General features: G+C 34.9%; 8 non-coding genes and 2 pseudogenes across 8 annotated transcripts; 7 read left to right on the top strand and 3 right to left on the bottom strand.

Moving 5' to 3' along the window:
* Window positions 1-20,623: 20,623 nt before the first annotated feature.
* On the bottom strand, window positions 20,624-20,726 carry LOC131069859 (U6 spliceosomal RNA). The gene has a single exon (XR_009112237.1). It is a non-coding gene; the product is annotated as a U6 spliceosomal RNA (small nuclear RNA).
* A 283-nt stretch (window positions 20,727-21,009) lies between these two features.
* Window positions 21,010-24,148, top strand: LOC131069810 ((S)-8-oxocitronellyl enol synthase CYC2-like; annotated as a pseudogene).
* On the top strand, window positions 21,100-21,172 carry TRNAA-UGC (transfer RNA alanine (anticodon UGC)). Its single transcript has one exon. It is a non-coding gene; the product is annotated as a tRNA-Ala (tRNA).
* TRNAG-GCC (transfer RNA glycine (anticodon GCC)) lies at window positions 21,267-21,337 on the top strand. The gene has a single exon. It is a non-coding gene; the product is annotated as a tRNA-Gly (tRNA).
* A 187-nt stretch (window positions 24,149-24,335) lies between the features above and the next one.
* On the top strand, window positions 24,336-39,789 carry LOC131069811 ((S)-8-oxocitronellyl enol synthase CYC2-like; annotated as a pseudogene).
* On the bottom strand, window positions 36,245-36,347 carry LOC131069860 (U6 spliceosomal RNA). The gene has a single exon (XR_009112238.1). It is a non-coding gene; the product is annotated as a U6 spliceosomal RNA (small nuclear RNA).
* TRNAG-GCC (transfer RNA glycine (anticodon GCC)) lies at window positions 36,887-36,957 on the top strand. The gene has a single exon. It is a non-coding gene; the product is annotated as a tRNA-Gly (tRNA).
* Window positions 39,790-50,031: 10,242 nt separating the features above from the next.
* LOC131069864 (U6 spliceosomal RNA) lies at window positions 50,032-50,136 on the bottom strand. The gene has a single exon (XR_009112242.1). It is a non-coding gene; the product is annotated as a U6 spliceosomal RNA (small nuclear RNA).
* Window positions 50,137-50,604: 468 nt separating this feature from the next.
* Window positions 50,605-50,677, top strand: TRNAA-AGC (transfer RNA alanine (anticodon AGC)). The gene has a single exon. It is a non-coding gene; the product is annotated as a tRNA-Ala (tRNA).
* Window positions 50,678-50,758: 81 nt separating this feature from the next.
* TRNAG-GCC (transfer RNA glycine (anticodon GCC)) lies at window positions 50,759-50,829 on the top strand. Its single transcript has one exon. It is a non-coding gene; the product is annotated as a tRNA-Gly (tRNA).
* The last annotated feature ends 21,260 nt before the right edge of the window (window positions 50,830-72,089 follow it).

Raw genomic sequence — 72,089 nt, 5'->3', positions numbered from 1 at the left:
CGATCCAATCATAAAATAAAGCTTAACCCCAAGAAATTGGTGGGAGATTCAATCTCTAGGTTGGCCAAAAGTTGAAATTAAGACCTAGGGTTTCATATATAAGAGCTCTCTTTCTTCATTTGAAAGGGATGGAATTTTGGTTTCAGGGACCTTCTATGCAGAGAAAGAGCAGATCTTTGAAGACTTCAATAACATTCAACATCCATCCATCAAGTATTCATCAATTTCATTCATTCATTTAGGGCTTTGAAAGCATTGAAGAGCAATAAGGGATCACCGACTGAAGATTGGCTTGTACCCCTCCCTTGGGGTTGGGTATGATTTCATGTTGTTTTCATGTCTTTGCATAAGCCTCATTATATCATTTGTATTCATGCTTTAGATCACTTTGCATCTTGGTTTGGAGCATTTACATTATCATTTACAAGCAATTAGGGTTTACTTTCTAGGTTGCTCTAGTTTGCTTGCTTGCATTTTAGGATCTTGCACACACACAAGGTCTGCACACACACTACTTTTACAATACAACTTGGCTATTTGTGGAGGTGGAAGTCACCAAAGCGGGGGTTTGACTAAGGCAAAACCCTATATAGCCACCCACCGTACCTTTTCAGATATAAGTGCAGATTTCGGGATTCGGACGACGCCGCAAGTTGCAGATCTAGCAGAAGTAGACATAAACTAAGCTACACACCAAATTTCAGGGCAAAAGACCAGGATAGGGGCGTGGGGTGCCCTGGTCCTACCAGGACAGGGGCGCTGGGCACCCTGGTCCCTGGGACAGTGGCGCTGGGCGCCCTGGTCCCTCAGTCAAACAGCAAGTCTCAGCATTTTCCGACAGCTTTTCAGGTTGCAAAACAGCAGTTTCAGGAGCAATATCAGGACAGTGGTGCCTACGCCCCCGTCCCAAACATTTTCACTCAGATTTTAACTCCCGGTACACATCTGCATTCTTGTCTTGTCCTTGTGTTTACAGCTTTCCATTGTTTAATCTCAATTCTGCAATCTTGTTATTAGTTCATACTTGCACTTTGGGGTTAGGAATTGAACTTGCATCATTTTATCTTTTACAACAAAGGAATAGAAACCCTAATAGGTAGCCCGTGGCTCTCTCTTCCACAAAAAGAAGTAGCCAAATGTGTGATACCTCTAGGCTCTTTCGTATTCCACAATGTGTGTCAAAAGGTAGGATTAAGGCATGTTAGCCTAGTCTTGCCTTTTCCCCTACACATTTTGGTGAACCCGTCGTGAAACTATTATTTCTTTCTCTTGCATTGCATTTTTTAGATCTAGATCTAGATTTAGTGTGTTTCATTAACTTTCATTTTTCATTAAAAAAAAAGAAAAAGGAAAAAAAAAGAGGGAAAAGAAAGAGTGTGTTTCTTTGCATTGCGTGTTTAAGTTTTATGCAATTTTTATTTCAAAATGTCAGATTTTTATTTGCAAGATGTTCATATTTATGATGATGTATGCAATTATGTTGATTATGAGTATAGCCAAGATGAATTAGATGAAGCTTTAGATGAGTTTTTGAACCCTAAAGATACCAAACCTTCATTTTACCAAAAACTCATAAACATTGCTACTATGCCATTTCGGTGTGATGAGAAAGATAAGTTGAATGATTCCTCTCAAGGGTACATTCCTATCAACTCTTCCACTAAATCTAGTAACATGGTTGTTTTCAATGATCCCCTCTATGAATAGATGTCTCCTTTTGAATCAAAAGATAAACCTTTTAATCGATATGATCATGCTTTGTTGGATGATGCTCTGGATGACTTTGTGGCTTTATCGAAATCTTTAAACAAGAACAAAACTTCTAAATTAGTTAACATGATAAACCTAAATGAGCATAATAAGCCTCTCTTTGAAGTCAAAGGTGCTTATCCTTCTCCCACCTTTCAAGTTCCTAAATCACTTCTCCTTACTGTCCAAGGAGGGTATGGTCATGATTCCTTTCTTACTCCGAATAACCCTATCATCACTGTGCAAGGAAGAAAACCTATAAGTCCTTATAGTTATGCCAAGCAATTAACTAGAGAGAGTTATAATGCGGTTGCCCATACTTATAATACTAGAAATAATAGGCAGCCTAATCCTCCTCCTGTTACTCCAGTTTCTCTTCCTAATCCTCAACCAATTCTTCCGCAAGCTCCACGTATTTCACAAATGCTTAGTAAGGACTATGATCTTATTGAACAACTTAAAACTACTCTGGCAAAGATTTCTATTTGGGATTTAGTTCAAACTTCACCTTCCTATCATGGGATGTTACAAGATGCTTTAAAAAATTTAGATGTCCCACCTGCAGTGACACCTAATAATAATAATAATAATAACATGGCTTCCCTGATTGATTCTACAAGCAAACCCAAAGCTCAAATTGTGTTCACACAAGATGAGTTACCTTCTCATGAAATTCAAAATCAATATGATCCTCTTATGATTGTAGTTATTATCAATGAAAGTGCTATAAGATGAACCCTTGTGGACAATGGATCTGACCTTAATGTTTGTAGTATTGATTTATTGGACAAGCTTAATGTGGATCATTCTCTCATTAAACGTTCTTCTATTTCTATTCGAGGCTTTGATAATGTTGGTAAAGAATGTTTGGGTATCATAATCTTACCTATTACAGTAGGTCCTGTTACTTTACCTACACCTATTCATGTCATCTCTGGTAATTTGACTTACAATCTTCTATTAGGGAGACCTTGGCTTCATAGTATGCAAGCTGTCCCCTCAACTTTGCATGGACGAGTCAAATTCATTTATGACAATATAACATACACCTTGCTAGCTGATACTAATCTTCAAGAACCATTACGAACTGGATCTTCTTGTTCAACTACTTCCAATCCTTCTACCACTTCAAATGCATCTACTTCCTTTAAGGATTTTGTCCCCTCTAGTACTCTTGATCCTTCTACTCAATCAGAATCTTCTCCCAAAGATATCTTTTCTCCCGAAAAGGCTCTCTTGGATGATGATTGGGGATCTTTAGACTTTAACCCTACTTTTGTAGGAGAATATAGAGTGCCTAAGATTGAGAAGGGAAAATCTAAGGAAGAAACTAAAGAGAAGCCCACTTTGACTAAGCAATTCAGTAACAACTTTGTGGCTACCTCTAATTCAAATAACTCTTCAACATCTTCCTCTAATACAAATAGCACTGATACCTATGGGGCATCACCATCCCTCTTTGATTTAGCATCCCTTCATGGTCGTGGTTTTCACATTTTGGCTAAGAGTGGCTATAGTGGAAATGGTTGTGGCACAAATGAACAAGGAATTAAAGTTCCTTTAGAACATAACATGCATGAATATTCATTTGGACTTGGATATAATCTTTCTAAGCCCACCAAAGCATCTAAAAGACCATCTCTCAATGTGAATGCTATATTTAGTAGTGATGATGATCTCACTTCAACTAAATCATCTTCTACTTCTATCAACTCTCATTCCCCTCATAAGGAAATCTTGGCGATGAACAAATCTCTTTATGAATCCCCTCAAATTTCTAAATCCACTTATGAATCTTTATCTCCTATTCATCATAAAGTCCCTTCCTCCAAGGATAAGGCTCTAATAAATTACACTCATCCCTCTTCTAAGATTTCTTGTGACTTTTCTTCTTCAATTTTTATCATTTTATACATGTTTTTGATCTCACTTATAGTTGAGCATTTAGCATGTCATATTCAAATATCTCATTCAATCTATCATGTCTTTAAATAACATTAATGGCTATTATGTTTCTCATCATTATGTGACATTGGTAGCTCATTTACTGGGGGCTCATTGTCATTCATGATGGTACAACTTCAAGTGCAATCATATTTTTGAAGCAACATAATAGCCTAATTTTCTATGTTATCTCTTGTTCCTATGGGGACAAGAGTGATTTCATACATCTCTTCTTTTTATGGTTAAAATTTCCCTTTGGGGTAATAGTGTGGAAATATTGGTCATCTTTTCTTTAAAATCCTCTTTTCCTAGATATGGGAGAAGATGTGTATTCTCTTTCTTATCCTACCCACTTCTTGTAAGGACCATTTTACATACACTAATGTCTTGCTTGCATGAACTCATGTGAGTATGTAGTACATTTTTCTTATGTCTAAATCTCTCCCTAGAAGATTGTGTAAGTCCTTCTCAGTGTCCTTATCCTTGGGAGGCAATGATCTTTCCTTATTTTTATCTAAGGATCCACTTTTTCCTATTTCGTGGATGGTGTGAACTTTATCACTTGATGTTATTCCTTGTATGCATTTGTTGTTGTTTGTTCAAGGATTCTCTCTTAGAAGAGGTGTAAGTCCTTGACTACAACCTCTTTTGCACTTGGTAAAATACATCCATAATGAATTCACTCTCCCAATTGGGTTAAAAAGAGCGTCATCCTTCATTAAGAATCACTTTCACCTCGCAAAAGAAGGAAGTATTGCATTCTTATTCTCTTCTTTGTCTTATTCTAGAAGATGTTATATTTGTCTAAGACAATTCCTCTCCGAGATAGGTGTCTTTTGTACAAAGATCTCTTCTCCTCTAAGGATCTCCTTTACACATACTACAAGATATCCCTTTTCAACTATCTTATCCTTGCTTAAAGAGTGCAAAACTTTCTTGCTTGGATCTATGACATTGTTGCTTTTTTGGGGTATCTTCTTTTGTGATGAAGGTAGGTATCCTTGTTCTACTTTTCTTATGACATAAACATTACACTTTTTGAGCAATGGGTCATTCTCGGAACCAGAGCACAGACTCTTAGAGCGAGATGTCTCCATTTTTCTTTTATGCAAGGTGATTATTCTTGGAACCAGAGCACAAACTCTTAGAGAGAGATGTCACGCTTTTGTACTATACATATACAGGTTGTAGCATACTCGGGCATAGACTCCTATGAGGTGCTTCTAACCTCACTTACACACACATGCACGAGGTTGAGTGGAACTAGTGGCATAAGGCTAGACTTTCTCACTCTCCTCCCTTACATGGATCACCTAGACAGACTCTAGGGGCTAGTTTTCCATGTCCTTTTTCCCATGGATCACCTAGACAAGATCTAGGGGTGAGAAGTCCATGTTTTCTCTCTCACTATTCTTCTCATGGATCACCAATGTGTGTATTCATGCTTTTTTCCTTTCTTTTCTTCTCTTTGCATTTTGTTTCCATTTACATCCTTCATCTTGTGTTAGAGAACTCCCAAATCCTCACACTCTTTGTTGTGTTGGAATTGAGATTTAGTCCTCTTTCTTACCAAATGATTCTCCATTAGTTTTTGATCTCATATCAAATCTTCTTGTGAGCATTTGTCATCAATATTCTTTAACAATTCGAAGTGGTAAACATGATACCCTATTTCAACTCACTAAAATTAGCAAGCCGAAACAGGGGGGGCATATAGCTACCCTCGAATTTTCATCACCTTCCTTAGTAAGCATTAGGTGATTTTGTGATCTAATGTGTGTTTTGTAGGGTGTGGTTCCTAACTGTGTACTGCAGATACCGCTGGGGGCTTCGTTCAACAAACTTATGGATATATCTGTTTTCAAATAATGTTTACTTTTCTATACTTTAGCTTGCATATGCACGTAGTGTTCATATGACCGCTAAAGTGGGGGCTAAATGTAGCGTCGTAAATTGTACGCACTTGTTAGGGTGGTACAATTTCACACCTAGTTTAGCACCCGCCTTGGCGCATTTTGCATTTTGCATTGCATTTCCCCTTTAGCACTTAATTAATTAAATTAATTAGGTCTAAGGTTCTATTTCATCATAAAGTTAGGCCCTTTCATTAAAGTGTGCCCTTTTCATTTTATTCCTCCAATACATCATTTAATCAAAAACCCTAATTAGGTCCTATTTTGAACTTGGGGGGCTTGATTTCGGGGGTCAAAACATCTTGAAATCGGCTGTAACTTCGGAATTCTCTCTAAAATCATCATATCTGTCAAACAGCAAGTCTCAGCATTTTCCGACAGCTTTTCAGGTTGCAAAACAGAAGTTTCAGGAGCAATATCAGGACAGTGGTGCCTACGCCCCCGTCCCAAACATTTTCACTCAGATTTTAACTCCCGGTACACATCTGCATTCTTGTCTTGTCCTTGTGTTTACAGCTTTCCATTGTTTAATCTCAATTCTGCAATCTTGTTATTAGTTCATACTTGCACTTTGGGGTTAGGAATTGAACTTGCATCATTTTATCTTTTACAACAAAGGAATATAAACCCTAATAGGTAGCCCGTGGCTCTCTCTTCCACAAAAAGAAGTAGCCAAATGTGTGATACCTCTAGGCTCTTTCGTATTCCACAATGTGTGTCAAAAGGTAGGATTAAGGCATGTTAGCCTAGTCTCGCTTTTTCCCCTACACACTAGCCAAAGGTGTACTAACTGCTTTTGCATCCTGCATGTTAAATCTTTTCAACACCTTCTTTATATACTCACTTTGGGACAAATTCAAGGTTCTATTTTTCCTATCCCGTGTAATCCTCATACCGAGAATTTGCTTAGCTGCACCCTGATGCCCTCCTAAATGACACAAGGTTAGTCTAAGATCAAACAACACAAAACACACAAGATGTTAGAGTTAATCAATCAAAGACTAAATCTATGAAGGCATTCCAAAGGAGACACTAAAAACATGCTAATGAATCTAACTAAAGAAGTAAGACAATGAGATATCTCCAACTATCTCTTAACATGATATTAGCTCCTTTCTCCCTTGTTCCTCTCCTCTCCAAGTTCCAAAATAGTGTAGCTCTCAGCAGCTTTTTGCACTATGGATGCTTATGGAGGATTGAGATTGTAGTATAGCTCCAAACATGAAATGAAAAGCTAATACTAAAATGATATATTTTAACCAAAAGACAAAAGATTAGATTGTTTATGCTAAATGCTCTCTAAAATGGCTATAGTCTAAATGCTTACAAGTTTTCAGGATCTGGATTATGAAGGAATGGGCTCTATTTATAGGAAAAATGGAGCAATGGGTGGCCAGGATTGAAAGGTTTAATCAAGGGTCAAGCTTGAAAGTTGGGGATCCATGTGCTCAATTGACACCAATGAAATGGTGACAAATGTCAACATAGGGTTAGGTTGAAAGAAGAGGTTGGAGGCATTAAAGGCCTGAGAAGACCTCATGGTTATCTAAAGGCTAAGGGTCAAGCCTAAATTAGGATTACCCACTGGATTAGGAGTTAATGCAAGGATAAACCTTTGTGCAAATGATTTAAGAGATAATCATGGTCAAAGCATTAAAGGCTTGATGAGACCCTTGGGTTGGGTAGAGGTTGAGTCAAAACAAATGTTTTAACCATGTAGGAGGGTTTGGGTTAACCACTAATGGTTATTGGAGACTTTGTGGATTAAGTGGTTGAAAGTTGAAAGCCTTCAATGGTTATCATTGACTTTGAGCCATTTAGTTGTTGAAGGTTGGAAGCTTTCAAAGGTTATCCAAGACTTTGAGACATTTAGTGGTTGAAGGTTGAAAGTCTTTAATGGTTATCAAAGACTTTTAGGCTTTGAGAAGTGACTCCATTTTGCTTATGAATGTGACAATAATTAGGGGATGGATTAGGCTAATTAGGAAGGGGTTAGAAGAATCTAGAAGGGGATTAGATTTTTGCAAGTGGATTTGGTGGGTGAGGGAAAATAGGATTTTATTAAAATAAAAATTCATTTATTCCAATAAATGTGTGCAAGTTGCATTTGTAGGAAAATGCAAGTGGGGGGGGGGGGGTTTAAAATGATTTAAATAAATGTTAATTTATTTAAAAGAGGAAAAGGGGGATTTTAATTAAATAAATTGATTTTATTTATTTAATTGATTGAAATTTGATTTAATGAATTAATTAAAATAAATTGAGTAATTTATTTAATTAATAGAAGAATGTTTGGAGATAAATTAATTAAATATTAATTTAATTAACTGATGGCTAGTGGATTTTTAATCAAATAAATACGAAATATTCATTTAATTAAAATGGACAGATTTGTGTGACTACACACCCAAATCCTTCATAGCAAATGACCTGGCTAATTTTTGTTTAAGATCATTTATATGTTGCATGTTAGACCCAACAACAAGCATGTCATCAACATAAAGCAATAGGATAATATAACTGCCATTATCAAATCTCTTAAAATATACACAATGATCAGAATGACATCTATGATAACCATGTTCAGCCATGAAACTATCAAATTTTAAATACCATTGTTGGGGTGCTTGCTTTAGGCCATACAAACTTTTCTTCAACCTGCACACCAAGTTCTCCTTACCTTTGACCTCATATCCCTATGGTTGCAACATGTAAATTTCCTCCTCCAAATCTCCATGGAGAAAAGCTGTTTTGACATCTAATTGTTCAAGATGTAAATCATCTGCAGCCACAAGACTAAGTACAGTTCTAATTGAAGTCATTTTTACAACTGGAGAAAATATTTCATCATAATCTGTACCCTTTTTCTGTGCAAAAATTTTTACCACAAGTCTGGCCTTATATCTTTTCTGACCTCCTTCCTCCTCCTTCAGCCGATAAACCCATTTGTTAGGCAAGGCTCTTTTTTCTGCAAGTAAAGGGACTAAGTCCCAAGTCTTATTTTTCATCAAGGAGTCCATCTCCTCTTTCATGCCTAGCTCCCACTGTTGTTTGACATCTACCTGCATTGCTTCTTCATATTCTTCTGGTTCACTAGAATCCGTTAATAAAATAGAATACAAAGAAGGAGAAAATCTTTTAGGGGGTCTACTTGTCCTCGTAGAATGTCTAACACTTGCAAGAGTTTGTGGGACAATCTGTTGTTGCTAAGCATCAGGTACCTGTGGCATTTCATTTTCAGGAATCTTATCCAACACCACATATTCTTGTTTGTCCTGTTCATGCTTCTTTTCCTGCATCTGTTCTTTATACATGACCTTCTCATTGAATATAACATCTCTACTTCTAATTATTTTCTTATTTTCAAAATCCAATAACCGATAGCCATAGTCATCTATCCCATATCCAATGAAGGTACATTTCCGAGATTTAGCATCAAGCTTGGTTCTATTTTCTTTATCAACATGGACAAAAGCTTCGCAACCAAAAGTTTTTAGAAAAGAATAATTTACCTTTTTACCAGTCCATGCCTCCTCTGGAATACCACCATCCAAAGGGGTTGAAGGTCCTCTATTTATCAAATAGACAGCAGTATGTACAACATTTGCCTAAAAATGTAAGGGCAATCCAGCATGCAATCTCATGCTCCTCGCGCGTTCCATGATAGTCCTATGCATTCTCTCTGACACACCATTTTCCTGTGGAGTTCCTGGAACTATCTTCTGCTTTCGAATCCCATTTAAGGAGTAGTAATCTTCAAATGCTTTGCTGCAATACTCACCTCCATTATCCGATTTGAGACACTTCAACTTTTTTCCTGTCTCATTCTCAACCAAAGCTTTCCATTTCTTAAAAGTTTCAAAAACATCTCATTTTTGTTTTAGGAAATATACCCATTTTTTTTGGTTGAGTCATCAATAAAAATAACATAATAACAAGAGCCACCAAGAGATGATACATGAGCCAGTCCCCATACATCTGAATGTACAAGCTCTAACTTCTCACTCTTCTTCTCTTTCCCAACCTTGAGAAATCTGACTCTATTCTATTTACCATAAACATAGTTTTCACAGAACTCTAAATCAATCTTCTTTAGTCCTGGAAATAGATTTTTGGAGTGAAGGATTTTCATCCCTTTCTCACTCATGTGCCCAAGCCTATGGTGCCACATTATCAAATATGTTCTTGCAACATTTATTGTTGTTGTCCCTACAGTAACTTTATCTGTAGCAGCTAAGGTAGAGTAAGTGTTACCAGTACACAGATATAATGTGCCTACCTTCGCACCTTTAGCTACTACTAATGATCCTTTAGTGACCTTCCACATACTGTCTGAGAAGGTAACTATGCAACCTTCACTACCTAGTTGCCCTGCAGAAATTAAATTTATTCTTAAATTAGGAACATGTCTTACCTCCTGTAGAAACCAGTCATTACCATTCTGCAACTTGATCTTTATCTTTCCTTTTCCAACAATTTGACAGGGCTCATCATCACCCAAATATACCTATCCAAAATCACCTTGAACATAATCTAGAAAATATTTTATATGGGGTGTAGCATGAAATGAAGCCCCAGAATCTATTACCCAGGAATCATTAACATTATCCAAACATAAGATTAAAGCATCTTGTAAAGTATTACTTGCAATATTAGCTTCCTTACTGTCATTTTCATTTTTGTCTCCTTCTTTGTTTTTTCGAGACCAACAGTCTTTCTTTAGATGAATAGGCTTTCCGCAGTACCAGCAATCTTTCTTTCCTCTAGATTGAGAGCGTCCTTTCTTTGACTTCCCTCGTGACTTCTCATTTCCATGGCCTTTTCCTCTTTCCTTTGATCTTCCTCTATTCTCCACATTCAAAACACTACCCGAACATGTTGGAGTCTCACCTGTGCTTTTCCTTCGCATTTCTTTGCTTAGGATAACACCAACAATATCATCAAATACCAAAGTATTTTTACCAGAGACAGAGTTACTTACAGCCATAATCAAGCTATTCTAGCTTTCTGGCAAAGAACATAAAATCAAGAGAGCCCTAACCTCTTCTGCAAAGGTAATTTTTACCGAAGACAATTGACTAGTAATTGTATTAAATTCATTTAAGTGCTCTGCTACAGATCCTCCCTCACTCATTTTCAAATTAAACAAACGCTTCATAAGAAATACCTTATTCGAAGCCGAGGGTTTCTCATACAACTTAGCCAATGTTGCCATCAAATCTACAGCTGTTTTTTCTTCTGTTATATTGAATGCTACAGACGATGCAAGGCACAATCGAATGGATCCTAGTGCCTTTCTATCTAAAATGTCCCACTCTTCATTTGACATTGTGGTCGCTTTCTTTGCCTTTCCTTCCAATGGCCGCCACAAATCCTTTTGATACAGGTAATCCTCCATCTGCATTTTCCATAACTGATAATTCTGTTTGTTAAACTTTTTGACCTTGAATTTGGAATCCTCCATTGCTCCCACTCAAATTTGAAAGTCCTACCAATTTACAGAAAACCTCACTCTGATACCAATTGTTAGGGTTTCAAGTAGATCCGAAGGAAATATGAACTAACAATTATATGCAGATGTAAATACAAAAGATAAAGAAATAAAACAGGACATAGATAACACAGAGATTTAACGTGGTTCACCCAGAATGGGTTACATCCACCATACACAGTCGTCCAATCTTTCTTATTATCCAGCAAAAATAGTACATCAACCTTACAATGCCTTAAGCATCCCAACCGCTTATAACATGCGTTTTTAGGGCAACAAACAAAGTCGGCCTTTTTAGGGTTTTATTACAATGTCAGTTTTCATCAATGAAAAACAACAAAAAAAAATTTCTCGAGGGCTGCCGCCCCCGAACCCCTGCCCTGGACCCCGGTGAGGATACATGCTGAGTGTACAGTACTTTGCTGATCAGTCACCACATTTCAACACCCACCACCACTCACACCATCAAAGAAGCTAGTTTGCAGAGATAATGGTTTGAGATGCAGGCTTTAGCAACTCATATCACTTCTTCCTTTATCCCAAGCATCAATCCCCAAGCGACCACCATGAAAATTATATCTGCATTTGTCTTGTATCTGAACTCCAACTAAAGATAATCTTACCCCAATAGCACTTCCAATATCTGCAAAAATGAGACGTTTTCAAACAAGAATATACCCCCCAATCTCTTCTTAGATGCCTTCCCAAAGAAAGTAAGTTGTTGTTCAATGGAATGGAGCGAAAAAATCACTTCCATAGTAGCTTATTATTCACACCTCAATCTTCCTCTTGTCACCATATAATCCTTGATACACTCAACTTCACCTTGGAAATAAAAAAGCCATCCTTCTGCTATTTTAAACTCCTCCACCTGACCTCATGTCAAATTGGATAAAATAATAAATGCACTTCCTTGTCCTTGATTTACAAATCGGCCAAATCATATTTTAAAACAAGCCACACATGCCACCTTCCACTCAATGATTAACGCTTCGCCACACAATTAGACTAGAGAGAAATACATTGGCTAGCATTATTATACACATTAATAGCGTGGAGATTATCAAAGCATAACACTCCCAAAAAATGCCAACACTTGGGTGGTACATACTTGCCAACTCGACAAACTACTCCATCAGAACATTGGAGACCTTCCATATTCGAACCATGCTACCACCTCAATTCATGACAATTTAAATCAAACCATTTATTTGACATAATATTTGCATTAGAATTGCCTTCTTTGCGATTATGTGAGATTTTATAATCTTGAAAAAAATTTAATCTCAACCCAATAATATTAATAATTTTGTTGATTTTCCAACAAAGCAAGTTTCATTTAGCGATAACCTTCGTAACAATCTTTGAATCACCCAACAAATGTAACTTTGAAACTGAAAGTCTTTCTGCAAGAGAAACTGCAAGCAAGGCAGCTTGCGCCTCCACTTCTTTGTTGGTTCCATCCCGCAAACACATCACACTCCTTGCGAAAACAACTCCTTCCTCATCTCTCGTAATGCATCTCACACCTGAAATTCTGGGGTTGCCCTTAGAGGCCCCACCAAAATTGATTATGACCCAACCTGAGTCTGGTTTTTCCCATGTCACATCACATTTTACATCATGAGCAGGATTAACCCTATAAGGCCCATTAACGGGCCTAATTTTATTTAATATTATATAACAAATAATAAAATAATTTAATATTATTTTATAGTTATTTATTTAGTAATTTAATACTATTTTGTAATTATAGCAATAATATTTTTTTAGTTAATAATCAAGTTTGTAAATAATGTATATATATAATAGAACAATTTGGATTAAATTAAACTTAATATGGTAGTTGGATCTTGAAAAGTAAAGCTTTTTTTTATTGGTAAAAGTTACATACATTGTATTGATTGCTAAAAAAGTTACATATCTACTTAAAATATCCCTTACATACTTGATCATTCATTCCCCTATTCCTACTCTCCTAATCCACTTCAAAATCCACAAACACTTTCTAACCTTCAACTATTTTCCTTCCCCTTTAAACATAGTTACAAAATGCCTTTCTTCATAGGCTAGATACATATATTCAAACATAATACAAATTCAAAAAATTGATTATTTGGAAGATTCTCCTTTGCTAAAACCTATGCTAAGCCAATAGTCCTCCTTTATAAAGTATGGCTTCACCTTGTTCTTCTTCTTTCCATCCTCTTCATCTTGATCTTGTAAAGCCACCTCTCTATCTCGGAGGTATTCCTTAATATGCCTCCATCCATCCTAAGCCTCAACTCTTCTTGCTTCGCGATTATCATCTGCTCCCCAAATTAGAAAAGGTCTCAAAGGTGGCTCAAACTCAGCCAAATGCATCCTTTCTTTGCCCGTAGTAACAAATCCTTCACTTGGTCTTGCCATTGCTAAAAAGCTCTTGAGACAATCTCTCCATTCCTCTTTGGTGCATTTTCTCTAACCCATTTTACATCCTTTTTCATGCCAAACTCCAAACACCAGGCCAAGAAAATAAAGGCCACGTTCACATTGGTTTGAAATCTAAAAGAATATTTTGTACATTTCTCACCCAATATCATGTCTACCATGCAGAAGAAATGAGGGTCATCGATCTTGAAAATGTGCCTCATTCGCTCCTCTGTTACAATCCCTTTGAATACTCCCTGTTGTTTGGAAACCCCTATAGAAAAATTAGCCTTCATCTATGTTCTATCTGTGCCCTGTATTGTTTTCCTTCCCTCTAAATCTCTTCTTTTCCTTCTATCTCCTACCTTAATTGTTTGATTGTGAGTTTGGAAACTATTTGGACCACTTTAATCCTTTAATCTTACATTAATTTATGTGCTCCCTAGGTTGAGCCGTTTGAGACTGACAGTGTTGAGTCATCCTATAAATTTACATAGGCGGTGTCTTCCTTGGCCATTTCACACCGATTAAAGGCTCTGTCTTACATACCCTCGTCCATCACTTCATTATTATTGCCAGTGTCCTCATCGATTGGGAAATGGATATTATCTTTCTCATTCAACCATCAAATTTCATCCACCTTATTAAGTCTACAACCCCATCTCGAAGCTCTATCCACAAGTACATTTCCCTCCCTTAAACTATGGGACAATTTAAAATCTTGGAATTGTTCTAAGAGGTTTAGCATCAGTCAGATGTATCTATTAATCTTCCAATTTTGAGCTTCCCATGATGCCATAGCATTTATAATTAATTGTGAGTCGTCTTCTAGATGTAATCTAGATATGCCAAGGTATCTTGCTAGTCTAATAGCAAGCATGACTACATGAGCTTTGACCTCATTATTGGCTTCATCCTTGATTCTTTGGGCTCTAATCACGATAATTAGTCCACATTCATTACGAGCCACACATCCATCCCTTGACACTCCAGGATTTCCTTTAGAGGCACCATTGAAGTTTTTCTTTACCCATCCTTGATTCGGCTTTTCCCATCTCACCTTCTTCTTTTGCACACTAGAAGGATCAACCCTTAACTGCCCCTAAATCAGCTGATAGAAAATTAAAGCTTGTTAATCCATTTTAGAATGTAACTATTAGCATAGAAAAGTTATTAGAAGGGTGTGAGGTTGAATGGGCCTTAGGAGGACTTGACCTCATATTGTATCAAAATTCAAGAACATATAATCAAAATATTATATTCATAGTAAATTTGTATGTGAAACTAAAGAAAACTAATTATCAGTATAAGGAAAATAATGGTATAGTGTAATTTAACTCCCAAAGGTGAAAAACAAGTACAAACAAGAAAAGTGAGAAATAATATATAATAAATCACTTGCAACAAAGTCAAACCAACAAATATTTTATAACTTCATACACATTCAATGAAAAATGATACATCCTATGCAATTTCCAAGTATCTCCTTCTCTTGGCACTCCCCACTTCAAAATCACAATTACTGATTATTAAAGTTATAAATGACACGCTGAATATCATAGTTACAAATTATTTATGTTTTGATTCCTTAGATGTCTTTTATCTTGACAAGTATAAGGAGATAAGGGCACTAAAGGATAGTGCATATGTGACAAAAATAAAATAAAATGAAATCATACATGTCAAATAGAAAATAATTTAATATTCTATTAATTTTTTTGCCATTGGTACAAAGATTAATCGATGGTGCAACCACCATATTAGGTGTCAACCTATGTAATCAACTTTGTTGATGGTCCAGTTACAAATTGCTTGATGAATCTCCATATGGACAAACTCATATACTCTAGCAAGATTTGAATGTCATACGATCTTTGTCTCCCTATCTCTCTCCTCATCCCTTCATCTATCCTCTAGTCTCTTTATCTCTCTCCCTATCCCTCTCTATATCTCTATTACCCTCTGAATATATCTATCTCTCCCTCCCCCTCTCTCCCTCGTCTTATTTTCTCTCTCCCTATCTACATATAGCTCTCTCTCTCTCTCTCTCTCTCTCTCTCTATATATATATATATATATATATATATATATATATATATATATATATACATCCCTCTTCCTCTCTTACTCTATGTTAATCTCTACCTCTATCCACAACTGTCCCTTATGTGAAGCTTTAACTCTCTATCTTTCCATATTTCTTATTTCATATCTTACTCTATCTTTATCTCATTATCTCACCATCTCTTTCTACTTTTCTCTACATATCACTTCTTGTCTCTAATTTTATCTTTCTATCGCTCTGTCTCTCTCCCTCTCTATAGATTTATCTCATCCATGTCTATTTGTCCATCTCCTCTCTCACTCTTTATATATCCCTCTCCTTCTACATCTCCATCTCCAGCTCTATTTTTATTATCCTCTATATCTCCATTTCCTCACCCATCTCTCTCTCTCACACACTCTCACTCTTCCCCCATCCATGTCTACCTCTCCCCCTATTGCAAAAATAACATGAGTCTATTGACCTAAAGGAGCTTTATTATCTTCCTAATTTAGAGGTTTTATCATCTCTCTCTCTCTCTCTCTCTCTCTCTCTCTCTCTCTCTCTCTCTCTCTCTCTCTCTCTCTCTCTAATTTTCTATATATCTTGATGCATTTGTACATGTGGTAACAACGGTGAGCCCCCGTGGACCCACCAATTTAATTGATAAGTTTTTTTATATATTTTTTATTTAGTCTTTTTTTTTTATTATTAGATTTTTTTAATTTTTTTTTTAATTATTAAAAACTAAAACTAAAAATAAAATAATATTAGTGTATTATTAATTATTATATATATATATATATATATTTATTTATTAATATATTAATAGTTTTAAGAAATTGTTTTATTTATAAATTAAATGATCTGTTTGGGATAAATGTATTACTTAATGTGGAGTGTTTTATTCATTAAAATGATTATGATTGTTGCGTGTTCAAATTGAAAAAAGGTGCATTGATTTTTTTATGATTAGTTAGATTTCTAGTCTTATTAGTTCAATATTGACTTGAATTTCTCTTAATCATTATGGTGATGTTTTATTAAATTTTAATCGATGAATTTGCAAGTGTATATGATGTTGTTATTCTCAAAGATTGTCTGAGTTCGGTCTTAGTGAATTTAGCATTTCTTGCAAGGGGCTTATTTTGTTGCAAATTCTTGTCTATGTTTAGTCATCCTGTTGTGGTGTATATTGCACCTCTTGATCAAGTGTTGTATTTATGACCTCATTATTTAAACCATATTGTGCTTATTCCTTATGGTTAACCAAGGGTTAGTAAGACTGTTTTTAGTCACCTGTATAGTTGTAGTGGTGTTATGGCTGTCTGTTTCGCCATAGGGTCATCATAGAGTGACCATGTTTGTTTAGTGTCCTATGAGAGAGTGGCTTTCGAGTGGGGGCCGCACCCAAAGTGGTTGGCAAAATAACCCCTCGAAAGTCAGATAATAAGTGATATTCTAATAATTGATTAGGGGGTGGGTAGTTTTTAACATTAATTAAGATGTTGTACCCTGCGCATGGTTGAGTGCTTGTATAGGATCAAGATGTAGTGGGAAGGCCTGGAATGGAAAACCGACCACTTTGTGTTCAAGAAGGGTTGGTAGGGTCCGCATGAGACTTAGATGGAAGCGGGGGTTTGGGAAAGGTTACCAGGATAACCCAGGATGGGGGCCAAGACCTATGGAGGCCTACCTAGGGTAACTATCATAAGCTATGCGATGACACTCTCTCTTTAGGTTCACTGGTGTGTTGTGGTGTTGAGTTCACCTGGAGTATTGTGGAGTCGTATTGTAATGTCGTCCATGTCTTGCTTATGCTTGCTTGAGGGTCTTCTGCTATCTCCTAGCACGGTGGGGTGATTCCGTTTTGGGATCACATGGTCGGGTGATAGTGTCACTTCCCATCGAATGTTCTTGTTCGTGCCTTCATGCGAGGATTGGCTTCACAGGCGTTCTTGTGGTTCGTGATTCGTGCATCATCTTGTGTTGGAGATTATTTCCCTTTTGAGACCTATGTGGTCATTTGTATTAATGGATTTATGTAACCTTGTATTTGGTAAAGATGTAAATTTTATATGTATTATTGAAAGCCATGTATTTTATGATCAATGTAATCTTAGTTTTTGATGTTATTTTATCAGTTATCCTTATGCTTTGTGCAAATGCTTTATTAAAGAGAAAAATATATTGTAATACTTCAATCTTTAAATGATGATATCTGTTATACGTATATTGTTTATTATGTTCAATGAGTAAATGATGGTTGATTGGATTAATCTTAATTATGGAATTTAACCTTTCGTTTAATTCTTCGTTGGTAACCCTTTAGGAATTCTTGTGTTAGTCTTTCGCTTGTGTTATTATTGTGCAATGTAGTAATTAAATCACTTAATGCGAATTAAACTTATATAAAAAAATATATTTCACCCTTAGGTGCTTATTTGTGTGATTATTCCTTTGGGGTTCCTCGTGGGGCATTACACTCTATACCTCTTTATCTTTATCTCTCCCTCTAATTCTCTCTATACCTTGATGCATTTGTCTCCCTCTTCATCTCTACATCTATCTTCCTCTCTCCCCTATATCTCTTTACCTCTCAATTTCTATCTCTTCATACTTATTATTCCATCTATATCTCATAATCTCTCCATCTCTCTCTACCCTTATATATTTCTCTCTCTACCTCTCTCTTTATGTATCACTTCTTATCTCTATATTTATCTTTCTCTCTCTCTCCCTCTCTCCCTCTCTCCTCCTCTCTATATATTTAATCCTTCCCTCTTTATCCATCCCTTTGTCCTCTATCTTTTTATTTCCTCCCTCCTTCTCTCCATATCCCTCTCCCTCTCCTTCTCCTTCCCATTCAACTCTATCTTCCTCTCTATCTCTCTCTCCTTACTCCTATCTCTCTCTCTCTCTCACTTTTCTCCCCTCTATCTCTCCCTCTTTGTATCCTTATCTCTTCCTCTCTATTCCTCTCTCCATATTGCAAACATAATATGAGCCTCTAGAGAATGGAGTTTGATTATCTTCTTTATTTAGTGGTTTTGTTTCATTGATGTTGGAATCCATGTAAATAGATGCATAGTTGATTTAAAGATATCACTTATTCATTGAAACCTAAATGGCCTACATAATTTACTTTGGCCTACTAATTGACCATACTACACAATGTATAAAAAAAATAGAATAAGTGCAGTAATAGTGGGTTTTTTGCACTTATGTTAGAATCCATGTAATAACATGAGCCTTTTGAGAATGAAGCTTGATTGTCTTCTTGATTCATTGGTTTTGTTTCATTGATGTTGGAATCCATGTAAATAGATGCATAGTTGATTTAAAGATATCACTTATTCATTGAGATCTAAATGGCCTACTAATTGACTGTACTGCACAAATGTATAAAAAAGTAATAGAATAAGTGCATCAACAGTCGTTTTGTTTCACTCATGTTGGAATCCATGTAATAACATGAGCCTTTTGAGAATGGAGTTTGATTATTGTAAAATCCTTTATAGTGGTCGACATCCCAACCTTTTTCTTTTCGATATCAACTCCATTCCTTATTGAATGATGGGCCCCACGACACACGTTTTGGCTTTACGTGCCTCCACAAGCAAAGGCTTTATTTCTCCAACTTCTTTCCACTAACTTGTCATTTGTTGGCTCGATGGGGAAAAGAGATCACAGAATAGAGGGGGCTCCCCAACTCTCCAATAGCTTGTCACGTATGATGGGAAGTCAAGTTCCGACTTCGACATTTCCCAGTGGGTGTCTTCGTAGTTCGTGAAGAAGGTTATGCAGAGTTCAAGTTGATAGAGTCTGATAGATGGATGCAAAGATGTTGTACAACCTACATGCCCAATATGTCGAAGATCAAGGAAGATCTGTAACTCACAACTTTCCAGCATAAAAGTGATCAGATATCACCATTTCCAATATGATATTTCAGATTGGCGGTGGGGGGAAAATCCTATCTTCCCTACATCAAGGAAGGCGTTATAAACCAGAGAAAGGGAAAGATAAAAGAAGGATCTTCTTTGGAGGGGGATATGATCTGATTGAATCTTATTTTCTTTTGAGTTTCAAATTGGATAATAAAAAATTGAATGTATTAGCTTTCGAAAGGGATTGGACCTCTATATAAGTGGTAAGTATCTTCCAAAACATTTTGTAAAAAGTGGCAGTGGGATCGAATAATCCAATTTGGTTTTGTAAATCATAGAATCGGTAGTTGAGCCTTAGTATTATTTTGAATAGCAAACTGTGCCATGTTGCCTTTTTTCCATTGTTCTTAATGATGTTATGTGCTAGTTTTATTTGCTGGAATCTATTTGCAGCGCTTTTTTTTTTTTGGTTTCCCTTTATGAGATTGTGGATCATGTGCATAGACCACTCTTTCATGCTCATAAATGGATTCTAGACTATACCATTCTTGCGAAACTTTAAAGGGTTGTATTCATAATAGTAAGGTTATCTATTTCGCTTTGCCTTTATGGATGCTCCCCATAAAATCGGATTTGAATATTGCATCTTACGTCTGAGTTCCTTCGTATGCTTTGTTCTCCTCTCGATAATGAAGGGGTCGTGACGTATTATGCCTTATCCAATTAATAAGTTAATCCTAACATTCATTGTCAACATATGTTTTTGGAAATCTCCATGCTTTTTAAAGTTTTTTTCTTGTTATTCGATGGGGTTAGGTTTAGGTCATCTCCTTCTCTTTTCCAACCTCTTTTAAATAGGGAAGAGATGACTTCTAAAATCGCAGAGGTTGTTCCATAAGGTGCATTGGACCCCACCCCTATGAAACTTCGTGATTGCCTCGCTTTAGATCTTTAGCCCTGATTGAGCATCAACAATTATCTTGTTGATTAAATTGTGTGTTAGAATCCATATAAATAAATGTATAATAAATGAAAAGATATCATTTACCAAACGGCCTCCTAATTGACCGTACTACACAAATGTTAAAAAAAACATAGAATAAATACCCAAAAGGAAATGATAGAATAAGTAGAAAAAAATTTGGACCATAATACCCAAAAGGAAATGATAGAATAAGTAGAAAAAAATTTGGACCATTTCTCGATTTATGCGTGTCATCCTTGCGCAGGGGCCATGCTAATCTTCTCTGTATCGTTCCAATTTTATCGGATGTCTCCGAAGAGACACCATAGTAATCGTACAAAACAATATATGTAGTGCTCACATCATTTATGGGTAGTAAATGTGGGATCAAAACCACGCGTCCTTCCTTACATCGCCTCGGGAGTAGAGACAAGGCAGGCTGCGCTGGTATTAAAGTGCCTACATCAACAATATTAAAAACCTCAACCCACCACACCTGCTAACCAAGCAAACAACCCACGCCTACCCTCACCCTCCTTTGCTTTACCAGTGAGCTATAGAGGCCATTGTGAAAAACATGCCCCATTTTCCCCAATTTCTTGCTAATGACGATAAACCCTGCATACCGATGCCCACAACGTTGCGCATCCTTTCTTGTCCAATTATCCCAGAAAAAGAAAAGCCTTGTGCAGTTCGGGGATGTAGCTCACATGGTAGAGCGCTCGCTTTGCATGCGAGAGGTACGGGGTTCAATACCCCGCATCTCCATTTACATTTCATTTTTCTGTTTATCTGTTCTTTGTAAGATTCGTTTTCTGCTTACAGAAATCTCCCAATTCATCTCTCAATTTGCTTCATCTCTGCACCAGTGGTCTAGTGGTAGAATAGTACCCTGCCACGGTACAGACCCGCGTTCGATTCCCGGCTGGTGCATTAGAATTTTGTGTTTTACAAATATACTTTACTGTTTTAATCTAATTAGTACCACATAAAACAACATGTAACCAAGCTTCACGCCGCTCAAATCTGCAGATGGTCATTTGATAAAAACCCTAATTTCTTCTGGAAATCGATTTTAAATTCTTGCCACCATATTTGATACAAACCTTCCTCCTCTCAAGACTCTCTCATCCTTTCTTTACCAACACTCAACATCAACTCAATATGATATAATATATTATTACAATTCCTAAGACATTTCTAAACCATTTTCTCCCACTTAAAGGACTGATTCCTATTGAGCAGGAATTAACCATGATGTCAATTTCACTAAATTTAAAGATATGGGAGTGCAACCGTGGGCAGGCGAATTGGTCTTTGTTTTGGAGATTAATGTCCATCCAGTGTGCTGGATATTCTATAAAAAGGTTTCTACCATTTTAGAAGGAACAAGAAGCTTGCAATTCCTGATTGTCTGAGCTAAGTAAGAATTTAAGAAATCTCTTCAATAATTAAATCGGGCCGACTTGTATTAATTGGGTTTTCTTCATTCACTTTTCTACAAACTTAATTCTCTAGAACGATTAAACCTCAATATATTTGCAATGTAGGGCTATGTTGTGCCAAAGTTGTTCTCAGCTTAGTGACTCATAAACATATAGTCTCACTGCTTGAAATCCCATTTTTGATGAATAGATGTTCTGCTCAATATGTGTTCTGTTTTCCAGTTTAAATATTCTTAACTAATGTGTGATATGGCAGGTTAGCATTTGGCTTGTTTTATTGGATCCTCACAATGAGTTGGTACTATGGTGGACAGGCTCTCTTGGTCATAGAGCAGTTAGTATTTTAGTTGTCCATAGCACAGATTGAGAGTTAAACCGTAAGATAATTGACTGCAGCAAAGTATTCATGAATCCCACTGGTTCATCTGTTTCTGCCTTGTAACCCAACTGCTTAATTGTAATCCCTTGTGGAAGATGGATATTAAATTGATATGCGACACCTTTAATGAAGACGCCTTCTATGTTCCACCTTTGTTGTTCGCTCTCCAGTTTTTTTTTGGTTTTGGCTTTTAAAAAAGAATAGCAGTTTGCCAATTGCTCTGTTTTCTGATCGAACTGCTCTGTTTTGGTTGGGGATCAAGGGAACTGACAATGAACTATTAGCTATTTTGGAGATTTAGAAAGTTATGAGAATAACAACATGGTTTGGGGGTTTTTATTAATTAGATTTAAGAATTTTTTAACTGCTCTGTTTTTTATTGGGTATAGAGTCTCTGGACTTAAGCACTAAGAGGCTCTGGACTTCAGCATTAAGCTACGCTACGCTTATTAAATTATTAGGATTAATCAAGCTCAAAGCTACGCCATGAACAAGTTTCCAGCGGGGCCATGTGAAAGCCATTGGCTGGTGACCCTGAAATAAAATCTGTATTCAAAATGATATACTTCCCAATTCTGAGGTCTGAGGGATAATAATTTGTACATTAAACCGTCTATCCAGTAGAAAAGAGTAGGTGAGATTCACAACTGCGTGCTGTGTCATAATTTGTTCCTAATATACGTTCCCAATAGAGTATATTAGGTATTGGTTTTGTAATCAAGATAAATGGATGTTCACCTAATTTGTATGTCTAGATTGTACTGATCTTTAGGGAGATGCACGGTGGTCTGGAAATAAGATCAGAAGTTGATATTTCCTTGCTTAACTTAAAATCGATTGTACAGTTCTTATCACTCCACCACTGAAATAGGAATAAGGAGTCACTTGTCTAGCAAAGTTGTGTATGTGACTTTTATTTTCATGTAGGATTGAGTCCAGCAAAACGTTCAAGTCTCAGAAATAAAATCCGACAAGCAAAAAATAGCCCTGATCATAGGAGTCACAGGAATCCTGGGCAATAGCCTGGCTGAAATCTTGCCTTTGTCAGACACTCCTGGTGGACCCTGGAAAGTTTATAGGGTTGCCAAGAGGTCGAAGCCTGATTGGTCCCTAGATACTCCAGTTGATTACATCCAATGTGATGTGTTAAACAAAGGAGAAACTTTAGAAATGATTTATGCTTTGAAGGATTTGACTCGTCTTGTTTGGGTTTGTTGGACTAGTAGAGAGACAGGAGCAGAATTGTGAAGACAATGGCAGAATGTTCAATAATGCCTAAGATGCACTACTGCCCAATGCCCAAAATCTTGAGCACATCTATCTGCAGACTGGTGTGAAACACAAGTATGGTCCATTTGATAATCTGACCAAAAATCGAAATATTCAGGCCCATGAGCCACCCCTTCATGAAGAGTTTCCTAGGCTACCTGGGCCTGATTTCTACTACACGCTTGAAGATATACTATTTGATGTTGCCAACGAGAAAAAGGGACTAATTTGGTCCATTCACCGCCCTACAGTCATATTTGGCTTCACATGATTGGTACTCTCTTGTCTATGCTTCCATGTGCAAATATGAGGGGCTTTCTTTCAAATACCCAAGCAATAGAATCACTTGGGAACAATTTATGGATGTAGCTGATGCTGAATTGATTGCAGAGCAAGAAATATTGGCTACTATGGAACCTAACGCTAAGATCCAGGGCTTCAATTGTTCTAATGGAGATGTGTTTAAATGGAAAAAACTGTGGAGAAATTTGAGCTGGAAATGTTACCATATGAAGGATTCAGCCTGACTGTAGCAATGAAGGACAAAGGACCTATCTAATTGTGAAAGAAAATAATTTATGCCCCACTAAAATTGAGGAAGCTGGAAATTGGTGGAAGCGGGAAATTGGTGGTTTGCAGACGTTATACTAAATGCCTCATTTGAGTGTGTCAATGGCATGACAAAATGAAGTAACTTATGATTATTCCGTAGCTTTGATCAGCATGTCTGAAACCTAATGCCAGTTAGTAGGAACTAGGAAGAATGACTAGCCTGAAGTGAGCTACCTGAAGTATGGCTTGGATCTGGTTCTATTGTTAATATTGCACCTTAAGTAAAATGCTTCCAAATGGAACTGTAAGTTTCCATTATGTTCTAAGTTGAGATAATCTTGTTTTTTGTACTTGCTACCTTCTTCATTTGTTTGATCTTCCAGGGCTTTGAGAATACCAATTGCAGCGAATGTATATTTCGGTGTTTGTAACTAAAAATGAATTCTAGGGGGGCTTTTTTAAGCAATATGGTAATAAATAACTACAAAACTAGCTTTCTAGAGTTCTCTAGTTGACAAATTTCACAAAAAACTTGCAAGTTGGAAAGGGGCCCTCTTAAGTCAAGCTAGTAAGCTCCTTCTCCTTAAGATTACTCTTCAAAGTATTCAAAGTATTCCTATTTATGCTCTTAGTCTCTTCAGAATTCCAGTCAAGTATGCTGAAGCTATTGAGAAAATTCAAAGAAGATTCCTATGGTCTGGGGTTGAGGAAAAGCAAAGAATGTCCTTGGTGGCATGGGATTAGGTCTGTAGGCCGAAAAACAAAGGTGGTCTGGGTCTTAGAAGGATTCGTACTTTAAATGAAGCTCTCTTGTCCAAACAAGCTTGGAGATGGTTTCATTCTGATTCTGAATGGTGCATAATTTGGAGAAGTAAGTATTCCCTCCTGTCTTCTTCTCTCTCTTCTTTTCTTAGTTCGGATTTTAGCATAAATGGATCCCATATTTGGAACCATGTTTCTAAATATAAAGATGTGATTGCTAAATGAGTGATATGGAAACTTGGAAATGGCAGAAAAGTTAGATTCTGGGAGGATCTCTGGCTTTTTGATAAACCCCTAATGGATTCCCATGAATGGGCCTCCCATGCCCCTTCCTATATTGGCTCTTTTGGCTCCTTAGTGGCAGATTACTGGGATGGGAACAACTGGCAGAACATTGATAGTATCCACCCTAGTCTTTCTAAGCTCAAGACCCATCTGTCTGCAATTTGGCTGAATAATGAAGAGGACTCCCTGATTTGGAAGCATGATCCCAAAGGTATTTTAACTGTGTCTTCGATGTATTGTGTCCTATCCCCCCCCCCCCTTCTCTTATAAATCCTTTCTGGTCTAAAGCTTGGATAAAAAGTCTCACTCCCAAAATCAATTTTTTCTTCTGGACTATCCTCCAAAATAAGATCCTTACTGTTGACAACCTAAAAGGCAGAGGTTTTGCCCTTCCAAATAGGTGTGTGTTGTGCTTTCAAGAGGAAGAGTCTATGGACCACCTTGCCCTCCACTGTTCCTTCTCAGCCTCTGTTTGGGAAAGTTTCCTCAAGAGCTTTAGTTTAGCCTGGGTGTTCCCTAGTAACATCAGAGATTTGTTCTCCTCCTGACAAATTCAATGGACTAACTCTTTTCTGAGATGTATGTGGCAGCTCTCTCTTCCTCACATTTTGTGGGGTCTTTGGAAAGAAAGAAACAACCGAATCTTCAGGGATGTTTCCCTAAATCATGATATTGTTTTCCAGAAAATTCAAAGGGCTATCCAGGAAAATATCAGAATTATGGAGGGGTCGTGTTACTCAAACAACTCCCTGGAATCAAACATCTTAAGGGCTTGGAATATGAAGATCACTGATGGTTCTAATCTCAGCTATAATAAAAGGCTTGAAGTTAAATGACAAACCCCTCCCAAGGCTGGCTCAAAATCAATTTTGATGGTGCAGCCAAAGGAAACCCGGGTCCTTCAAGCTGTGGAGCTATTCTTAGAGATCATAGAGGCATTTGCAAAGAGATGATTGCTGTCCCTATTGGTACACAAACCAATCATAAAGCGGAAGCTATGGCAGCTCTTCAAGGCATTATCCTAGCCAAAAAATGGAATTGCCCCTATCTTTGGATAGAGGGGGACTCAAATAATATAATAAAGTGCCTCAATGGGACTTCAAAACCCTCATGGTTGATTCACAACATAATCATTTATGCTATTGACATCATTAGAACCTTTAAAAAATGTCATATATCCCATATCTATCGGGAGGCCAACTGTTCTGCTGATTGGGCTGCAAATGTGGCGGTTAAGAACGAGACAATTACCACGTGGATGGGTGAGAGCGGAATCCCCGAAGATGTCAGGCAAATTATAAGTGATGAACGATATCGAAGTACCCCAAAGACTCTTGATTGACAGGGTAATTATGAAAAGTACTGATGTAAGCACTTCGAGTTATTTCTATAATGAGAAAATCACTCATTATAACATCAATGCCATCAAAACTTATTTTATAATCAATCAGATCATTAGGGCCAACAACTCACACGCTTTTTGGGTATTTATTTTAGCTCCGAAAAGCTCTTTGTTTTACCAGCTCTGCAATTTTCAAAATTTGACTGTGAGAAGCGACACCATGGGTGGAAATAGGAGACGATATGAGCCAAGTAGTTGCAAGGAGTGGAGACAGAAGGATGAGGTGTGGGGTATTTTGCAAAGGGGTGGTCTGTCAAACTTCATAGAGAGACTACACGGCCGTGATGGAATGGTAACTAGCCTCTTCTGCAAAAATTGGAAGAAGGGCATGCTAAAAATGGGTGATCAAATGGTGGAAATTGATGAAGATTTAATTGCTAAAGCTACGGGTCTCAACAGGGAAGGTTGCAACTTCTACAGAGACATGAAGGTCAGTAGGGAAGCCATTAAAAGGTACCCGGTTACTGAGAAAGAGAAAAAAAGACTGGTAAAGTTGAGCAAAACCTATTACCCGCCTAGGGCTTTTGCCAAACCCTGGCGGGAAATTCTCTTTGTTTTAATGCGGTATATAACTCTAGATGGTAGGTTTACGAAAGTCTATGGGTATCATTTTGTTCTGTTAAACCATTTTAGGCATAATGATAAGTTGAATTTTCCTTATTTCTTGCTTTTCTCAATGAATGCCTCCCTAAAAGCCTACAAAGAGAATCCTCTGGGCGATACCGCAATGCACCAAGGTCTTATGGTCCTCATTTATGACCATTTAAAGGCCAATCAAATTAACCAGATGCAGATATCTGTGGACTCTGAGGAAGATATGTCTGATTCTGCTTTTTCGGAGGAGGAATCCGACAATGACTCCTCGTTTGATAATGAGGATAGCTTTGATGACTCAGAGTATGAGAGTAGTAAGAAGAGGAAATCGAGACCCTCATCTTCTAAGGGCAAAAAACTTCAAAGCAAACCCTTGATCAGCATCTCTTCGGAAGAAGAGGATTCAAATTGTTCTGAGGAGAAGAAGAACCCTAAGGGGTTGCTGAAGAAGAAAAGTAAAAACCAAGCCCAGACCCGGAAGAAGCATAAGAAAAAAGAGGAGACTAGCAAGGCACTGGAAGCTGACAAGCAAGCTAGGACCCTGGAAGTCGAGCACAACCTAGATAAGGAGACAATGGAAGAGACTCTCAGGGCTGCCGACACTATCTCCGCCCTCCATATCCCTAAAGATGAACAAGTAACCCCTGGAAAAGCAACTCCCTCTTCAGGCCTTCCTCCCGAGGCCTTGAATGGTTTTATGAAAACGATTGAATGGCTCATTGATGGTTCCAAGAAAGCTATGGATGAGTATAAAAAACTATGCAACAGAGTCCTGATTCTGGAGACCATTAATATTGGAGAGGGGAATACAATGGCTAACTATATTGAGGACCTGAAAAACACTATTACTAAAGCGGAAGACATCAAAGATGCTTTTAACCCCAGGTTTGAGAAGATTGAAAAGGAGATGCTGGACAGAAAAAGCCTTGCGGAAACTAGTGAAAAAACACTCTCGAATACAGTCACCAAAGTGGAAAAAATTGAGGAGTGCCTTAAGAATATTGCGGAGCAAAGCCTTAGTATTCTAAAAATCTCGGCCAATAATACTCATACTCTCATCAGTAAGCTTGATGACGACAAGGAAATCCAGGAAATTGATCTGGACGCTGAAGGAACAGGGGAAGCTCAAGGCCCCAGAACCCGCACCAGAGGCAAGAGGAAGGAAAAAAAAAGTGAATAAGGATCTGGAAGAGCTGAAAGGTGTTGGGGCGACCTATGATGAGCTGGTGATAAAGGCAGAGGATTTGCTAAAGAAAATTGCTATGTAGTGTCTCCTTGGTTTCTTTGCCGTGTTTTGTTGTTTTGCTGTTCTTTCTGTTCGCTGGTCTTTTGGCCAGTTGCTATGTATGCGGACTTTAATTCCTTTTGCTGCTCTTTTTCTATCTATGATGTAATGGTTTTGGGTCCTTAAAACCTGTTTTTTAATCAATCAAAACTACAAAACTAGCTTGTTTTAAACAACTTATCTGTGTATCACAATTTTTATTGTAAATGGTAGCAATCTAAGAAATGCAATAAATTTTGTTTGTTGGCACACAAGTATTGAATTCAAAAGCTTCTTTATTCAAATGTTTCTTTTTGTCATTGAATGTTGTAGTTTCTTTTGTTTGCCCAAACCGAATGAACTCACTCTGGAATTTAAACCATGATGATAGATCCTGTAAATTCCATGGACATCTATAATTGTAGTTTATAAACAAACATTTGTAGACATACTATAATTTATGTAACTAGTAGAATAACAAAGACAACTTTGTGAGAGATATGAATGTGACCTATGACATCACACATCATGTCTACAAAGTTAGTGCTTATACTATAAAATTGCATTTTTAAGATCTAAATAAAAGAGACAACATATATCTTTTAACAATAGTAACAATGTATGAATAAAACTATTTTTATTTCTTAATTTTTAATGTGAGCACAATATGTAAGCTTATTGGTGGTTATGCTTATCTATTCTTCAGTTGCTAATGTTTTATCGTAATCATCTTCTTTCACATTATAAAGTGCAATAACTCTAAAAGGTTAAGCTCACATTACAGTGTAAATTTGTAAATTTGATCATGCAAGATGCTTCTTCTTTGATTTCTTCTAAATATATTTAGGTTCTTTCATTGAATGTCATTTCTTATATAGTAAAAATTTAAGAAATTCTGTTGTAACAAATATTTATAAGATTTTTTTCAAAATATTAGAAACTAAAAAAATTCAAATGAAGTCTCTTGATCTTTAAAGGTGTGTCATGTAGATAAGATGAGTTTTAAATAAATAAATTAAAAAAATTGATTTTTTTCTTTGAACTTCAATTCTTATATAGTAACAATTTAATAAATTATGTTATATATTTGTTATAATTGACAAATATTTATAAGAATTTCTTAAAAATATTAGAAACTATATAAATTCAAATGAAGCCTCTTGATTTTTAAGGGTGCATCATGTAGATAAGATGAGTTATAAAAAACATATTAAATAAAAATCAAAGGATCACGTAGATCATTGCCCACATTGAGTATAAATACAATTAGTAATGTAGAGAAAAATATAAAACAATTAGTAATGTAGAGAAAAATATAAAACATTTGCAACAATAAACTCTTTGAAAAAAATATTTCATGGACGGAAGAGAGAGCAATATTCATCTTTTATTATTTTTCCACTTATTGTTATATATGCATACCCTTTTGTCTTTTCTTATTTATTGTTTTCTTCTTTGCTCCTTTTAATTTATTTATATTGAGATATTAAGATAAAAAAATCACAATTTCATGTCTTCGTAAGTTGTTCCCATTCTCTACCACATTTAATAGAAATCCATTTCCAATACACCTCAATTGAATATATTTCCTATCACAAAGTTTCAATTTAAAGTGACTGTTAACTAATAGTTTCAATTTATCCTCTATCTAACACAACAATTACCATGTATTACTAATCATTCTTTTTTTGTAACCATGACATTCTACAATTTATGAGGCATGTGTGAGTTCCCTTAATTGTGGTCTTATAAATATTTTGGCATTACACTACTAGTTGCATTTGTTTAAAAGTTTCTAAAACCTTATTCCCAAATCCATTTTGTGCATATCTTGCAACCACACCCATTTATATTTGTGAAACATTTTTTAGTCAAATGGTGTGATGAAAACAAGCAAATTATTTCTTAGTACACAATTTTTTGGGATTTTCGTTTAAAAATAATGTTAGTTGTCATTTGGTAATAAAGTTACATAAAACACCGGGAGGCACCCCGATAACATATTAGAAACCCATATTCACATAGGCCACTATGTGGCAAACAACTTACCTGTAGATTATGCAAAAATTATGTCACACTGCAGGAGAAATATTATGAAACCCTACCCAAAGTAGAAGCTAAAAAATAAATGAGATGAACCAAAACCAATCTCCCTACAACTATTGCTTTGATCTACTCATGAATGAATGACAACTAGATCTAAAATTATTGAGGTTTTAGAGCTAGACTAGTTTCTTGAGATTGAGACGAGATTTTTACAGCCTCTTAGATTAAAATAGTGCATATATCCTAAAATCATTAACAAAATTATTGTGCTCCAATTAAAACTACTACAATTTTTCTTTTTAGTTTACAAGATGAAACCATCAATATTGTAACAACTAAATTCAATCATACACAAAATACCAAAGTATAGTAGAATAAGAGTAAGTGACATAGAATGATATTTAGGGTTGATTATTACAATACCTTAATACATATTTATGCATCTTTACTATGTTCTCTTAGTTAAGAAATCTCATTAAATTATTTTCAAAATATTAACAATGAACTTGTAGATGATTTGTTGGCCTTGTAAATGGATCTATTAGAGAGGTGCTAGATATTGTGTACACACTATGCTCTAAACTACCTGATTTACGTTTGTGTAATTTGATCAATATAATGTTCTATGGTGGAACCAAGATGACCCAAAAACTATACCTATAACACCCATATCTCTAGGTAATCGTACACAAATACAACTAACCATGGCATCGACAAATATCATACATAAATCCCCAGGACTATCACTCAACAAAGTAATAATCAGTATTGATAAAACAAAAAAACAAAAAGACAAGGATCAACTTTGACAACCATGTCTAGAGTTAAATCAATCAAAGGGACTACGAGTAGAACCACCATTGTCCTTTGATCACTATTCAAGAATGAAAAACAATCCTCACACAATAATCAAGAAAAAGGAAGACTTGACTACATTTACTCTCATTATAATAAGGTCAAGTACACAATTTTCAATACAACCTCTTATACACATACTTTCAATAAAAAAATTTATTATCATATTCATACTATGTTCTTTACAGACAAAAAGAAAATCTAACATCATATGTTAACAACTTCATGGTGCACAAGTATAGGGTTTACATTCCTACACTGCTACAATGAATGAAATTTTTGCATGTTACCAAAATTATATTTTCTCGCATATAATTCCTTTTCTTAATGCATACTATTTTTCTACACTATATAGTTTTTATATAACAACCATGCCTTTCTGATATAATTTCTCTAACTTCTTGTTTACATGTGTGGAAAGGAAACAAAAATGAACAAGCAAAAACCTCTTTCCAAGGTCATTCCATATAAGAAAAGGGATAAAATGATTGCAAAATATTCACAATTGAAAATGTTACAAATATTACCTTCAATTAAATATAAGCAAGTATATAATTCACATATTTTTCAAATGTTTCAAGAAATATTCTACATGTATCTCGAAGTTATACTACAAAATTATATAGATAATAATGAATATGCATCCTTAACATGTCAACTTAAATATACTTTTCTATCGATGTAACCCTTCCACCCCCTTCTGATACAAGTGTTAGTAAATATCATTATTACTAGAAAGACAAGTACTCGCACTTAAACAACATTTTCATCAATAAATACAAATAAAAATAAATTAATTAATGAATGATGAAATGAAGCATCATTTGCATTGAAACCCTATTTTTGTGTCAACATCAAAAGAGTGTATTGAATCGACTTAAACTAGATTTTCAATCACTATTACTTGACAGGAAAGATCAAGAACTCAATATAAACAACATTAAAAAATGTGCTTGAATGCAAATGACGCCTCTTTATCTCCCTATATGTCTCTTTATCACACACACACACACACACACACACACACACACACACACATTTGCCTCAATATGTAACAAGCAAGTTCTATAGCATAAAAATAATGTAAAATAACTTCTTAGAGCTTTACAAATAACAATTCATAGAACTGATTTTTTTTTTTGAAAATGCAAGTAAATGAAATTTAACTTTCCTACATGCAAGTATTAACACGAACTATTCATGAATGATTACATGTGCATATAAACAGTTCAAAGAACTATTCTAACATAGTACCACGTTAAATAAAGTACAAAAGAAATTTAGAGTTTACAACATTCATATTTCATTCTAAATTCTTTAAGAACCATAGTATCTGACCAGAGGGAAAGTATCATCAAGTCGATTTACCACCCAACTTTAGACTTGGCAGTCTCCCAACACATCTTCCTACTGAAAGTGGCCCTGCCCTTCACGAGGATGTAAATATATGATAGGTCGAATGTCATCTGAGCCTGATGTTTTGACCCTACAAAACTCTAGTTTGTCACACACTATAGCTACCTCCTAACTAGTATGACCTCTAACTAGGTAGTGCATTTGGACCATGCGAATTGATGGATGCTTGCAGAGCACAATGCTACCTTAGCCAAAGGTTTTCATAATTGCAAGCATGAATGAATGTGCAATCAATTTTCACCACCCTACTCAAGTAGAGCATTAATCCAAGATTCTCTCATATTGACAAATTGGGTTGTCTCACATGCTAACTACATACTGATAAGGTTTTAGGGATACACAAGTGAAACTGTTTTTAGGAGTTAATCTCTAGACTAATCTCGGTTCAATATTTGTAGTGCTATGATCTTGGACGACTACCTTTGATAATACCATCATGTTATTTTTTGTATAGTTAATTGTTGCAAGAGTCCAAATGGCACCATACACGTGTACACGAGCTTGCATTCTTGCACTCATGTCCACGTTTATGTGCCTTCACCTCAAGGGTTTCATAATGCTAACTTAACTTTTGCATTACCATCATACTTGTAATAATGGTCTTTACTCATAGCAATAGGATACGAGTACTTGCTATACCGGTCAGAGATATAAATACTATACAACCATTTCAATTATTTGTTCTTAAGAATTGAAAACTTAAACCTTGTTTAAATTATTTTACTTCTTTACCATACGTGCTTGTAAAAATAAGAATAAAGCTTAGTTTTAGCTACTGGTTCATTTCTCAAGTTCATCTCAACTTATTCAAGTTGCCAATGAGCATACAACTGAATGCTTCAACATTATAAGATGCTAATGATTAATTGCCACCACTCAGTCTCTACCCTATAAGGGTTTGAACGAATGTACATATTTTATGCTTTTATTTTCAGATTGTAGTAAATGAGTATTCCTCAACTCTGTTTATGTATGAACAATTTCATATAAATTTGCTATTGTTTTAATCTCTTTTCTCCCTTAAATAGAGACTCAAGTAAGGTGCAGAACCCTGTGGTGTTAGCCTTGTGTTAGAAACACCAAGACCACATTTTAATTGTATATTATTCTCTTCTCAATTAAATAAACATATAGATGCTAATATGAGATTATTCGACCTATTTACTCAGGTCATGAATACATTCATTTGAGCAAACAAAAAAATTATGCTAAACTTCTTTCAACTTTCAAAAATAACAATGGTGTGTTAGAACATAACCCAGTTTGATGGCTGCTAAAATAAGTTGTAGCTAAATACTCCTTCTAAATCCCTTGAACAAAGTCTTCCAACTTAACTCATTCCAAATTGCAGACTTTTGTCTTAGGCTTCTATGAGAAAATGATATTTCAAAATTCATACGATACGCATTCTCTTTTTGAAAATTCTTTCCATTCAAATTAATATCCCATAAACTTCAAAAACCAAATAACTATTGCTTGTACCAAAAAGAAGGTTCAAGGGTTACGTCGATAGTAAAATATAAATAATATACTAGAAGGTACAATGTACTCTCAATAATTACACTAATTTATACAAAATTTCGTTATAATAAATTTTTTGATGTGCCTAATCAAATTTATTGGCCTATATATTTGTTTGCCTATTTTTAAATGTTCATGACAAATCATCTTAAATCTGCATATTTATATCGTAATCACTCCTCTTGATGCGAATTGCTTCTCATAGGCACCTAATTGTTCAGGAATACAAGGAATGGAGAGAACGATTATCAGAGCCTCTAGATAAGTGCCCTCTCTACCCATAGCAGTCACCGTATATGGCTCTGCAACAATTTTGTCATTAAGGCAAAATAAAGTCCGACAATGCAAAAAAAAACTAAATATTCCAAGCGTGAGACATTTTCGATGGTTGCTTGATATAAATGCTTAGCGCCACCAAAGTATGATTTAATTATACTTATATTAATATGCCATCAGACAATATATTTATTTATATCTATCATGTTTTAAAGACATACGATTCATCAGCATTATAAGTGATTCGTATAGGACTATATATATACTTGTGCTATCAGTATTATGTGGCACATGTATATGCATATATATACATAATGATTTATATTTTGAATATATTACATTTAAATTTAAGTATAAGTTCAAAATGATTTACCAAATAAATTCTTATGGTATTCTATTTATTGATAGAAAAAGCCTACAATAACTATACACATCGACCTAGCCCGCATGGGTAGCGGAGTTGGCTTGGGCTATGGGTTTTCTCCCCATTGGTCTTGGGTTCAACTTCGAGGCCCAGACTCACCCAATGCACCTAGCTTGCAAGTGGCTTGGTACATCCCCAATGGATTAGTCTCACCTTAGCTCGCCCCTTCTTGAACCCTAACTTGGTAATAAGTCCAAGGCAAGTCAAATTGGGCTCTGGGTTGGACCGTGGGGATACCATTGGCGTATAAAAAAAAACCTATGCACATCGACCTGATCTAGTTATTGTAGGGATTTCTTAAATTCTTACTATAAAGAGCTTGGACAATGAAGACACTAATACAACTCTCAATTGCTCCAATAAAATGCCTCTCATCTCAAGGGACAAACAAAACTTCTGAAGTATAATTCACTACTAACACAGCTAAAAAGAAGAAATTGCACTATAGTTTCTAACACGAGTCACCATAGTGATTGGTTAAAGGATAGATATCATGATGTATACAATTCATCATCAAACCATTATCCCTTGACTCATGATAAGATAATGCTTTAATGCCATTTGTAATGAAATAAATTGGACAAAGGGAGAATGCTTTAATACCATTTGTTAGCAACAATAATCACCTTTTTCTTGATCACGACATTGATTATCTTGTTTGTGAATCTGGTCGCTTTATAATTCAACCCCGTGGCTACACTACCGTGGTTAAAAAGGTCTCCAGAATGTACCCATCATGAAGATGATTGTTGGATGTTGACTCATCTCCAATAACTTTCTTCACTGCCAGGAGCAAATAGTCCTCCTCAATCAAGAACAATCCCCTGATTTAGTCATCAATATCTTCATCCCAGCACTCACACTTCACCCCAAACTTCTTTCTACCAACTATGCTTGCCTTGCTTTCTCTTTCCCCCTTAATCCATTGATTTATAACTACATATGGCCTTATATTCTATGTGCCATCATATTATCAAAGAACATCTTGCTCGATCAATTTAGTCATGATATTCACATTCAACTATGTACGCATAAACTGCCTCCAATTTGTCCCTTCATGCTAACAATAGTGGTGTCACGACACCTTTAAAAGGCCTACATTGAGTCACCTAAGCTCCAATCCCTCTGACAAATCCCACTCCTGATTCTCTAGATTGTTTTCATTTGTTCATTGAGATTTAAATGACCTACATCATTTACTAAACGGCCTAATAAAATTCACCGTACTACACAAATGTCACAAATGTGAAAAAAGCAAAAAGAAAGTACCCAAAAGAAAATAATAGAATGAAAAAAGAAAAAAAAAAAAGTACCCAAAAGAAAATAATAGAATAAGTAGAGTAGTATTAAAAAAATTTGGACCATTTCTCGATTTATGCGTGTCATCCTTGCGCAGGGGCCATGCTAATCTTCTCTGTATCGTTCCAATTTTATCGGATGTCTCCGAAGAGACACTACAATAGCCGTACAAAACAATATATGTAGTGCTTACATCATTTATGCGTAGTAAATGTGGGAGTAAAAGCCGCGCGTGTCCTTCGTTCCATCGCCTCCTCGGGAGTAGAGACAAGGTAGGCTGCGCTGGTATTAAAGTACCTACATCAACAAAATTAAAAACCTCAAACTCACCACACCTGCTAACCAAGCAAACAACCCACCCTCACCCTCACTTTTACCACTGAGCTATAGAGGCCATTGTCAAAAACATGCCCCATTTTTCCCAATTTCTTGCTAATGACGATAAACTAGGTTTCCATAAACCCTGCATACCGATGCCCACAACGCTGCGCATCCTTTCTTGTCCAATTATCCCAGAAAAAGAAAAGCCTTGTGATTTCGCGGATGTAGCTCACATGGTAGAGCGCTCGCTTTGCATGCGAGAGTTTCGGGGTTCGATACTCCGCATCTCCATTTGCATTTCATTTTTCTGTTTATCTGTCCTTTGTTTACAGAAATCTGCGCAATTGATGTCTCTCAAGGCACTTCAGCTCCGCACCAGTGGTCTAGTGGTAGAATAGTACCCTGCCACGGTACAGACCCGGGTTCGATTCCCGGCTGGTGCATTTGAATTTTGTGTTTTACAAATATACTGTACTATTTTAATCTAATGTTTTTCAAATATACTGTACTGCTTTAATCTAATTAGTACCACATAAAACAACATTTAACCAAGCTTCACGCGGCTCCAATTTGCAGATCTGTTGCATTCCATAGAGCTTGGACTTACAGTATTGTTTTGGAGGAAATTTGCGCCATTTTAGGCCATCCATTTTACGCTCTTTCTCTCATACTATTGGTCGGTGGTCAATTACTACGACCCTCCTCTTTTATTCATTATCATTCATTATTTGATAGAAATCCTAATTTCTTCTCGAAATCGATTTTAAATTCTTGCCACCAAACTCAACAATCCACATACTTCACTATTTGATACAAACCCTCCTCTCCTTTCAAGACTCTCATCCTTCCTTTACCAACACTCAACAGTATATTATCACAATTCCCTAAGACATTGCTAGCTCACAAACCATTTTCTCTTATTTAGGAGGACTGATTCCTCGTGAGCAGGAAAGAACCAACATGTCAATTTCACTAAATTTAAAACTCAATTTAGCTGCAATGTATGGCTAAGTTATGCCACAGTTGTTCTCAGCCTGTGACTGTCATGAACATATAGTCGTCCTGCTTGAAATCCCTTTTTTATGGATAAATGTTCTGCTCAGTATGTATTCTGTTTTCTAATTTAAATATTCTTATCTAATGTGTGTTATGGCAGGTTAGCATTTGGGTTGTTTCATTGGATCCTCGCAATGAGTTGGTAGTCATGGTGGACAACCTCTCTTGGTCATAGAACAGTAAGTATTTTAGTTGTCCATATATTTTATAATATTGCTTTATGTACAACAGATTGAGAGTTAAACTGACTGCAGCAAAGTATCCATGAACCCTACTGGTTCATCTGTTTCTGCCTTGGAACCCAACTGCTTAATTGTAATCCCTCGTGGAAAATGGATATTAAATTAATGTGCAGCACCTTTAATGAAGATACCTTCTATGTTCCACCTCTGTTGTTCTCTCTTCAGTTTTTTTTTTTTTGGTTTTGGCTTTTCAAAAAATAGCAATTTGTTGATTGCTCTGTGTTTCTGATCGAACTGCTCTGTTTTGGAGGGAACTGACAATGAACTATTAGCTATTTTGGGGATTTAGAAAGTTATGAGACTAACAACATGGTTTGGGGTTTTTTTATTAATTAGATTTAAGAATATTTTAACTGCTCTGTTTTTCTGGTTGAACTACTCTGATTTGGGTATAGAGGCTCTGGACTTCAGCACTAAGCGACGCTACGCTTATTAAAACTATTAGGATTAATCAAACTCAAACTTACGCCATGAACAAGTTTCCAGCAGGGCCATGTGAAAGCCACTGGCTGGTGACCCTGAAATAAAATCTGCATTCAAAATGATGCACTTCCCAATTCTGAGATCTGAGGGATAATAATTTGTACATTAAACCGTCTATCCTGTAGAAAAGAGCAGGCGAGACTCACAACTGCGTGCTGCATCATAATTTGTACCCAATAGAGTATATTAGGTACTGGTTTTGTAATCAAGATAAATGGATTTTCACCTAATTTGCATGTCTAGATTGTACTGATTTTTAGGGAGATGCACTATGTCATAATTTGTACCCAATAGAGTATGTTAGGTACTGGTTTTGTAATCAAGATAAATGGATGTTCACCTAATTTGCATATCTAGATTGTACTGATCTTTAGGGAGATGCACGGTGGTCTGGAAATAAGATCAGAAGTTGATATTTCCTTGCTTAACTTATAGTCGATTGTACAGTTCCTATCACTCCACCACTGAAATAGGAATAAGGAGTGCGCAATAATTGGGCTCACTTCTCTAGCAAAGTTGTGTATGTGACTTTTATTTTCATGTAGGATTGAGTCCAGCAAAACGTTGAAATCTCAGAAATAAAATCCGACAAGCAAAAAATAGCCCTGATCATAGGAGTCACAGGAATCCTGGGCAATAGCCTGGCTGAAATCTTGCCTTTGTCAGACACTCCTGGTGGACCCTGGAAAGTTTATGGGGTTGCTAAGAGTTCGAAGCCCGACTGGTCTCTAGATACTCCAGTTGATTACATCCAATGTGATGTGTTAAACAAAGGAGAAACTTTAGAAATGATTTCTGCTTTGAAGGATTTGACTCATCTTGTTTGGGTTTGTTGGACTAGTAGAGAGACAGGAGCAGAATTGTGAAGACAATGGCAGAATGTTCGATAATGCCTAAGATGCACTACTGCCCAATTCCCAAAATCTTGAGCACATCTATCTGCAGATTGGTGTGAAACACTAGTATGGTCCATTTGATAATCTGACCAAAAATCGAAATATTCAGCCCCATGAGCCACCCCTTCATAAAGAGTTTCCTAGGCTACCTGGGCCTGATTTCTACTACACACTTGAAGATATACTATTTGATGCTGCCAACGAGAAAAAGGGACTAACTTGGTCCATTCACCACCCTACAGTTATATTTGGCTTCTCTCCTTGGAGCTTAATGAACTTGATTGGTACACTGTGTCTATGCTTCCATTTGCAAATATGAGGGGCTTTCATTCTAATACCCAGGCAATAGAATCACTTGGGAACAATTTATGGATGTAGCTAATGCTGAATTGATTGCAGAGCAAGAAATATGGGCTGCTATGGAACCTAACGCTAAGAACCAGGGCTTCAATTGTTCTAATGGAGATGTGTTTAAATGTAAAAAACTGTGTTGAAATTTGAGCTGGAAATGATACCATATGATCTTGAAGGATTTAGCCTGACTGAAGCAATGAAGGACAAAGGACCTATCTGGGAAGTAATTGTGAAATAAAATAATTCATGCCCCACGAAAATTGAGGAAATTGGAAATTGGTGGTTTGCAGTTCTTTTACTGGATTGAGCTACCTGAAGTATGTCTTGGATCTAGTTGTATTGTTGCTATTGCCCATGTATTTACCTTGATTGCATCAAAGCCCAAGGTATGTGAAGAGTTTGAGTGTGAGAGTCGTTTCATTCATTTTAAGTGTTTATAGAAGGCGCTTACCATATTTTTTTCACAGGCAAGGTTTTGTGATCACATTGTGTGTCGAATAGAAAACATATTTCATTACTATATTGGATCAGAATAGTTTGTTTTAGATATGTGACATTTTAATCTGTATTTGATTGATTTTAATCTATAGGTAATATTCCTATTTCTTCTCTTCTCGATTGGCATTTACATAGAGGTTGCAACTGTCTTCCATGGTACAGCGAATCAAGAGAAACATAAGTAATTGGGCAATGAGCATATACGAAAGGTAAAGAGCAGCAAACATGCACAATCAACTCAAGTTTATTATGGACAAACTTATTGAGGGTGAAAGCAAAGATGGAGTTATTGTGGGTAAAGAACTGCAAGAATACAAACTATGGGATCATCGTGCGTTGACAAAACATTATTTTTAACACTCAACTTATGATAGTCAAATGTCACACTCCATCTTCAAATTAATTTGTGCTAATGATTGAATATTTTCTCTCCAATATCATTATTTTTAAAATATCTAAACTTTAATTCATATAAACACAAAATTTTAAAATAAAATAAAATATTATTAACTAAATATTTTAACGTAATATTATTGCCAAAACATCCTAAACCGATTATTACAACATCTTATTTTTAATCAAACTTAACTCAAAACTAATAGATTAACCCATTTTACGCTGTGAATAGTAGTTAGTGATCTCCTTACCACCTTGGTGATCTATCATATTTCTTAAATAACAACCCTAACCTTAAACTTAAACATGTTCTCACTAAACATAAAACAAAACCTAAACCTAATGCCCATTTCTTAGACTTCAACCCTAAACATAGTTTCATTTTACCTATTTCCTTCTCCACTACCATAGGCTCTAATGCTTAAAAAGATGTCTAGTCAAGAAGAATGTCAAAGTGGAGATTGATGGAAGAAAGATTCTTTCAACAATGGCCACGATCACCCCTACACTATTTCCTTCTCCACTACCATAGGTTCCAACGCTTAGTATTCATGGAGAAAACATGCGTAGTCAAGAAGGATGTCAATGTGGAGGTTGATGGAAGAAAGATTCTTTCAACAATCTTTCTTTATGGAAAACAACATAGATGAGTTATGCAATATCTTCATATATTGTTCTTTTAATTGCTTTCTCATTGTTTACATGTGACATTTCAATTTTTTGCAGTTCCCTACATTGACATGCAACTCACGTGGCGAGATTTTCACGCACATTAGTTCCCTCTATCAATATTCAAGTCACATTGTGAGATTTTCATGTGCAAAACATGCGTCTTTTGACACGAGCATATTTCCAAGAATTCTATTCCTAGAGTTTGAAGATGAACCAGTAAGGTCGGTCATTTTTTACCTTATTGAGGAGATGAATCGATTTTTTGCTAGTTAATGCAAATCTCTTTACTTTGAGTTTTTTCACATGGTAAATTTTTTTCCACTATTTGTAACAAACTTTTGTTTGGTTCATGATATTTTTTAGGGTTTTCGTAAGATCCATCTCTTAGACACTACAACTTTCTTTTTAACATCAATTATCAACTTAATTGACTAGTTTTTTTTAATCTAGCTTAGAGTGTTGATTTAAAAATTTCTTCATTCATCATGGTGGTGATAACTTAACATCAACTTGTATATGCTTGCACTTGATAGTGTTAAGTTCTCGTAATTAGGGTAATCACTATACACATACCTAAGCCTTGGGAATTTATTCATGATGACCTTGCTTATGTATCTTCTTGTGGGACTTGAGAGGCTTTGCAATTCACATTCAATGTTAGAGGGAGTTTATTCTATCCTCTTGTATGAGATCTCTGATCTCTTTTTAAACTCCGATTATTAATTAACTAAATCTATTAACCTAGTCCCTTGATGATGAAAATATAATCATTGTCATCAAGTGTTGGTTTCATACTCAACATTACCAATCGATAATGTTTAGTGTACACATATACACAACGGTCATATCACATCCCACACACCTTGTGATTGTCTCAAGCATATGTTATATACACACAAGGAACTATCTCATACACATCACCAGTACACATGGTACACAATTTGACTAGCTCTAGCATACAATAAATACATGGTGAGTAGCTCCAATGTACATCACATACATAATGAGTAGCTCCAACATACATCACATAGACAATAGTGACTAGATCATACATGCATTACAAAAATAATAGTGCCTAGTTCATACCTTCATCACAAGAATAATAGTGATTGACTCATATAGTTGCATCACAAAGATGATAGTGATTAGGTCATAAATGCATCGCAGAAACAATGGTGATCGACTTGTCCATAATAGCTAACTATCTCTTGTCCATAGACTTGCATCCCAAATAGAAAAAAATATTGATACATTGCACACTACATTGTGGATCCCATTCCTTTCCCTGCTCTTCGACACCAACGACAATCTAGAAGAGGATTCAATGCATCCCATACTACACCACAGGTCCATCCTCAAATCAATAGTTTTGGTTCTAGAATAGCTAACCAAACGGTATGAAATTTGTGTTGCCAAATTATGACTAGTGATTGCAAATGTCACCATATTTTTTGACATTGAAACCATGGGAAAATGGGGAAAGAGCCAATAATATCCATGTCAAGGATTATAATTTTGGAAGGTGGTGTTTGGACCCAACTTTCAATCTTTCTACTTTGGCCTAAAAGAGTTAATACCAATTTTGTGAACTATATATCAACTGGAATTGCCCCTTGTATTGTATCAATAGTCTCATGATGTTGATTAGAAAGGTGAAACTTGGCTTCAATTTTATTTCATGAAATGAGACTCGTGGAAGATTTTGAGACTAATTCCTATAAAATTTGAATTCCTTTCTAGTAGAATCTCAAGGCACCCACCTAAAATAGCCTTGTCAATGGGTGTTGTTGAGGTTAAAGTTGAACTCCAAAGAAATGTCCTGAAACTTGTTAGTCCATCATAACATATAAAAAGGAAAGCTACAGGAAACTTAACTTCAACCAATGAAGTAACATGAAGTAAATGAAATAAACAAGATTATACCTTCCATGATTTACACTTGATTTTGTCCTAACTCCAATGTTCCTGGTTACAGATAATTTGCTCTCAAACAAGCATTGGTAGCTTCCAAGATGGCATATGAAGAATGGACCAATAGTTAACTGATACTATGATATGCATATGCAAATGATTTAAGCTATGATAAGAATTCTAAAATTGCTAATTTCTTCAAACTCAAACTCACGGATGCAAGATTAAAACTTCTAGTTCATGACTATATGATTAGCTATTAGTTTCAAAATGACTTAGGAGACCTCATTTTATAGATTTTTTAGTGCACGAGCTTAGCTGGAAAAGATCAACGGTCATGATCAAATTTTGCAAATTAGATGGCTATGAGTAAGAATTTGAAGGTTGAGAGAAAGGGGGAAGGAGAAGACAAGTGTCACTCATCTCACCTTGACTGAGTTGAAGACTTGAGAAGATATAGGATAGTTGGAGAAGATGTAGGAATGAGAGGACAAGTGGACTCAAGTCCTCCTAAGATATAGGGATGTTGGAGATAATATAGAAGAAAGTTAGGAAATGTATGTACGTACACAATATTTCATTTATCTTGGAAGTTGGAGATAAGTGGCTAATAAATGATTTTATTTTATTTTATTTTATTTTGTTGAATTAATTTAACCACATAATGGATGAGTCGACAAAGAAGAAGTGATGTGGAGAATGAACGGTGAGTTGGAAAAGAGATTAAATAATTAAGAAAAAAATTAATTAATGAGACTATAGGATAGTAGATAGAGGAATAATAAAATATTAGATATTTAATTAATTGATGAGAAGAAAATGATATAACGAATTAATTAATAAATGTTTCAATTAAATTAATTAATAGAAGGACATGAAATGAATTAAATAAATTAATCTTTTCAAATTAACTATTTAATAGAAGAATAATTATTAAATAAATATAAATATTTATTTAATTGCTCATAGCCAATTTTATGTGTATACAGGTGTTCTTGATCTTGTAAAATTAGGAACCATCAAATATTTTGTTGGTTGATGGAAAGTCCATCTTGGAGTCTTGAGCCATTGTAGAATGGCTAGGGTTTCATGGTTTCCCAAGCCCTCCAAATTATTTTGTTGGCAAACTTTTCTTTAATAGGAACCGTATTCTTCATGGTGAGAAGGGTTTAAAGCCCAATCACCTTCCAAATAGGTTGTCCAAAAGGATAGTCGTAGGCAATACAATGTTGAACAAGAATTTTCCAGTCTTCGTCTTCATTCAGGGTTCAAATAATCTATTTCGTGAAAAGTACTTGACCTTGAAACTATGTGGATTAAATCCCCAATCCTCAAGATTCTTGAAGGAGATAACAAAACTTCCAAGAAACCAAACGAAAACCTTGTGATTTTTCATGGAAGCCCAAATAAAATAATGGAGAAGATTTCTCAGTTTCATGTATAAGACCTTAGAAGGGGCCCAACATGAAGAATAGCAAACATGGATATCTATAAGAATCTTGAAATGCACTTCAAATTTCTCTACCAAAGAGAGGGGTTTCATGACCCAATATGACAACATTTTTATTTAATATTTGTAAGAAACAATTTGTTTTTGTGAATCGGAAAAAGAAATTCTTAGGTTCATCTAAAAACAAACCTATGACCAATCCACTTCCAACCAAAAGAATTGATCCAGGAGGGTGTGGGATGAAAGGATTATTTGTCACATTGAGTCTTATGCCACTGAATGGTATAAATGGAAGCTTTACAAAAGATATCAAAGAATTTGAGGGTCTATTTGATATTTTGCTCCTCTTCAAGGAGAGTAAGGAATGATCATTAGAAAAGTGGTCATTAACAAGTTGAGCTAAGGAGCTGGGTAAGGTAGAACCTATGACCAAACCTTAAGACATAGAGTGGGCTAGATGTTAACCAAAGCCTTTAGCTACAAGCACGTCAAGAGTAGGGGCCAATGGACAACTGTTTGAATAGACTTTAAAATCCCAAAGGCCCTTGGTTGTTGTCCACTAATAGTGATACAATCCAAGGCATCAACAAGGAGCATAGTAAAAAAAGGAATGAAGTGAGGCCCAAACCCTAGAGCTCAAAGCATGGCTAGAATAAAGGGTCATTTAATAAAACTATTTTTCTCTGGTTGCACAATTGTGAAAAGATATTATACACTTTTAAAGCCAAAACTTTGGTGATGATTTTATAGGAAACATTGAGTAAGGTGATAGGCCTCAAATTGCAGATATCATTCAGACCTCTAAACATAGGTATGAGATTGATATTTTCTTCATTTATAACTTTACCTAATGACTTTGAGAGCAAATCTTTGAGGCCAAAATTATACAAATCCTTGCCAATAGAGTTCTAGAAGGCCTTGTAAAACTATCAAATTCTAGACCCTATTTATGAGGATGCATATACGACCATATTCATTAATTCATTATAACTATAATTAAATATAAAAAATAATAAAAAACCATAGAAAATTCTAGACCCAAAACATGAAATTGTGATTTTTAATAGTTAATAAATATGGTCAAATGTACATACATCAAAATCGACAATTGTGTGATGGACACTAAGCAAGTGGTCCATAGTTTCCTCTCTAACCTAGGGGTGAGGAGCCAAGAGTTATGCACCCTAGCTTCACACTTCATAAAATCTTATATGAAAATTTCAATCACTCCCAATTTTTTAGTTGGCAAGTCCCCTACTTATAACTAAGGTTTCAAGACCACGTCATCAAATATGATGCCACATCAAGATGCTTTTTGTTGAGGTGTCCCAAAAGGCCCTAAAAAAGTGAGGTCAATAGTTGTGTACTAAGTCATGTTTTATTGGTGAGCTAATGTGGCATCACATGATTTGTTACTTTTTAGATCTAATTATTACATTTCATTCAATTATTAATAGTCATCATCAACACTAGCAACTTTAAAGTGACAACTATTGGTACAATATTGTTAAAAATATTCAACAGTAAATCAACAAATGCTATAAAAACTACTGGAACATGTTCATCTATTGAATCCTTTCCCTTATCCTGTCATTGAAAATGGGTCCTTTTATGATCTAACTACCCAACTATGAAATTATTATAAAGAAAGATAAAAAGAAAAACCCTACAATACCTACACACATCAAACCATTCTAGTTATTGTAGGGGTTTCTTAAATTCTTACTGTAAAGAGCTTGGACAATGAAGACACTAATACAACTCTCAACTGATCCAATACTTATCTCAAGGGACAAACAAAACTTTGAAAGTATAATTCACTGCTAACACTACTAAAAAGAAGAAATCGTGCTTCAGTTTTTGACACCAGTCATCATAGTGTCTGGTTAAAAGACAGAATCATGATGTATAAGATTCATCATCAAACCATTATCCCTAGACTTGTAATAAGATAATTCTTTAATACCATTTGTAATGAAATAAATTGACAAGGGAAGAATATAACAAGAAATGACATAAAATCTATATTATAGAAGCTTCAATACACCCTTGATCAAGCTTCTAAAAATAAATATATAAGCAATATAACAATAATTTGCTATCAAAAGATGGATGAATAAGTAATTAACCAAAAATCATCAACCATTGATTAATAAATCTATATATTTGCATTCAAAATAATAACAAATTTTATTGAATTTATCTACTAAAACACCATAACTACTAGCCACCCCCCCCACCCCCTCTATTCATATAAAACAACTCAATCGAAATAGACCCTCCCCTCTATTCATGTAAAATGACTAAATCAAAATAGACCCTTCTCTTTTATTCATGTAAAACAACTCAATCAAAATAGACCTAAAACATAACCAAAAATTTGACATTAATATAGTAATTATGTCGAAGTCGTCTCTGTATTTGAGGAGAATGAGTTGTCAAAATGAATCGACGATTGTATTAGCATTTGTACTCATGCATGATGATTGAACGGATCTCATTCATGCATCGTTGTTCGCCTGTTTTTCTCTATTGTTTTTCGGTGTCGGTTGTTGCAATTACAAATGTAAAGTTTATGATGTATTTACTTTTGTTAAAGTTACTTTATTCATCCCTAAATTAGATGTGAAAATGACCATGTGCACTTATTGGTTCATAATAATTTGAATTTTTTTTATATACTCCAAGAAAAAAGAGGCATTTTCACTTTTGCTTTTATCCACCATGATTTAATTTATAATGTAATAATAATATAAATAATTAATAATTTGTGTTATGTTAAATTAAAATATGATATATAATAAATAACTATAATTATTTTAAATAAGATAATGTATAGTTAAAATGTGTGTAGTTTTATTGGTAAATTATATTATAAAAAAATATGTTAATCGTGTCATATTTGTAATATTTACGAGTAGTGTTTTTCCTATTGGTATTATATTTATTAATAGCCATAATGAATTTTTGTAATATTTATATTGTTTGATATTAATATTCATATTGTTTGATAATAATATTAATATTGTTTGATATTAATTATATTTTTTATACATATTTTATTTATGTTTAAATTCTAATAAATTTAAAATTAATATTATTTTTAATTTATTATTTTTAACTTAATAAACTTATTATATATTAACATTATTGTTATTTATTACTAATTTTATTTATTTTGCATTATTATTTTTATAAACATTTAGATTTTATATATTTTGATTTGTATTTTTATGAACATTAATTTATAATTACATAAATAATATTTTTTATACATTTATATGATATTTTAATTATTAATCAATAATTGACATTTTTTAATTCTATTTAATATTACATAACAAATAATAAATTAATTTAATATTATTTTATAGTTATTTATTTAATAATTTAACATTATTTTGTAATTATAGCAATAATATTTTTTTAGTTAATTATCAAGTTTGTAAATAATGCATAGATAGAATAGAACAATTTGGATCAAATTAAATTTAATATGGTTGTTGGATAGAAAATTAAAGCTTGTTAATTCATTTTAGCATGTGATTATTAGCACATAAAATTTATTAGAATGGTGTGAGGTTGAATAGGCCTTAGGAGGAATTAAAATCATATTGTATCAATATTCAAAATATAATCAAATAGTATATTCATAATAAGGTTGTAACTGAAACTAAAGCAAACTAATTATGGGTATAAGGAAAATAATGGTATAGTGTAATTTAAGACTCCCAAAGTGAAAAACAACTACAAACAAGAAAAGTGAGAAAGAATATATAATAAATCAATTGCAACAGAGTCAAACCAACTAATATTTTGTTACTTCATACACATTCAATGAAAAAAGATACGTCCTATACAATTTCCAAGTATCTCCTTCTCTTAGCACTCTCTCCACTAAAAAATCCAAATTATTACTTAGCACAATTATGAATGACATATTGAATATCGTAGGTACAAATAATTTATGTTTTGATCCCTTATATGTCTTTTATCTTGACAACTATAAGGAGGTAAGAGGACTAAAGGATAGTGCATATGTGACCAAAAAACAAAGTGAAATTATACATGTCAATAAGAAATAATTTAATATTCTTTTAACATTTTATGCCATTGGTACAAAGATTAATCAACGGTGCAACCACCATATTAGGTGTCAACCTATGTAATCAACCTTGTTGATGTGTTAGTTACAAATTGGTTGTTGAATCTCCATATGGGCATACTCATACTCAAGCAAGATTCAAATTTCATACGGTCTCCATCTCCTTATCTCTTTCGGTATACCTTCTTTTATCCCCTTGTCTCTTTATCTCTCTCTATTATTCTATCTCCCTCCCTACCCCTCTCTATATCTCTATATTACCCTCTGAATATATCTATCCCTCTCCCTCCCCCTCTATCCCCACTCTGATTCTTCTTCTCTGCCTATCTATATATAGTTCCCCTCTCTCTCTCTGTCTCTCTCCTTATCCTATTCTCTTCCTCTCATCATATCCCCTATTCTCTCTCTTACCCCCCCCCCTCTCTCTCTCTCTCTCTCTCTCTCTCTCTCTCTCTCTCTCTCTCTCTCTCTCTCTCTCTCCCTCCCTCCTTCCTCTCTTACTTTATGTTCAGCTCTATGTCCATCTGCATCTCTCCCTTATGTCAAGCTTTAATTCTCTATCTTTCCATATTTATTATTATGTATCTCCCTCTATCTTTATCTTGTTATCTCACCATCTCTTTCTACTTTACATATCACTTTTTGTCTCCAACTTTATCTTTCTATCACTCTCTCTCTCTCTTTCTCCCCCTCTCTATATATTTATCTCTTCCATTTCTATTTGTCTCTCTTCTTTCTCACTCTTTATCTCTTCCTCTCCTTCTCTCCATATCTCTCTCCTACATCTCCATCTCTAGTTCTATCTTTATCATCCTCTATATCTCTATCTCCTCACCCATCTCTCTCTCACACTCACTCCCCCTCTCTATAAATCATTATATCTCTATCTCTCTATCACTTTATCTCACCATATATATATATATATATCTCTCTCTCTCCTTCTCCCTCTTTCTCTATATCTATATATCTATCCTTCTGTACATCCCGATCTCTCTAACTTTATCTCTCCCTTTCCCTCTCTATATATTGATGCATTTGTATCCCTCTTTATCTCTAAATCTATCTTCTCCTCTCTCCCCTAAATCTCTTACCTTTCTATCTCTATCTCTTCATACTTATTCTACCATCTCTCCTTCTATTTATATCTAATTATCTCTCCATTTTTCTACCCTTATATCTTTCTCTCTACGTCTCTATGTATCACTTACTATCTTTATATTTACCTTTTTATCCTTTCCTTTATCTTCCCCTCTATATATTTACTCTTTCCTTCTGTATCGATCCCTTTATCTTCTATCATTTATTCATTGAGATCTAAATAACCTACATCACTTATTCATTAAGACCTAAATGACCTACACAAATGTACCAAATAAAAAAATAAAAAATAAAAAAAATAAATAAAAAATAAAAACAAAAAAAGAGAAAAAAAAGAATAAGTAGAATAGTATTAAAAAAATTTGGACCATTTCTCGATTTATGCGTGTCATCCTTGCGCAGGGGCCATGCTAATCTTCTCTGTATCGTTCCAATTTTATCGGATGTCTCCGAAAAGAAACTACAATAGCCGTACAAAACAATATATGTAGTGCTTACATCATTTATGCGTAGTAAATGTGGGAGTAAAAGCCACGCGTGTCCTTCGTTCCATCGCCTCCTCGGGAGTAGAGACAAGGTAGGCTGCGCTGGTATTAAAGTACCTACATCAACAATATTAAAAACCTCAACTCACCACACCTGCTAACCAAGCAAACAACCCACCCTCACCCTCACTTTTACCACTGAGCTATAGAGGCCATTGTCAAAAACATGCCCCATTTTTTCCCAATTTCTTGCTAATGACGATAAACTAGGTTTCCATAAACCTTGCATACCGATGCCCACAACGATGTGCATCCTTTCTTGTCCAATCATCCCAGAAAAAGAAAACCCCTGTGCAGTCCATGAACCCTGCATAGCGATGTCCACAACGCTGCGCATCCTCTCTTGTCCAATAATAATAGAAAAAGAAAACCCCTATGCAGTTCGGGGATGTAGCTCACATGGTAGAGCGCTCGCTTTGCATGCGAGAGGTACGGGGTTCGATACCCCGCATCTCCATTTGCAATTCATTTTTCTGATTATCTGTCCTTTGTTTACAGAAATCTGCCCAATTCATCTCTCTGTCTTCGCTTCATCTCAGCACCAGTGGTCTAGTGGTAGAATAGTACCCTGCCACGGTACAGACCCGGGTTCGATTCCCGGCTGGTGCATTAGCATTTTAGGTTTTTCAAATATACTGTACTGTTTTAATCTAACGTTTTTCAAATATACTGTACTGTTTTAATCCAATTCTAGTACCACATAAAACAGCATTTAACCAAGCTTCACGCCGCTCATATTTGCAGATCTGTTGTATTCCATGGAGCTTGGACTTCCAGTATGTTTTTGGAGGAAATTTGCTCCAGTTTACTTCATCCATTTTACGCCCTTTCTCTCAGACTATTGGTCGGTGGTCAATTACTACGCCCCTCCTCTTTTATTCATTATTTGATAGAAACCCTAATTTCTTCTCTAGATCGATTTTCAAATCCTGCTTAACTATTTGATGCAAACCCTCCTCTCCTTTCAAGACTCTCTCAGCCTTCTTTTACCAACACTCAACATCAACTCAACCCTTTATAGTATATACATTCAACAGATGACCTGCTTCATGTATGTTACTCATTCTAAGAGCATTTGTCAAAATAGATCAAGTAGGTTTGGTATTTCTTGAATTACTCTTTAACAATTTGTTTTAGGTCACATGATTTTATAAATGAATTGGTTCGTTGGGTTTTGTTTTACTATGGTTTATTTTGGATTCTTGTTGTCAAGAGCAATTTTATTTCAGTAGGATAGTTTTAGAAACTAATACATATCTTGGTATAAGTATTATGAGAATCTTTGATTTGAAATTCATTGGATTGATTTACCAGTAACTATTGAGTTTTGGATTCCAAATCTTTTGTACTCTATAAAGGTAATTGGCAATATTTTACAAGAATACATAAGATTATTCCACTCATATCCTCGACACAAGTAATATGACAAGGTATCATTTCACGACCAGTGTTAGATATATGAAATATAGTTTTATCATAATTAAATACGACAAAACCATAAACCTTGGTACTTGTATAAGATCTTGGCATGATTTGATTGCATAATATTATAATAAATGGGGAATAATTATTTTAAGTTATTATGAACTTCGTTGAGTTAAAGATTCCCGATATATGGTAAACCACTATTGAGGAAGTTTGATAAACTCTATTATAAGGGATTATGTTTCATGTCTCTTCACTATCATAGACCTAGATAAAGTATATGGGCATGGTGTCAATATGTTATCCATGAGCCAAGAAATGTCTTTGAGAAATTCATCAAACATTGAATATACTATGTTGTTTGCTACGATAACTTGTTATACCATAAATATGTTAGCAATTTGGAGGAACTGATTATGTGTTGCATTGATGTTTTGTCATTGATGGCAACACCGGTTGTTTTGGTTGTTTACTGGTTTCTAGTTAGTTCCGGTAGAGTGGTTGGATTACGATCCGATATGCTCGGGTATGATTTGGATGATGGAATAAGTTTGTTTGAATGGTTCATATGCTTCTAAAGTATGTTTCAGTCAATTAGTATTGACTTCATGATCAAATGTTATCTTATGTTCTAGTAAGCCTACTTTTGTAGGTCCGGTAAGGGTTTCACCGACAGAGCTTTATTGAAGATCTTTGATGTAATGCATAAGTGGTGTTGGTGCAGATTCTAGAAGGGATTCAAAATGTTGATGGTGATTGTGTTTGTGCCTCTCCTGATTGGTGTCATTGCTTTGGCGTGTGTGGATCTAATTTAGGTCCGATGCTATCTAGGTTATGGACTGGTTTCATGAAATGTGTTGGTGGATCCTTCGATGCGCTTCCAGGATGTTTTATTGATTGGATGATGTTTGTTTGGCCTTAGGCCAACATGGCTTATGATTTTATTTCTGGATTATGTAATGGATCTATTGAATTATCATTTGGGTGGCCGACCTAATTGGTTAGGTCTCGGGTTGGTATAAAAGTGATGTAAGATCTCATTATAGATCATATATGCATGAATAGGCAAGGAGCGAATAATCTAATAATCATTTTGTATTGTGCAGAGCATTTGGACGATCATAGGTGATCGAGTTGGGTTTATGTAAGAGGTTTTAGACCTCCGATATTGAGCTTATCCGGAACTATAACCTAACATGTTTGGTGCTATCATGGGTAGTTCTTCTTTCTGGATTGTTGTCCGAATATTTTGCGGTGGTTAACCTCTTTTGTAGTCAGTGAGACTCCATTGTGATGAGCAATGCGCTCTAGGAAATGTGTCTTCCCGCATGTGCAGACCCCTTATTGTAATATGTATTCATTTGATCAATGGATAGATATTGTGGGTCTCCAATGCCACCATGGTTTTTCCTCCTTGAGATTTTCCTCGTATAAATCTATGGTGTTATGGTGTTCATCTTTGTGGCTGCAATGTTGCTTATTGTTATATTCTTTTATGTTTACCGATTGTTGAGTTGTTGTATTAAAAAGGTTAAATTTCTCCATTCCAGTAGAACACTGATTGGTCCTCTCAGTGTTCTCGGATTCCAACAAAATATTATTGGGCCAATATTATGGCAAGTAATGTAATTATGGTGGGAGGTAATTGGAACCTAAATTCTTGATTGACAATAGTCTCATACCTTACCACCTTATATCATGACAATTGTTGTTATTGCAATATCTTGTATTAGGGTATTAATGAATCACTTGAGGATGGTGTAAGTTGATAAAAGGTCTCCTTTAGAATTCCTATGTTGATTAGATTAAATAAAAAGGATTAGATGAATAATGATAGCATTAATTCAAATATATAATTCATGGACATCATAGGAACATGTTATTAAAATCGTTGACCTATGTTATGTAGTAAAACATCTTCATAAGAGTCATTTGAAGCTTAACGTAATTATTGCTTTAAAATCAAATCTTGATTACTTATGTCTCATAACTGAATATATTCAAACCATTTTATGTTGATGATGATGTTCTATATTCCCATATATGATTATATTTTAATAATGTTAGATAATGTTTGTATAAATCGGGTGGCAATGAACTTGAATTTTATTTGGTGAATTGAAGATGAGAAGAAAAATTAGGGTTTCTTGAGATAAGTTATCAAGATGATTAACCTTATGTAATCATGCTATGAAACTTCTCTTGATACCTTATTGCTGACCATCAAGGTCGTATTAAGAATTTAGACGATTAAGTATGAATAAATTATCTCATCTATATGCTAGAGTATCATAATAATAAGGGGTTATACCATAGGGCTAGGGTAAAGGAAATTAGAGAGTTGAGAATATTATTATTCCTATTATTGAGTATGCATCTTCATATGATGATATAAATGATATAGTGGTTGCTATATATCTTGTGTATGGCTTAGGCACTAATCACACTTAATTAGAGTAGTAAGGGACCCCAACTCTATAATAGTTGATTAAACCTCACATGATTTTCCCCAAGATATAACTCTTTGGATGTGGTAACTGGGTAACTATGACTATATTAGTTTAAATCTTGTTTATGCTCCAATTATGGAATGGTGTCTTGGTCCAGTGATAAGTGTAGTTTATGTGAACAAAGAGAATCAAGAAGTCACCCAACCTTTGTGTTAAGGAAGTGAACCTATAAGAGATTTAGAATACTCATGTTGAATAATTGGATTAGGTTTAAGCTGAGATAACAACCCACGAGGATGGAAGGTGTTGCAATATGGGTTGCCAAATGGTGAACTACTTATGATTATCTAACTACATATAACTATTATTAGTCAAAGGGAAACATTAACAAGTCTTGGTTATGGGTACCTATGTGTAGGGGTCCTTGAGAGACCTTAAGGAAAACTACATGCGACTTTGACCCATTTGAAAGCATGAACATAGGCGGTCCTTGGGTGAAGGATGCCCTTGTGACCTCAAGTCCGTAGGGGTAGGATCGAGGGTGGGAATAACTCCAAGGTTCAGGGTTATTCCTCACATGTTGACCTATCCTCTTTAGTAGGATTCAAATGAGGCCAAATAGGCATTAGAAGATTATGAAACAGTTAAGAAAGTCCTATAACTCGTATTTTATATGTATAGTGATTTTTGAATGATTCAAGTTGATAAGGTGAAAAGGGTAGACCACCTTATGGTCAGTTTATTTATCTATTGAGTAGAGGCAATCTTATGTTGGATCCAGGTGATCTAATGCGGATGTGTAATTTAATACTAGACCTATAAGACTTTGTGTATACTCCTAGATTAGTCAATTATGATCTCTCTGTTCTGAATTAGGAACCTCTCTTCCAGTTATAGTGCTAAGCCATGTATAGGTGCCAACTTTTACGACTATGGATGGAATAAGGTCCCTATGAGGGCATAGGTAGAGGTTGTATACCTCAACGCATAGGCTACCCTTCTCCATTTGATGTGATTGCCGGTGGAAATCCTATGGCCCGCATAAGATAAGCTTACCTGCTCGAGATTGATAGTAGTCAAGGAGCGTACTATGTCGGTAGATTGTCAGTCATACCCCCTAGTTAGAAAAATTGTTTACAAATAACAAGCAAGGTCTATAGAATTAAAATAATATAAACTAACTTCTTAATGCTCTACAAATAACAATTCATAGAACTGAATTGTTTTTAAACATAAGCAAATGAAATTTAACTTTATAACATGCAAGTATTAACATCAACTATCCATGAATGATTACATGTGCATCTAAACAGTTCAAAGAACTACTCTAACACAGTACCACATTAAATAAAGTACAAGAGAAGTTTAGAGTTTACAACATTCGGATTTCATTATAAGTTATTTAAGAACCATAGTATCTGACTAGAGGGAAAGTATCATCAGGGAGATTTACCACCCAACCTTAGACTTGGCAGTCTCCCACACATCTTCCTACTGAAAGTGGCCCTTCCCTTCATGAGGGTGTAAATAGATGATAGGTCTAATGTCATCTGAGCCTAATGTTTTGACCATACAAAACTCTAGTTTGTCACACACTATACGTACCTCCTAAATAATATGACCTATAACTAGGTAGTGCATTTGGACCATGTGAATTGATAGACGCTTGCATAGCACAGTGCTACCTTGGCCAAAGGATTTCATAATTGCAAGCATGAATGAATGTGCAGATAGTTTTCACCACCCTACTTAGCTAGAACATCAATCCAGGATTCTCTCATATTGCCAAACTAGGTTGTCTCACATGCTAACTACATACTGACAAGGTTTTAGGGATACACTTGACACTGTGTTTAGGAGTTAATCTCTAGACCAGTCTTGATTCAATCTTTGTAGTGCTATGATCTTGGACAACTACCTTTCATAATACTATCTTGTTATTTTTCGTATAGTTAATTGTTGCAAGAGTCCAAATTGCACCATACACGTGTACATGAGCTTGCATTCTTGCACTCATGTCCACGTTTATGTGCCTTCAACTCAAGGGTTTCATAATGTTAACTTAACTTTTGCATTACAATCATACTTATAATAATGGTCTTTACTCATAGCAATAGGATACGAGTACTTACTATACCAGTCAGAGATATAAATATTGTACAACCCTTTCAACTATTTGTTCTTAAGAATTGAAAACTTAAACCTTGTTTAAATTGTTTTACTTCTTTACCATACATGCTTGTAAAAATAAGAATAAAGCTCAATTTTAGCTACTGGTTCATTTCTCAAGTTCATCTCAACTTATTCAAGTTTCCAATGAGCATACAACTGAATGCTTCAACATTATAAGATGCTAATGATTAATTGTCACCACTCAGTCTCTACCCTATAAGGGTTTGAAGGAATACATATCCTATGCTTGTATTTTCAGATTGTAGTAAAGGAGTATTCCTCAACTCTGTTTATGTATGAATAATTTCATATAAATTTTCTATTGTTTTTATCTCTTTTCTCCCTTAAATAGAGACTCAAGCAAGGTGTATATCCCTGTGGTGTTAGCCTTGCGTTAGAAACACCAAGACCACATTTTATTTTTATACTATTCTCTTCTCAATTAAATAAACATATAGCTGCTAATATGAGCTTATTCGACCTATTTACTCAAGTCATGAATACATTCATTTCAACAAACAAAACAATTATACTAAACTTCTTTCAACTATTAGAAATAACAATGGTGTCTTAGAACATAACCCAATTTCATGCCTGCTAAAATAAGTTGTAGCTAAATACTCCTTCTAAATCCCTTGAACAAAGTCTTCCAACTTAACTCATTCCAAATTGCAGACTTTTGTTTTAGGCTTCTATGAGAAAATGATATTTCAAAATTCATACGATACACATTCTCTTTTCAAAATGTCTTTCCATTCAAATTAATATCTCATAAACTTCAAAAACCAAATAACTATTGCTTGTACCAAAAGATGGTTCAAGGGTTACACTAATAGTAAAATATAAATAATATATTGGAAGGTAAAATATACTCTCAATAATTACACTAATTTATACAAATTTTATTGATGTGCCTAAACAATTTTATTGGTCTATATATTTTTTTGCCTATTTTTTAATGTTAATGATAAATCATGTTAAATCTACATATTTATATCGTAATCATAAAACTTTATGTAATCAACATCGATTGCAATTACAACCAGTTGAAATTTACTCAAAAGCAACCAAATTCTTATTTTAATGACAAGGACATCGAAATTGGTTGATTTACTTTTATTCACTACATGAATGTTGTTTCAACTATACGCATTTCTATTGTGCTTAAATCTTAGTGTGGGTCGTGTCCATTTTTTTCATAGCTAATAATTTAACCTTTAGTGAATTCATTGCGAATATTTTGCATAATGCCAATAATTTTATGTTTTGTTTGAAGTTTAGTGTGGGCCAGGTTCAATTTTTTCCATAGCTAATGATTTAAGTTTATGTTTTGTTTTGAACTTCTATGATATAGTGCAAAAGATTATCTTTTCATAGTTAATCTTTCTTTCAAGTAGTTGTCTTCTTACATGTAAGAACAAACTAGGCTTCTTATCTTCATGACAAGGACATTGAAATTGGTCGATTTACTTTTATTCACTACATGAATATTTGTTTCAACTATATGCATTTCTATTGTGCTTAAATTTTAGTGTGGGCCATGTCCATTTTTTTCATAGCTAATATTTTAATCCTTAATGAATTCATTGTGAATATATTGCATAATGCCAAGAAGTTTATGTTTTGTTTGAAGTTTAGTGTGGGCCAGGTTCAATTTTTTCCATAGCTAATGATTTAAGCCTTAACAAATTCATTATGAATATACTGCATAATGCTAATAAGTTTATGTTTTGTTTTGAACTTCTATGATATAGTGCAAAAGATTATCTTTTCATAGTTAATCTTTCTTTCAAGTAGTTGTCTTCTTACATGTAAGAACAAACTAGGCTTCTTATCTTCATGACAAGGACATTGAAATTGGTCGATTTACTTTTATTCACTACATGAATATTTGTTTCAACTATATGCATTTCTATTGTGCTTAAAGTTTAGTGTGGGCCATGTCCATTTTTTTCATAGCTAATATTTTAATCCTTAATGAATTCATTGCGAATATATTGCATAATGCCAAGAAGTTTATGTTTTGTTTGAAGTTTAGTGTGGGCTAGGTTCAATTTTTTCCATAGCTAATGATTTAAGCCTTAACAAATTCATTATGATAATGCTAATAAGTTTATGTTTTGTTTTGAACTTCTATGATATAGTGCAAAAGATTATCTTTTCATAGTTAATCTTTCTTTCAAGTAGTTGTCTTCTTACATGTAAGAACAAACTAGGCTTCTTATCTTCATGACAAGGACATTGAAATTGGTCGATTTACTTTTATTCACTACATGAATATTTGTTTCAACTATATGCATTTCTATTGTGCTTAAAGCTTAGTGTGGGCCAGGTCCATTTTTTTCATAGCTAATATTTTAATCCTTAATGAATTCATTGCGAATATATTGCATAATGCCAAGAAGTTTATGTTTTGTTTGAAGTTTAGTGTGGGCCAGGTTCAATTTTTTCCATAGCTAATGATTTAAGCCTTAACAAATTCATTATGAATATACTACATAATGCTAATAAGTTTATGTTTTGTTTTGAACTTCTATGATATAGTGCAAAAGGTAATCTTTTCATAGTTAATCTTTCTTTCAAGTAGTTGTCTTCTTACATGTAAGAACAAACTAGTCTTCTTTACTTCAATGGGTTTTTCTCTTGCCTCTAATTGCACCTTCTTCAAAAGTATTTCCTTTCTTGCAGATTTCAGAAGCATCTTAAATAGGTTTGATGCTACATTTCAAACACGAGAATGCAATATCAGTACCCCAAAGGTATAGAATGCAAACATGAGAGAATAAATATGAATATACAATATAATCAACTATTAAATGTTTTTTTTTTGGTAAAGAAAGCACTGACAAGTACAATAGTATTACACTACACTGAGCAACACAGCTAGAAGCTAGGAAGATACCCTTAATCATTTTGACAAATTCAATTGGCCTCTATTATGACCATCTATACATAGGTATACTGAAATCGGATTGTTGTAGCAGTGCTTCCAATCGCTCTATCAGGAATATAGTGGTTCAAGAATTATAGCAACATTAATGAATACAAATGCAGAGATTTTCTTTTTTTGTGCATAAACTGCTTGGTAATGACAACATTGATATACAATGCCTCAAGAGCAGAGATTTTCTTTTTTAGATTGGCAAAGGAATGGAGAGAATGATTATCAGAGCTTCCAGATACGTCCGACAATGCAACAATTTTGTCATTAAGGCAAAATAAAGTTCGACAATGCAAAAAAAAATTGAATATTCCAAGCGTGAGACATTTTCAATGGGTGATACCCACATTTTCGATGGTTTTTCGATATAAATGCTTAGCGCCACCAAAGTATGATTTGATCATACTTATATTAATATGCCATCAGACAATATATTTATTAAGCCGAAGGCGTCTCTTATTTGAGATGGACAGACTGATTTTTAAAATCAATGGTTCAGAATTCATTTCAAGCAATGCAAGATGACTAAAGCAACTTCACCCGTTGATTTTTTTACTTTGCTGGCTGTGAAGAACTACGAGACGAATACAGTTTCATCCACGAATACACCGCTTGCTTCAAATAAATGATGTGACTTTACTTGTAAGCACTTGGGAGGCTGCTTGTCTAATTGTTTTTACTCACCATTGATCGAATTCGGGAAATACTTGGTGTAAAATACGTACGGTTTCTTTACCCATCACGTATTTCTGCTCACACAGCTGGAGTTGTACAGAACACCAGAATCTGTCAGATTTTCCAGTCAGTAATTGAAATTTAACCATTTTTTGATTTTTCGGTCATGGGGTTTCCACCGTTTTCTGATTTTCTCATCTTTTTTATTTTCTGTCTTGAGTTTCCGTCTATTTTATTCTTTATAATTTGGTTTCATCTATAATCTTTAATATAAAAGTTAAATTTTAGCTTTAACAATCCCTAAGTCTATATGCCTTCCTTATCAATTTCTATTACCAAAGACAAAGACAAAAAATGCTCTATGGTATCATTGTTGAACCGCATGTAGGTGAACTTGATTAAACATATCCTGAAAAAGTCTTTTAAAAAATTCTATCAAACAATGATAGATTTATTTATAGCTTATATGGATGAGATGTTTCCATTTACGACTTCCCCACTCCCAAAATTTAGTGCACATTGTTTATATTAGCATGGTTTTTTAGGCAGGTTAAAGTAATTTTTTTTAAAATTAGCATTGTGTATGATTAATAATTTGGTGTAATGTAGTTTTTTTTTTTGATTGGTAATCTCTTTTGACTGGAGCTATGAATTAGTGGGGGGACCCCCTCCCCATGGTATTATATTTTGAGGTATTAACACCTTCATGATATGCAACACCAATCTCTACCATTGTTTCTTTCCTTTTCACTTCATTCTCCTTATCACTCCACTCTCACCTTATCTCTCCATGTCTCCTTCACCTTATCACTCCAATATTTCCTCACTCCTTATCTCTCCATAAACGGGCACCTTATCACTCCGAACCAATCTCTAACACCTGGTAGGGCATAGCAAACAGGAAGAGACATTAATGTCTCACCAATGAGAACACCAATTACAAGTCTCGAGAGCAACGTGGACACCAATTGCAGGAGGGGACCAAGTCAGCTGTCAACAATATCGCTACAACACGAAATTTGTGGTATGAACACCACCATGAGCCAGTGCATCTGCGCAAGACGAAGGGATTCAAACTTGAGACTGCCCTATCAATAGGGCTCGTGACAACCGTCACTTTGCGGGGTCATCCCCTTGCTGTAATGTAGTTAGTTGTTATTAAATATAATATTTTTTAAAATTATTTAAATAATCTAAATATTAAATAAATACTAAAAATAATTACAATAGAAATTTCAGTATATAAAATATAAATATATAATTATATTAATAATATATTAAATTTTTTTTTTTAAATTTTTTTTTAAAACTATGCCTGGTAAACTTTTTTAGTGTGACCAGTGACGCTAGCATGACACGCCCTCCGGCTCCACGTGAATGCTTTTGACCTGGAGCTATGAACCAGTGAGGCCACAAATGGGGGACCTAATCCCCACACTTCACTTGTTCAAATCCGTGAGCACAACAACCCAGCGAAGGCACAAGGCCTTGCGAGTAGAGTGGCCCAGCAGGGATTTGAACCTTGGTGGCCGCTTCACCAACGAAGTGTTTTAACTGCGACACTACATGTCTGAAGACAATAATATATTAAAATATTATAAATATATATAATAATAGATAATTGTAATATAAACTTTTATAATAAAATATATCTATGGATAATTAATAAATAGGTATAAATATTAAATATCTATATATCTACTATTTCTCTTACATCATCTTAAAACATGTATAACGTTTAAAAAAATGAATCTCATGTTGATAGTCTAGAACTAAATGAACATTCTTAATATTTCTAAACATGGATTACATTTCAATATAACACATCATTGGTGCATGATAGTTCACTACACAGTTCTCTCTCTCTCTCTCTCTCTCTCTCTCTCTCTCTCTCTCTCTCTCTCTATATATATATATATATATATATATATATATATATATATATATATATCCCTCACTCCCCCCCTCTATTTATCCCTCTTTCTATCTTCCTCTCTCTCTCTCCCTCTCTCCCCCTTTCTCTCTATTGCACACATAACAGGTACATACTACTAATGGAATCTCCTTTACTACATAAAAATATGCAAAAATAGATCAAAATGTTTCCTAATTGACTTTCCACCCATCTTTGGCATACCCATTGCACACCAAGGTGCAATTGCTAGTTTAGATCTATCATGTTTTAAAGATTGATACATACGATTCATCAACATTATAAGTGATTCGTATAGGACTATATATATATGCCATCAGACTACATATATACTTATTCTATCAATATTATGTGGCACATATATATGCATATATATACTCCTTATTCTATACATACATAATCATTTATGTTTTGAATATATTACATTTATATTTAAGTATAAGTTCGAAATGATTTACCAAATAAATTCTTATGGTATTCTATTTATTAATAGAAAAATCCTACAATAACTATACACATAGACCTAGCCCACATGAGTAGCAGAGTTGGCTTGGGATGTGGGTTTGCTCCCCATCGGCCTTGGGTTCGACTTCGAGGCCCAGACTCACCCGATGCACTTAGCTTGCAAGTGGCTTAGTACATCCCCAATGGATTAGTCTCACCTTAGCTTGCCCCTTCTTGAACCCCAACTTGGTAATGAGTCCAAGGTAAGTCAAGTTGGGTGTTGGGTTGGGTCGTGGGGATACCATTGGCGTATTAAAAAAAACTATACACATCGACCTGATCTAGTTATTGCAAGGTTTTCTTAAATTCTTACTATAAAGAGCTTGGACAATGAAGACACTAATACAACTCTCAATTGCTCCAATAAAATGCCTCTCATCTCAAGGGACAAACAAAACTTTTGAAGTATAATTCACTACTAACACAACTAAAAAGAAGAAATCGCATTACAATTTCTAACAGGAGTCACCATAGTGATTGGTTAAAGGATATATATCATGATGTATAAGATTCATCATCAAACCATTATCCCTCGACTCATGATAAGATAATGCTTTAATACCATTTGTAATGAAATAAATTGGACAAAGGGAGAATATAATAAGAAATGACATAAAATCTATATTGTAGTAGCTCCAATACACCCTCGATCAAGCTTCTAAAAATTAAAAAATAAGCAATATAACAATAATGTGCAATGAAAAGATGGATGAATAAGTAATTAACCCAAAAAATCATCAACCATTGATTAATAAATCTATATATTTGCATTCAAAATAAGAACAAATTTTATCAAATTTATCTACTAAAATACCACAACTAGTATACCAACAAAAAAGTATTGTCAAACCATTAGCCCCTCCCCTCTATTCATGTAAAACAACTCAATCAAAATAGACCCTCCCCTCTATTCATGTAAAACAACTCAATCCAAATAGACCCTCCCCTCTATTCCTGTAAAACAAATCGATCAAAATAGACCTAAAACATAACCAAAATTTGAATTTTAATATAGTAATTACGTCAAAGGTGTCTCTTTATTTGAGAAGAATGAGTTGTCAAAACGAATCAAGATTTGTCTTGGTATCCATACTCATGCAGGACAATTGAACGGGTTTCGTTCGTTCATCATTGTTGTTTTGCCTATTTTTCTCTGCCACTTTTTCCTACTAGTTGTTGCAGTTACAAATGTAAAGTTTATGATTTATTTACTTTTGTTAATGTTACTTTATTTGTCCCTAAATTAGATGTGAAAATGAACACGTTCAGCTATTAGTTCATAATAATTTGAATCTTTTTTTATATGCTCCAAGAAAAAAGAGCCATTTTCACTTTTGCTTTTATCCACGGTGATTTAATTTATAATATAATAATTTATATTATGTTAAATTAAAATATGATATATGATAAATAACTATTGTGATGCTAAAAATGTGGTATAAGATAGGCATACACATATAATGAGACAATAAAAACATAATTGAAAAGCTTAATTGAAAAAACTAAATCAAAGATGCAAACCATAAGCCTTCCTCGAAATGTCTCATTTTCCTCTATTCTTGAGGACCTTGAAGGTGTTGGATTGATGGGCTCTCAGTGAAGCAATGACCTCCAAAGTGACAACTCAAGAGTTGAGTAGCTAATTGATCATGATTGACTATGGAGATGATATGAAATGCATGATTTAAGAAACTAGATTAACATGCTATGATAAATCCAAAAGCTAATTACTAGATAACTGAAATGCAAATTGCCTATAGTAACAATGCCTAAATTGATATGAGATGGGATCCATATTGCTCCAAAATGAGGGGTATTTATAGGAATTCCAAGGCCAAAGCTGAGGTGGCAGGAATCGACAGTCCAGATTTGATCTCAAGATATCAAGGGCCAAGATTGAGGAAGTTGGAGAAGAAGTTGGAGGAAGGGACACTTGTCATCTCTGTGGTGACAAGTGTCAAGGAGCCTTGCTCATGAGAGGGCAAGTGTCCAAGGGAGGAGACATGTGGCAAAAGTGCCATGTGTCCCAAAGAGAGAATATCCACACCATGAGAGGTTAGGATAAGGAGGTTAGAATGTGCAAGATAGGATAGGTTTAGTTAGACCCAAGATTAGGTTGAATGGGTTAAGTTAGGGGATGGTTAGGTTGGGTGATTAAAGTTAGGAGCCATGTGCTCATTTGAATTTAGAAATTCAAATAATTGGAAAATGGTAATTAATCTCAACAAACTTGAGTTTGTTAATCTTAATTAGGGATTAGAAGAATTGATTAGTATGGGGAGACATTAATTAATTGAGAATTAATTAATCAAAGGGGGATATGAGATGAACTATATAAATAAATCGTTTAGATTTATTTACTAGTAGATGAATAGAGAAATTAATTAAATTGCTTGTGAATTCAATTAATTGGGAAGGGGAATTAATCAAATAATTGCGTATTTAATTAACTATCTTTAGACCCTTTTTAGGTGTATACATTTTGCCCCTCTTTGAAGCGATGTGTGACGACGCGTTGGTTCAAAGAAAGATCGATTGATGATGTTGTTGATTCAATAGAATGTAGATTTGATCTTGATTTGATGCGGATTTGGTTTCGATATGATACTGATTTGATTTGGAGATGATAAATCTCGATATGATGTCGATTTGATTTTGGAGATGATAAATCTCGATATGATGTGGATTCAATGTTTGAGATGATATGATGCCGATATGATGTGGATTCGATGTTTGAGATGATAAGCCTCGATATGATGCCCCAAACGCTGATTGATAGATATGATGCCCCAGACGCTGATTGATAGATATGCAGTATGATGATACCCCCTCGGGAGATCAATTGAGATAATTGACCTTTGGAGTTTTTGGATCTTTGCGAAATTGATGTCTCGATAGACTATTGGATGATTCCTGCAACTGTGGTTGATGAAAGTGCGAGTTCTTCGATCACTTTGATATGGTTCTTGATGTGATGATTGATAGAGTTTGATTGATGAGATCGAGATCAAGTATGGTTTCAGGAATGGCACCTCCTGTATAAGACAAAGATGATCAAAGCGTCTGGTTTCAGGAACGATATATCCTGTATAAGACTTGATCAAAGCGTCTGGTTTTAGGAAGGATTCAGCCTGTATAAGACATGATAGAATGGATCGGATGAGATGGATTGATAGAATTGATAAGATTGATTGGATAAAGAACTAACAGTTTGTTGATATCATGTTGCAGGAAGATACATAAATGCTGATGTGGGTTCATTTGAGGGGGTAGCATAAGATTCGCATTGGGTTTTTCCAGATTTTTTTTTTAAATTCCACACGCCTCCCAAAAAATTTATTAGCGTTTTCGCCAGATGGGTTGGGGAGAAAATCATATTGTTGAAATGGGTTGTTTGGATTTTTTGAAAAAAATTCACTTTGAACCCCAAAAATTTTTTTATTATCATGCATTTTTTTTTTTTGAAAAAAATACATTAAAAAATGATTTTTTATTTTTTTTGAAAATTTGGTGGGAGAGGAGGTGGTGGTGTGGAGGCGGAGCGGAGGAGAGGAGGCCCGGTGGCGGCCACCGGCGCCATCGCAGGCACTGCGAGAGGCGCCTTGGGCGCCACCGCGAGCGGCACTTTGGGTGCCACTGCGAGGGGGGGGGGGAGTTTTTTTTTTGAGTTTTTCGATTTTTTTGGATTTTGATGAGTTTTTCGATTTTGACATTTTTAGTGAGTTTGATCTGATTTTTATTTTAATTTTGATTTGATTTTTTTTCGATTTTTGATGATTTTTTATTTTGATTTTTGATGATTGGTAATGATTTGATTATTCTGATTTTTTTTTTAATTATTCTCGATTTATACTTGATTTGATTATTTTTTATTTTTTTGATGATTTTTTATTGTTTTCACTCTGCGTCTTAGTGGTCCCACTAATATGGGACATTGATCCGTTCATGTACACACCCTTTTGTGATGATATATTGATGATTTATACTTGATTTGATTATTTTTTATTTTTTTATGATTTTTTATTGTTTTCACTCCCGTCTTAGTGCTTCCACTAATATGGGACATTGATCCGTTCATGTACACACCCTTTTGTGATGATATATTGATGATTCCCGCGATGTATATTTGTGATGTATCTCATATATTTTGTGATATCATTGTACCTTGAACATTGATTTTGTTTTGATGGTATGATATGCAGTCGATCCTATTCGCTCTATATGACCTATGAGATGATGGATGCATTCTATTTGGTATATGATTATGATGTGCAGTTACTTTCATGATGTATGCCTTAATTTCTATATGCTTATGAACTCTAGATGATGGATATATGATGATGCAGTATTTACATGATGTATGCTTGATGTAAATATGCATGGTGATATTTATAATTGTTATGTGATACATGTGCAATGTAATGTTTTCTATGTTTATGATATTTTTATGATTTTCTCATGTATGTTAATATGAGATGGATGCAATGCAATGCAATGCAATGGTGTTATTTTATATGATTTGAGATTAGATGAAGATCATGCAATGATCCTACTAAATGAATGAATGAATGAGTTTATTCTTTAAATGAATGATGTCTTGGTATGCAATGGTTACATGAGATGAACTAACTTATCATGCAGGATGAATGAATTGATTATTTTTGTTATTGTCCAATGTACTCAATCACGTAATAAGAGAGATAACACCATGTTAGCTTTGGCCTTGGAAAAGATGAGCATTGTGATCCCATGCAGAATGAAATGCAAATCTATCTTAAAATGTAATGCAATGCAGTGATCGGACTAGTCATGGAGTCATTGCTTTGTTTCGTCATTGAGCCTTTAAAATGTGGGAAGTGAGTGCAAACATCAATGGTATAATTGAACCATGATGACCTGAGTACTACTTTCCTGGGTTTTGATATTGCAAGTTAGCACAAGTATCGAGGTATAATTGAACCAAGATGACCAGAGTTTTGCTTGCGTAAAACAGACAGTATTAACCATTTCTATATGCAAGTCCGAAATGTCTTCCATGATATTCTGATGATCATTTCCTTAGACAACTTTGCACATATTAATGATTAATTTATAGATAGTAGACAAAAAAAATATCATGTTCCTTCCTCGTCCCTCTAGTCAAAGACATCCTGGAGTTACTCAGAAATCATGATAGCGAAAACCCAAATAAAATAGTTGAACCATTATTGCCAAAGTGTTAAAATCATGAGTCAAGATATATCATCCATTGATATGTGTTTTGTCATGTTTAGATTGATATGTGATAGTTAATGGTTGACAATGTGATCTTATGTTCAATGTTGGATGTGTCTTAGTTTTTCGCTCGACAAGCGTTGTTTGACTGTTGTTCTATCTGCTTTGATTAAGCTCAAAATGATCAAAACTTTTTGTCCCTAGCCAGGTTCAGGATTTTGCTCCTAGCCTAGAAACAAGCCTTATTATGATACAGTCAGTGATCTAAACCATGATGAGAAATCACCTGGGATGCCTGTGTATGTACAAAAGGCTTTATGATGAATATGAACAACGTTGATGGAAAAGAATGCAAGCGGAAGAAAGCGTGAATCAATAGATGGCATAGCTAACTGACAGATAGCGCCTGTTTGCCAAGTTTTCACCATCTGTTTTTATTGCACTTTTTCTCATATTTGATTTTTTTTATTATTGTTTTTGCTTTTTCACTGTTTTTGGATTTTCTGCTTTTTCACTATTTTTTGGATTTTTCTGCTTTTTCACTGTTTTTGGATTTTTCTGCTTTTTCACCATTTTTGGATTTTTCAGACATAAAACTTCTTCAGATGCATGCTATTGATGGTTCCTCGAGCTGACCTTTGTCTTGTGTTGATAGCTAATATGCTCCTAACCCAAATACTGATGTGACCACAAATGGACCTAACCAGTTTGGTTCAAATTTTTCCTTCTTTTCTCGATCTGACTGATTTCGTGGATTTTCCTTTAATACTAGATCAAGGCCCCATTGGCAGAAAGGCCAAGATGTTGCTAAAGCATGAAGTTCTTGTGTTGGTGCATGGATCAAATTTCCATGGATCTGACATTGTTTGCATGTTCTAGCTATCTGAAAAGAATCTCGTTCCATAGTTGGCCAATAATAGCCCAAGCGTGTGAGTTTTTTCGAAAGGGTAAGACCACTTGAATGAGTGTCACAAATGTCGTTATGGACTTCATTTAAGGTCTTCTCAGATTCTTCTTGTTTGAAACATCTTAAGAGAGTACCGTCTAGACCTCATTTAAATGGGGTATCCACGACGAGAGTATAATGGGAGGATTGGCGAATAAAGTTTCTCTTTTGGTTCTTTGATAGGTCAAGAGGTAAAGTGCTATCTTTCAGGTATGTGTAAGTTTGGCCATAGCGGGAAGAATCATGTCCTATAAGTTGACAAATGGCTTGGGAATCAAGACAATTATGAGAAGGGTAAAACAACACTTCAACCAGGAATTCATAACACTCTTGATTTTCCTGTGTTTGTAATAAAGAAGCAAGTGTTGCCATGGCATCTGCTACTTTGTTATCATTTCTTGGAATTTGTTCAAAAGTGATTTCAACAAAATATTTCTTGAAGTCATCCACCAGTTTTTGTAAGGCATGAGTTTCTCATCTTTTGTTTGATAGTCATCATTGATTTGATTAATGACAAGTTGAGAGTCTCCAAAGACTTGAAGTTGTTTAATGTTCCATTTTGTAGCCATTTTGATAAATAGAATGCCTACTCCTGATTTATGTTGTGTTCCTCTATTGATGTTTTCTCTTGATTCATGTTGTGTTCCTCTATTGATGTCTACTCTTGATCCATGTTGTGTTCCATTAGTGATGTTTGCTCTTGATCCATGTTGTGTTTCATTATTGATGTTTGCTCCTGGACTGATATTTGGGTCATGTATTATAAGATCTGGATCGAACCCTGGAATGTCTGCATATGACCAGGTAAAATTGATTTGCCATCTTTTGAAGGATTTCAAATATATTTTCCTTGCTAGTTCTGATAAAGAGATTGCTGCTGGATGTAGATCGATTGTGTCAATGATAACTGTTGGTTCTATTAGGATAGATGACTTCTCTTGATAGTACACATGTAAGGTGTCAAATCTCCCATCTTTCGGTGCCTCGAGGAGGTTTTCACCGATAGATGCATCCTTTATTTTTACTTTTTCATGGTCTAATGTTGCCAATAAATGGTTTTCAACATTATACCTGATATTGTTTTTTTTATTTTCATTTTTGCGACTAGGAGATTTGGCACCTATTTGACTTAAAGATACATTAGCGGAATCCCTGGTGAAAGTTGTTGTAGGTTTGATTTCATTAAGATATAAGGATATGGCATGGTCATTAGGTAAGGTATCAACGTCAGTATGTCCTTCATTTTCCCTGTCCATAGGTTTAGGATAGCTTAAGGATAAAGGATCTTCAGGTTGATATGTTTCAGAGATATTGGAAGTCATGATAGAGATGTTAGAGCTTTCAGTAGGTATTTCCATGTCTAGGACGATACTCTCATCAGAATGAATGACCTCGTACAAGAAAATCGTGATCGTCCTCGGTTAAGTCCATGTCAGTTGTATGTGATTCTGATTCAAGTAGGCTAGTTTCTAACGTTTGTTCTACATACGTGCGAACTACATCAACACCTCCATCTGCTTCTTCCCTTTCAATTTCAAGTTGCTCTTGTTTGTTGTTCCATGATAATGAATATTCTTTGTTCCCTTGATATTTTAGCTGCAATTGTTCTTCCATGTTTGATAAAATTGATGCAAATGATTGTTCCTTGGATTGTGTGCTTGAATATGCTTCCTCTCTGTTATGTGAAACAATGATCTCTTGAGCTAATTTCGGTTTATTACCACACTGCACTGGATTTAAGTCTGTTGATATTGTGATTTCCTGTTCATTGTATGGAAACTTTAAGCACTGATGACATGTTGATGGAATAGCCTATATGTCATGTAACCATGGTCTTCCCAAGAGTATGTTGTATGGTAGTTCCAAATCTAGGACTTGGCATGCTGTGTTTTTTTGCAAAGGTCCCACTCTGATGGGTAATACCACAACTCCTTTAGAGGAATTCTCTTCTTCATTATGTGCTTTGATTTTGATCTTTTTCAGGGGATCAACTGCATCTTCTGAATATCCTAAGGCACGAACACGACTCAATGAGCAAATATTTAAGCTAGATCCCCCATCTATTAGGACACGTTTAACGAGCGGTTTGTGAATGAGGACTTCAATTTGCAAGGAATCACTATGGGGATGTTGCAAGGAATCAATGCTTAGATATGAAGTAGATGGGTTTTGAATAGGATCCTCTGAAATAGGTTTGATGGCCATTATGGATATCCCTTGGGGAACATCATCTTTGGGTGTATTGTCTGGTGAGGATGTTATGGAAGGTTTTTGCACTTTTTTAAGAAGTGTAAGAATAGATGCCTTTGGAGAGTTAATTTTCTTATGGATGGATGGATCATTGTTAGACATGGGTGCATGATTTTGATCTTCTTTAGCCAAATCCTTTAGGGATCTCTTTAAGAGGTGCATAAAAGAGCCACCTTTCTTCTGAGATATGTTTAAATCCTTGTGAGGTTTTGACATGGTTGGATTTTGATTCTGGACTTGTTTGATTTCTCCAATATGTTGGCTTGTTATGTGTTCTTGTCTTTTGCTTTGGTATGCCATGTTTCTATGATCTTCAGGTATTTCCAATGTTTCAACGATCTTATGTCTCTGCGCTGCAATTAAAATGGGCATTGTGTTTTGAATGTTTTTGTGATTAAATCTTGCTTAATGTGCCGCAATAAGTGATCAATTGTTGAGGAAATGATTTTTTTTTTTTCAAGTATTTGTTTGTTTGCAAGTTTTTCGATCTTAGTTTTGGAGTGCAAATTTTGTGATTTTTGATATGACCAAGTTCAATAGGAACGATGTATCCTATGATAAAGAACGAGGTTATTCTGATCAAGCGTTGTAGTTTTATGATAAAGGATGATTGATCCTGATGAGAAACTATGTTTGAGTGATCAGTTTATCAAAGAGGGTGATAATGCACTTTAAGGTGTTTGATCTTTAACTTGTTTGAGGTGAATACCTGAGACTTTTTGTGTGTCTTGTTCTTGAATATGTTTTTAATAGAAGATAACTTGATTAAATGACCCAACAAGATGACCTACTCTCTATATTTGACTGTTTGAGAAATGGGTTGTTTTTATTTTCTGATTTTGATGTAATTACCAGAAACGCTGACAAAATGACCAGGATCTCTGCTGTTTAGACCAGAAACACTTCTGTTTAGACCAGGAACTCTGCTGTTTAGACCAAAAACGCTGCAGTTTAGACCAGAAACTCTGACAAACTGACCAAAAACGCTACTATACTGACCAAAAACACTGACATACAGACCAGAAACGCTGACTGACAGACCAGGAACTTTGTTCTGCTATACAGTGACTCTAAAGTTCAAATAATGATATGTAGGTTTAGCAAATTGAGTGTTTGAACTTAGGAGATTACAATTTTGACCCAACTCTGTAATATGCTCAAACTTTGAGAGTTAATGTTGAAATATGAGAAATTTGACATTAACACCAAGAGAGCTGACCTTTGGATTGAAGATGCGACTGTTTGGACCGAAGGTGCGACCATTTGGACTGAAAGAGCTAATGTTTGAATTGTGAAAGCTAATGTTTGGACTGAAAGAGCAACTATTTGGATTGAAAATGCTAATGTTTGGACTGTAAA

The sequence above is a fragment of the Cryptomeria japonica genome, chromosome 6 (assembly GCF_030272615.1).
Source record: "Cryptomeria japonica chromosome 6, Sugi_1.0, whole genome shotgun sequence".
NCBI lineage: Eukaryota > Viridiplantae > Streptophyta > Pinopsida > Cupressales > Cupressaceae > Cryptomeria > Cryptomeria japonica.
This window is presented reverse-complemented; position numbering and strand designations above follow the sequence as displayed.